The 72,089-nt window shown below is 42.3% G+C and overlaps 2 protein-coding genes and 1 long non-coding RNA gene across 3 annotated transcripts in view; all 3 read left to right on the forward strand.

Moving 5' to 3' along the window:
• LOC118009326 (glyoxalase ElbB-like) overlaps positions 1–7,624 on the forward strand; it is a 55,738-nt gene extending 48,114 nt beyond the window's left edge. Inside the window, exon 2 of the transcript XR_004678883.1 lies at positions 6,193–7,624. The gene's annotated coding sequence lies outside the window, so the exon portion shown is untranslated. The remainder of the gene's footprint in view (positions 1–6,192) is intronic.
• A 6,604-nt stretch (positions 7,625–14,228) lies between these two features.
• On the forward strand, positions 14,229–20,387 carry KCTD12 (potassium channel tetramerization domain containing 12). Its single transcript, XM_035003225.1, has one exon. The coding sequence runs from the start codon at positions 14,383–14,385 to the stop codon at positions 15,364–15,366; it is 984 nt and encodes a 327-aa protein (XP_034859116.1). The 5' UTR covers positions 14,229–14,382; the 3' UTR covers positions 15,367–20,387.
• A 28,147-nt stretch (positions 20,388–48,534) lies between these two features.
• LOC118009329 overlaps positions 48,535–72,089 on the forward strand; it is a 223,609-nt gene continuing 200,054 nt past the window's right edge. The window contains exon 1 of the long non-coding RNA XR_004678885.1: positions 48,535–49,498. This is a non-coding gene — a long non-coding RNA (uncharacterized LOC118009329). The remainder of the gene's footprint in view (positions 49,499–72,089) is intronic.

A 72,089-nucleotide genomic window follows, 5' to 3' on the forward strand; every position in this document is an offset into this window, starting at 1 on the left:
GAGAAGGCCCCACTCACGTCCCCATTTCCTTCCTTGCACCACTTGGATGCGTCCACTCCCTCCCTGGGTACATCCAACTCCGAGCCTCACCTGAGTAGCTGAAAGTAGCTGGCAGAAAAACCAAACAAACACATAAGCCTTTTGATGTTCTTGTACAGGGTGCGTGGCTATTGCCTTATCCTGCTGATAGGACAGACAGACGGTTCCCTCACTACTCCTCTGAACTGAATATCTGAAGGTTTGATCAGAACATTTAAATACCTAATACACATAGTCAGTCTTCCTGGGGTGCTCTGAGAAAACAGGCAGGATAATCATCTGGTCACTTGAAGCTGCTAGTAACTAGGGAAAAATATTCCTCTTAAATTAAAAAAAAAAAGGCTTATTTGAAACTTAGGGCATCAACTAAGTGATTATACCAATGTTTTAAACATCTTCAGTTTAAGCGGTTTGGATATGCATACGTTATTCTGTCTATGCTATTATTTTTTCTTAGAAAAATGTTTTGTAGGTAGTAGGTAGAAAGGAAACGTTAAACTGAATCCAGGTTCTTAATCAGTTGAATTCATTCATTCATTCAATCGATATTTCTTGCATGGACACTGTGAATGTGATAAACAGAGGGTTGTTTATTTATTGTAAAATTCATGTAATGTTTGCCTTCTCTGCTGAGGTTAGAAGGCTGCTTGCCTTGCACACAGCTGTATCCTCAGAACACAGCGCAGGGCCTTACACGTGGTAGAAACGCAATGCCTGGAGACCCGCTTCTTCCACTGTCCAAACAGCACGGATACTTGGGGCAGATTGGGATGGGCTGATACAACATCTAACTAGAGGGCTAGAAGAATTGGAAGGATGATGGAGATTCTATCAGGAAAAGGGATTGGATAGTCCAAATATGTATAAAATTCATGGAAGAACTCTCCCACTCTCCTTGGGATATATTAAAAACACCTGGTCCTGTGTTAAATTGGGTAGATGAAAGCTAAGCTTCCAGATTGTGATGACGTCACACATTGGGACAATTCCTGAGATAAATGAAAGCTGCTTCTTTCTATCTTTAGTATCGCTATATTTCTATGGCTGAGATATTTGCAAACAGTGATAAATGTAGAGTGATAGACCCTTTGGGGGCATGGCTTAAGCGTAAATAATCAAAGGGCTGGTGAAAGTTTAACTGCTTCAATTTTTATTTTACTTTTTAAAGATTTTATTTATTTATTTGAGAGAGAGAGAGAGGGCATGAGAAGGGGGAGGGTCAGAGGGAGAAGCAGACTCCCCACTGAGTGGGGAGCCTGATGTGGGGCTTGACCCTGGGACTCCAGGATCATGACCTGAGCCAAAGGCAGAGGCTCAACCGACTGAGCCACCCAGGGGCCCCTAACTGCTTCAATTTTTTTTTTTTTTTAAATTACCGGACTTCATTTCTTAGAGCAGTTTTAGGTTTACAGAAAAAATGGATAGAGAGTACAAAGAGTTCCCATATACTCCCCACCTCCGAGGTTTCTTCTGTGTTTTCCTTTGGTGTAGTGTATTTGTTACAATTGATGTGACAATCGATGGATACATTAGTTTATTTATTTATTTTTAAGATTTTATTTATTTGAGAGAGAGACACAGCAAGAGAGGGAACACAAGCAGAGGGAGTGGGAGAGGGCACCCCGATAGATACATTAGTTTAAACTGAAGTCCATATTTTACATTAGGATTTACTCTGCGTTGTATAATTCTATGGCTTTTGCCAAATACATAATGATTGCCTCAGTTTTTGTCCAGCATAAGGGCTCAATAATATAAGATTTTAGTAGAATGAGGGGAGCCTGGGTGGCTCAGTCGGTTAAGCAGCTGCCTTCGGCTCAGGTCATGATCCCAGGGTCCTGGGATTGAGCCCCACATCGGGCTCCTTCCTCAGCGGGGAGCCTGCTTCTCCTTCTCCCTCTGCTTGCCACTCCACTTGCTTGTGCTCTCCCTCTCTCTGTCTCTATCAAATAAATAAAATCTTAAAAAAAAAAAAAGATTTTAGTAGAATGAACAGGTGAGAAACCAATATAATTAAAATATCAATTTGTGCAATAAAATGATTTAAATTATGTGGATTGGCACCATATTATTTAATAGGTTTTTACTTCCACTGTAATGTACTTATAAAAGTAGATTTATTAGTAAATGTTCACTTGTTATACTTGTATGGTTGGATTTATTTAAGTAAATGAATAAAAATGATTATAAAACACTTTGGAAATATTTGATAATAATGAGAGTATTGCCTCACATTTAGTCAAAGATTTAACAACAAGAAGAAAATTCTGCCTTTTTTTTTTTTTTTTTCCCAATCTGGTAATCACTGGGTATGCGGACATTTAAGGCATCATTGGTCTACTGTTTGCCATGTATCCTGGCACATGGGGAATGTATAAGACATATTAGCTATTGATTATGATTGTAAGTTCTCTAAAATTAGAGGTGTTAAATCACGGTTTGATCCCTGAAAATGGGAGAGGAGATTAGAAAAAAAAAACCTGTTTACTTTTGCATAAGAAGTTGGTGAGGCAGTTCTCTGAAATGATAGAATCTTAGAAATAGAAAGGAAGGGGCGCCTGGGCGGCTCAGTTGGTTAAGCATCTGCCTTCAGCTCAGGTCACAGTCTCGGGGTCCTGGGATCGAGCCCCGCATCGGGCTCCCTGCTCGGCGGGAAGCCTGCTTCTCTCTCTCCCTCTGCCTGCCGCTCTGCCTACTTGTGCTCTCTCTCTCTCTGTGTCAAATAAATAAATCTTAAAAAAAAAAAAAAAAATAGAAAGGAAGTATATCATCTAGTGCAGCTTCTTAACTCAAATTATGAATCCCTTTTATGTCACTTGTCTTCAGTGGGCCTACAGCTTGGATCTACTGCAGGAATGGGAACACAGTTCTTGTTGAAGTGGGATTTCCCATCAATGGGTGGTTTCAGTTGTTCAAAAGGTTTTCATGAGCTAAACCCAAACTTTTCCGTTTTAACTTCTACCTGTAGAACCTAGTTTTGCTGTTTGGTGTTGGGAAGACTACCACTGCCATGCTGCCTCAAATAGTACTCCCTTCTAGGCGATTCTACTATATTCTCGGCTAAACTAAAAAAAGTCTTGCCGTTCTATTGTTTTTGGATTCCTCAAAATCTTGCTTACACTCTTTGGAATAACCTTTGCCAATGGAAATAACTTTTTCTTTCTTTATTGTTATTATTATTTGTGATAACACAACATCAGACCTACACTCTTAGCAAAATTTTGAGTACATGACATGGTATTGTTAACTATAGGCACTATACAGTACTGTAGATCTCTGAGGACTTATTCATCTTGTATAACCAAACTTTGTGCCCTTTGACTAATACCTCTCTGTTCCTCCCTACTCCCAGCCCCTAGGAACCACTATTCTGCTCCGTTTCTATGAGTTTGACTATGTAAGTGATATCATGTAGTATTTGTCCTTTTGTGTCTAGCTTATTTCACTTAGCATAATGTCCTCCAGGCTCATCCATGTCCCAATGGCATGATTTCCTTCTTTTTCTAAGGCTGAGTAATATTTCATTTCATTTCATTTTATATATATACCATTTTCTTTATCTATTCATCCATCAATGGATATTTAGATAATACAAGAAAAAATAGACAGGTGGGACTATATCAAACTAAAAAGCTTCTGCACAGAAAAGGGAACAATCAACAAAATGAAAAGGCAACCTATGGAATGGATGAAAATATTTGCAAATCATATATCCGATATGGGCTTAATATCCAAAATACATAAGAAACTTCTGTACCCTAATAGCAAGAAAACAAGTAACTCGACTAAAAAGTGCGCCAAAGAATTGAATATTTTTCCAAAGAAGACATCCAGATGGCCAATGAAAAGGTATATGAAAGGTGCTCAACATCACTAGTCATCAGGGAAATGCAAATCAAGACAAGAAAAACAACTCGATTGTGATGTCTACAGTAAGACATAAATACCGATTTTCCTATCAGTTATTGTGTTTCTCTGATTGCACGTTCAGCTTTTCTCTGGAGAATGAGGGATTTGATTTGAATAATTTCTAGAGTTCTTTCCAACTTTTAAAAGCTATTGTATTTGGTGTGTCTCTGTGTGTGTGTTACAGATATTCCATCTTATTGGCTTCTTTTTTTTTTTTTAAGATTTTATTTATTTATTTCTTATTGGTTTCTTGAACTTGCAATTGATGCAGAGTCCCAGATAATTTTTCACATGAACTTCTGCTAAGCTGCATCTTAAGCAACTGTATGATATACATTGATCCCTATTACTTTCTCTCTTGTTTCTTTTTGTTACTGAAGCCTATGTGGATGATTTTGAATGTTAATTCCGTATTTGTTGGATTAGTAAGCCCAGCAAGATATGCGTCATCTATAAATTTTGTTAACATGATTCTCACATATTCATTTAATTTGCTGATAAAAGTTGAGTAGAAAACAGCTAAAACAGAACCTTGTTTCTACTCCTTTCTCTTCAGTTTGACATTGTTCCATTCATCATCAATCTTGAATAGACCTGTGTTACCAACAATGGGCCCATGTAATTGATATTAAAATCCAGCCTCTCTCCCTAAATTGTCCAAAAAGACATTATGATTGAGCTGTCAAATATCTTGTAAAAATATAGTATACTGTGATACAGTATTACTACATTGCATGAGATTAGCAATGCAGCCCAAGAAGGAAAAGTGTTTTGTTAGAGATGACTTAGTGAAAGTGAGCTGTTATTGTTTCCAGAGGTCAGTTCTCTCTCTAAAAAGTCCATGAACAATCTATTTAATAATCCATTCTGGAATTTTTTAGAGGAGGAGGTCAAGTTTCTAGTCTTTACTTTCTGGGAACTATCTTTTCTCTCTCCTTGGAAGGCTGAACAACATTGTTTGTCTCTCATTCATGGGTAGAAAAGGTCAATCCTTCACCACTCTGTTCATATACAGCCTAGAGACTGAAGACATAGAAAGGTACACAGGTGGGTGTGAAAAGTGATTTTTGGAGGGGACTGGGCATTGTCATATTAGTTATGAAATGCTTTCTTCCCCTGTGATCTCGTTATGCCTCCTTAACAGAGTCATAAATAAATGATACATAATAGAGGAATTAATAATAAAGAATATCTTCATTAAGAAATGAGCATTTAGATACAGTGCAATGTATCCACACACATACTTCACCTGGGTTTATGGCCTGTAAATGCAGTAGAGGGTTTCCTCCTGTCCCTAAGCTACACAGCTGACGGTGAGACCACTGGGGCTCATCTCTTCACAAACAGCTTGGACTCCACAAGTCTGTCTGAAGAGCACCTGATCATAAGAACAAGTGACTAAGGGGGCTAAACTTGTAGTTGCAGATGCTCTTTCACTAACATGCCTGTAGTTTCAGTTCTTTATAGCTTATGAAGCTGTGGCTTCTTGCTGATGGACAGCCATCTTTCTTCAAAAGAAGCTCAGTTTCACGTACTATGACACTATTTGGAAGGTGTGGTGGTTCATTTTTTGTGTCAACTTGGCTAGCCTATGGTGTCCAGTTGTTTAGTCAAACACTGGTCCAGCGTTGCTGCAAAGGTGTTTTGAAGATGTGATTAACATGTACAATTATTCGGTTTTAAGTAAAGGAGATTATCTTCCATAATGTAGATGGGCCTCATCCAATCAATGGAAGGTCAAAGAACCAAACACTGAGGTTTCCCAAAGAAGAAGGAATTCCATCTCAAGGCTTGGGACTCCAGGCTGCCGGCTCTACAAAAATTTGGGGCTTACCAGCCCTCATAATCATGTGAGCTAATTCATTAAAATCAATCGTTTTCTTTATCTTTCGAATGATAGATATTTAGATATAGATACATAGATCTAGACATCCATCCTATTGGTTCTTTTCTTTTGGAGCGCGCTGACTGACACAGGAAGGTATCTTCCCTCTCTATAGTGTTCCTGTGTGACACATGAAACTCCCAACGGCCCCCCTGGTGGCCAGTCTTTCTGATATTGTGCAGATTCTCATGGGCCATTGACCTCTGGAGCTACTGTGGCTTCCAACAAGATCACTTTATAAATATTTAAAGGGATGTTGAATGCAATGTAAAGAATGCAATGTAACTTCTGTTACATTGTTGATATCTCTTCCAGTAATGTCTGCTACAATCGATGTAAAACTTCAGTTTCCTTTACAGGGTACACACGTGTTTTGCCTCTTGTGGGTCCGCCATACCATGGGCGCTGCAGGGAAACACCATAGGTGCCATTTGAATTGGTACTCTTGCTGCCCTGCCCTCTTTAGGCCTGGTTCTTCATCACTTCCGGGCTTAGGCTTCTGGGTTGGGCACAGAGAGGAAGTCACCGTCTTTGGATTTTCAGGACACCTGGAGTTTCCTTAGACTCCCTTTATGCCACCTTACCTCTGCCCACCGCTACCTAGACTCTTCCTCCCAGGTGTTGCCAGTGGCTGAACTTCTAGTTCGGAATAAAACTAAGCTATTTTATTAATTGTTCACCTGAGTTGCAAAGTCTGGGATGACAAGCCCTGAAACTGAAAGTTCCAAACTGCCTAGATTTTGACTAAATCCTTGAACCAGAGAGCAAATTTATGTTGGAAATGACTGACTTCTGGGAAGAAGAGGGAACAGCAGATGAAATGCCATTTACCTTGCCCATTTTAGACACTACTAATACTACTAGAGAGGTCAGCCAAGAGACAAAGTAATAAAACTCTCGAGGTGAGCACATTTAGCCAGGAACTGTTGGGATTATAGAAGCGGGATGGAGACAGGAACAGGAAGGTGTCAGCAGCAACTGATGTTTATGATGTGCCCATTATGTGCCAGACACTGTGAAATGCAGTGCTTTCTATCATATTTAATCTCACAAGAGTCTGGCATTTTTGCTCTATTTTAAGATAAAGAGCTGAAGTTCACAATATTTAAATAATTTTGCCCCAAATCTTACATTTTAAATAACAAAGCCAGGAGAAGCGTACAGGTTCATCCAACTCCAAAGTGTATGATTTTTCATATACTTGAGGAAAAGAAACCTATTTTCTAAACATAAATCATAATGGGCAATATCAATTTAAAGTTTTGTAGAGTTTGAGGCCATTTCCTTACTGTGAAATATCATGCATATTTCCGCAGTAACTGGAAAGCAAATTAGGGAAAGGTCCCTCCCCTCACTTAATTATATCAAACAAATGATCTTACAATTATATAAGAAGTTGCCCATTACAGTCTAGCCAGTGGCTTGGCTTCTTGTCCAAACCTCACAGTGAAAAATGCAGACTTCCTGGAACCACATATTAAAATCTCTGCGGTTGAATCAGCCCTTCTTCTTTCTGCAAAACCTAACCTCAATACTATTCAGCATATAGAGAACTCCGGGGATGAGATCCTTAAAGCCCAGTGTCAAAAGGTGAATACCTGATAATCGTCACCTTGGATTCACGCTCATGAAAACTGGTTTTGTCCTAATTTATTCTCAGACACGTGGGTCTGTCCTGCAGTGAGGTGCCTTGCTTTATAGCCTTGTAAAGAGATCGACCCCAAATTTGGCATATGTATACAGTAACGCAATGATGTTCTTGTGTAAACTGGCTCTGAAGAAAATTCCTAACAGATATGCCAAAAATGGTGAGCGATTCTGACATTTCCCAAATAAGCATATACTCTCCAAGGTGATTATTTTGAATGACAATCCTCATGTGGAGCATGAAATTGAGTAGATTTGACAGGGCTGCTGAAAAGCTGGAAGAGCACTGAATGCCGAGTCACGCACGAAGCCTCTGTCGGCATCCCTGCCTTGCATCCAGCTCCCTGAGAGGCACCGTTTGCATTCTGTTGCCGCCTGGGGGCAGTGGAAGTCATCTAACCTTTCTGAGCTTCCTTCCGCATCTGGGACACTGTTGAATGACACTTGCCGACCCGGTGGTGATAATCAGGTGAAGCTGACAATACGAAAGCCCTCAAAACAGTGGGGCACTGGAATAGAATGTGGTAACTCATTCATCGTTAACCTCCGGGTGAAGTCCCACAGTCTGAAACCAAGGCCTTCAAGTTCTTAGGAAACACCAGTGATGTAATAATTAGCCTTGGTGAGAAATCCCAGAATCACCCGTGTGTGTGAGGTCCAGTTACTTCTGTGCTCAGCTTGATATGTAAAGCCACCAGTAGAATCCATTTGTTCAATTCCACAAGGCCCAGAAGACCAGCGGATATTGCTTGCTTTGGAATGTGGGAGCCTGGATCTCAGCACTTTTCACCAACTCACTTTATCCTTGTCTAGAGTAATGAGATCAGAGTAAACATACTAAGGAGTTGGTACTTTGCAAACCTTTATGGTATTTTAGAAGGCCAGGAATGAAATCTTATTTATCATGTGTAGGACTGGGTTGGGCGAAGAGTAGGACAATAGTGGGTCTATTCTGTCTGTGGGCTCAAATATGTCCTTGGAGATGCCTCCTGGAGGCAAGACTATGCTATCCATAGAAGGCAGAAGTGAGAGCCAAGGACTTCACTCTTTCCTAATCCTAGTTCTTTCACAGCAGCTATTTTGAGTTTTCGGTCACCAGTCGAGGAGCTCACAAGTACAGGGACACTAGAGCACCATTTCTGCCCATGGCAGGGATAAACAGCTGCATTATGTTGGTCAAGTTAGCTAACCTCTCTTTGCCTTGGGTACCTCATCAGTAAAGTGGGGAAAATAATAGAACCGATTTCCTTCATATATGTAAAGCTTTTGTAGAAGTGAGAAGCTAGAAAAGACAGCATTTAAAAGCATCAATTCTGGGGCGCCTGGGTGGCTCAGTTGGTTAAGCATGTGCCTTCGGCTCAGGTCATGATCCTGGAGTCCCGGAATCGAGTCCTGCTTTGGGGCTCCCTGCTCAGTGGGGCGTCTGCTTCTCCCTCTGACCCTCCCCCTCTCATGCTCTCTCTCTCATTTTCTCTCTCTCAAATGGATAAATAAAATCTTAAAAAAAAAAAAAAGCATCAATTCTGAAGATAGATTGCCTCGGTTCAAATCCCAGCTCCACCACTCATTTGCTCATATGATTTTTTTTTTTTTAAAGATTTTTATTTATTTATTTATTTGAGAGAGCGAGAAACAGCATGAGAGGGGAGAGGGTCAGAGGGAGAAGCAGGCTCCCCGCTGAGCCGGGAGCCCGATGTGGGACTTGATCCCAGGACTCCGGGACCATGACCTGAGCCGAAGGCAGTCGCTTAACCAATTGAGCCACCCAGGCGCCCGCTCATATGATCTTCTAAAAATTGTGTAGTTATAGTACTAGCCTCATAGATGAAATGTGCTAATGCATAGATGGATCTAACAGGGTCAGCACATAGTGAGTGCTATACGGAGCCTGCTGTTATATCAATTATTACTTGTTTCTGGGAAAAGTCTCAGACACTGTTTATAAGGATATGGAAATTAAAAATTAAAAAATTTCCAACATTATTAATTTTTTTTCCTGTGTTTGGTTCTATTAACTATAAAAGTCACATCATAGTGATGTTGGGATTTCCTTCATTTTCTAGGCCATGTCCTAGACTTTGGCCATGTCCCTCATTTAACATTTTCTCTCTCTTTTTAAGGATTAGATATTGGCGTATATTTTACTGGATCTTTATTAAGACTCTTTTATTCCCTGCTTTACTTCAAGTTCAGCATCCAATTCTTTTCTTTTTCTGAAAAACAACAAGTCAATGAATTTTAAAGGCTGTGTACAGAAGGGATTCACACACATTGGGAGGATGATAAATGAACGAAACATTTGTTTGGGGTAATTTCTGATTCTGTCTCTTCTCCCCTTTCCTCAGAGCATTCATTTCAGTGTTTTTGCCATTCATTTACTCCGTCAGTATTTATTGTGAAGGCTTGTCAGGCACTCTGACAGGCGGTGGAAAATCGGGGTTCTGACATTTGAATGGGGGTGTTTTACAGCTTACTGATCGTTTATGTTAAATTCATTCAGTCCTCCGAGGTGCTCACTTCATTTCACCCAGCTCTTCCTCCCCTTTTAACTTTATATTTCTCATAACCATCCTCATTTCTTTGCTCAAATCTTTAGTGTGCAGAATATTTGCCAAGTGCATGGGGGGCGCAGTGGGGTGGGAAGTTGACTGGAAGAGAAGGTGGTGGGTGGGGAGATACAAATCAGATGAGAATGTAGGTCAGAGATGTTTCCCATACCTTAACACTTCAGGACAAAAGGACAAAGCACTGTCTCTTATTTAGGAAAGTCCAAAGAGTCACTTGCAAAGGAACAATGACCATCCATCTACCCGTCACCAGAAACTGGATTGAGATTAGACACAGAGCTGGCGATTTCCCAACCCCTCCCTTACCTTAAGTATATTTAACATATGCAAGCCAGAGTTATGGTCCTCCCTTCGCTTATAAACACGCAGGCCCTTAAGTCCCAGCACTAAAGTTCCCCAATTACACTTCCTCTTGAATTTCACAATACTAACCAACAGACAAGAAATAGAACATACCAAATTGGCCAGAAAAGTATTTCTCCAGTCTCAGATCACCTGTGTCATTCATTATTATGCCCCTCATGCACAACCTAGACTTCTATAAAGAAATACCAATGGCTTCCTGCAGTAGGACTAGCTTGTGGTGGATGAACGGGTTATGTCAGCTGGCAGAGACTGAAGGTAGTATGCTGCTGGTGTGCAGGCATGCAGTATCTCTCACATTTGAGCTTATACTGATCTCTTCAAGGGTACTTTGAAGATTCACAAGATACAAGCAGATGATAACCACAGATAAACTTATACTGTGAAATGTACCAAGCTCATTCCTTACTTAGATGCCTTTAACTTGCTTTGCCCTCTGCCTGGAATGCTCTTCCTCCAGGACTTCCCATGGTTCTCTCTTTCTTGTCATTCAGCTCAAATGTCACTTCATGGAGAGGTCCTCCCGGCCAGTCTATACAAAGTAGTATCTCCACTCTCAGTCCCTCTATCTCATTTCACAATTCTATTTACTTCATGGCATTTATCTCTCCCTAAAGTGGACTTACCTATCTCTATACTTATTATCTCTCTTCCTTACAACACTGTAAGCTCCAAGAAGGCAGAGATTATTTTTTAACACACTGCCTGGAACACAGTAGAAGGCACTTAATGTATATTGGTCAAATGAGCAAGTGAGCAACAGATACTTATTGAATATGCCTATTATATGCCACTCCTATTCTAGGCACTGGGTATGTGCTAATGAATCAAGCAAACTCCCTGAACTCTTGGGAGTTTGCATTCTAATGCAGGGAAACAAAAAACAGAAGGGGAAGCTGCTTGGGTGGGGCTGTGCTATATTAAATAAAGTGATCAAGGGCTTGCTGCAGAGTTTTGAAGAAGGTGAGGAAGATAAGGTGGGGGAGGGTAAGCCTTTTAGCAAAGGGGACAGGAAGTGCAAAGGTCCTGAGCAAACAGTGGGGAGCCTAAAGTGGCTAAAGCCAGCAAAGTGCTGGGTGAGTGGCAGCAGAAGGGTGGAGAGGTGCTAGGGGGGCAGCTCCAATCCTGTAGAGTCTTGTAGGCCAATGAAAGGAGTTTGTTTTTCATTCTTTTGTGAAGTGGGAAGCCACTGGGAGGCTTTGAGCACAGAGACATGATCTGATTTAGGTTATAATAGGATTCCTCCTTTTGTTCTGGTGATAAAATATTGTAGGGGACAAAGGGGGATGCAGTTAGCGGACAGTAATGCAATAATCCAGGTAAGAGATGATGGGTGGCTTGGTCCCGGGTGGTGGGCGAGGGATGGGAAGAACTTGTTAATAGTCTGGAAGTATTTTAAAGGCAGAACTGAAAGGATCTGCTGGTACAATGAACAAAGTAATGATATAAAAATATGTACAGGGTGCCTGGGTGGCTCAGTCGGTTAAGCGACTGCCTTCGGCTCAGGTCATGATCCTGGAGTCCTGGGATTGAGTCCCACATTGGGCTCCCTGCTCAGCGGGGAGTCTGCTTCTCCCTCTGACCCTCCCCACTCTCATGCTCTCTCTATCTCATTCTCTCTCTCAAATAAATAAATAAAATCTTAAAAAAAAAAAAGATTTTGAAAAAAAAATATGTACAGAAAGAAGGCTTTTCTGGGGTTTATAGAAAAGAGACTGGTTTTGTCAGTCTCGTGACACTGATATGCCAAATAGTAGCAAAACCATCTAGAAATTCAACATTGGAACTTGGAACTTTGTGTGTCACCTATTATTTATCCCAAAGAACAACCAAAACAAGCGCGGTCAAATATATTCAGTATCAAAGTCTGTACTTGCAATTAAGTGAGCTGGTTTGGGGCTTGATCATATTTCAGCACTCTGACATGAATGAGATAATTGTTTCAGCAGACATAAACATTTCAAAGTAAAAATGACACCCATGGGAAGACTGTAAAGCTCACTGGGTAGTTACAACAAGGGTAAACATTACCGAGAACAAAGATCTTCCCTGATTTATCCTGACTGATGGTCTGTACTTCAAACTGATCTGACAACCGCTCAGACTTCTGACCCTTTGCCTACTGGGCTACACGGAAAGCGCTCTGGATCCGATTCAACCTTGCATTCTTCACGATCTGGCGCTGGCAAATAGAGGTGCACAACACGTAGTCATTGACGCGGTGATTTCTTTTTTTTTTTTAAGATTTTATTTATTTATTTGAGACAGAGAGAATGAGATAGAGAGAGCATGAGAGGGAGGAGGGTCAGAGGGAGAAGCAGACTCCCCGCCGAGCAGGGAGCCCGATGCGGGACTCGATCCCGGGACTCCAGGATCATGACCTGAGCCGAAGGCAGTCGCTTAACCGACTGAGCCACCCAGGCGCCCCGACGCGGTGATTTCTTAACATCCTTCACCGCCCTCTCTTCTGTCCTCGTTCTGTAGTGCTCAGTAGCGCTATATTTTACTTTCCGAAGTCAGGGTCAGATAATCACCACAAATACGAAATTTCAGAATGTGTTGGGCCTGGTTAGGCTGGCACGTGGAGGGAGCAATCCAGAGGGCTCCTGGGCCTGGGAAGCCAGGGAAGGCTTGGGGCGGTGCGGGAGAAGGAGTGCTCCGGGCTGCCGCGTGCCCCGCGAATGCAAATGTGGACGGAGGAGTTACAACACAGGTGGGATCTAGAGAGGGCCTTCCCAAGTACAAAGGCCCTGAGACAGAGGACGGCCTGGAAGGACCGCGGTGCACGCACGAGAGAGCAGGCGCACCAGGACCTTTGGGAGGAGAAACACGCAGGGGCTGAAAGGTGGTTTTTCCAAATTACGTTAGATCCGCAAAACCTCCTTGTTTTGCGGCGAGATTCAGCGGAGGCTGAAAGGGCCCGGGAGGCGGAGCGGTTACTTCGGCCTCCCTGCTCGCCCGGCAGGCTGGCCTCCACCCTCAGGGGAACGCGCCACCGAGGCACTGCTTGAGCGCACCCAAGTTCTCCCGTGGCCACTGCAGCTCATTTCCTCCTACCTTGAGGTCTCTCAACCAGTGAGTTTGCCTCTTCACCCAGAAAAGCAACTATCGGTGACAGTTGTATGGCTGAAGAGTGAGGTGAGTTTTTTGTTTCTCGGGCTTTTTCGAGGCTCGTCGTTAACGTCAACAGTATCTGGTCGCCTCCGGACTGGGGCGGCCCCTTCCTCCCTCCAGATTGTTGGCGGCTCTTGAGGACTTTCAGCAACACCACAACCGACCAGGGCAGCGCCACAACCCCAGGGTTTAAAGCGGCCAGTTCCGGAGGCGACCGGGCCGAGGCGGCCGCGCACTTCGCTGCTGCCCGGGCAGGGGGAACCGAAAAGTTTACGTCCTCCTTCCAGGCGGGGTTAGGAGGGGAGAGGGCGCCGTGACAGCCCCTCCGAAGGAAGCTCGTCTTCCGAAGCGGCCCGTCCCAGGCTCTGTCCATCGTGGAGGGGAAGAAAGTTGGGCGGGAGCGGGAAGGGTTCGAGCGCGGGCCCGGCGAGGTGGAGGTGGGGCGACTGGGGAGTCGGGTCGCCCCCGACGCGCGCGAGCCGGGGTGGAGCCAGCAGCCGGGCGCGGCGTCAGCGTTTAGGATGCAAATCGATTCCCCGCTCCGCCGTCCCCCCCTCCCCCGCCCGCCCGCCCGGGGGAGCAGGGCTCCGCCGCTCCGCAGCCGCCCCCGCCTCCAGCGCGCCGCGGCGCCGGAGCGGGCGGCTCTACTTAAGCCGCGCGCGGGCCGAGACCCGGCACTCGCCTGGAGCGCGCGGGTGAGGCGGGCCGAGCGCACCGGGGTTCTCGGGGACTCTGCGCGGCTCGCGGCGGCGGCGGCGGCCGGAGCGCAGGGCTGAGCCAGCGTCCGGGAAAGGCGGCGGCGGCTTCGGCGCGCGGCCCCGCTCCCTGCCACCACCCCAGACCGGCCACCTCTTTGCCATGGCTCTGGCGGACAGCACACGTGGATTACCCAACGGGGGCGGCGGCGGGGGTGGCAGCGGCTCGTCGTCCTCCTCGGCGGAGCCGCCGCTCTTCCCCGATATCGTGGAGCTGAACGTGGGGGGGCAGGTGTATGTGACCCGGCGCTGCACGGTGGTGTCGGTGCCCGACTCGCTGCTCTGGCGCATGTTCACGCAGCAGCAGCCGCAGGAGCTGGCCCGGGACAGCAAAGGCCGCTTCTTTCTGGACCGAGACGGCTTCCTCTTCCGCTACATCCTGGATTACCTGCGGGACTTGCAGCTCGTGCTGCCCGACTATTTCCCCGAGCGCAGCCGGCTGCAGCGCGAGGCCGAGTACTTCGAGCTGCCCGAGCTCGTGCGCCGCCTCGGGGCGCCCCAGCAGCCCGGCCCCGGGCCGCCGCCGCCGCACTCGCGGCGCGGGGTGCAGAAGGAGGGCTCGCTGGGCGACGAGCTGCTGCCGCTCGGCTACGCGGAGCCCGAGCAGCAAGAGGGCTCGTCGGCCGGGGCGCCGTCGCCCACGCTGGAGCTGGCTAGCCGCAGCCCGTCCGGGGGTGCGGCGGGCCCGCTGCTCACGCCGTCCCAGTCGTTGGACGGCAGCCGGCGCTCGGGCTACATCACCATCGGCTACCGCGGCTCCTACACTATCGGGCGGGACGCGCAGGCGGACGCCAAGTTCCGGCGAGTGGCACGCATCACCGTGTGCGGCAAGACGTCGCTGGCCAAGGAGGTGTTCGGCGACACCCTGAACGAGAGCCGGGACCCGGACCGGCCTCCCGAGCGCTACACTTCGCGCTATTACCTCAAGTTCAACTTCCTGGAGCAGGCCTTCGACAAGCTGTCCGAGTCGGGCTTCCACATGGTGGCGTGCAGTTCCACCGGCACCTGCGCCTTCGCCAGCAGCACCGACCAGAGCGAGGACAAGATCTGGACCAGCTACACGGAGTACGTCTTCTGCAGGGAGTGAGCTCCCCAGACCCCCTCGCGGCTCCAGCTCTCCCATCCCCGCTCCTTCCTGCCGAGGAGAGGATTGTAGATCTCCCCTCCTATCCCACGCCTTTCCATTCCCCCGTCTCCCACCTTTAGTAGCTGGGCCAGGCCCACTCACCGCCCCCCCCCGCCCCCACTTGAGAACCTGCAGCCGCAAATCCTCTCGGCTTCTTCGTCTTCTTTGGACCCCGCTAACCGAGAGAGCCCCCTCCAGTGCTTCCTCTGCCCCCTGACTCAAACCACCCCACCCCTGGATTGTCCTTCAGTCTGGATCTAATGGGGGCAGTGTGGCCACAAAGTCACCAAGTACCTGGGGATGGCAGAATTGTTCAGAACCTGATTGGACCCTGTCCAGTGTGTAGAAGATTGAAATCCCAAGCCCTTTTGACTCATTCGCGGCTTAAGAGATCAGAATTGAGAACACTGGGAATAGTTAGTGTTTCAAAAGGTCATTACGTAACCTTTTGGCCCTCTTTAAAGGTAGAGTTTTAGAGGGCTGGATGGAAGACTCTGGACCTGGAATTAGGATCCCGTGTAGGCAGGTCAGTGACTACAAAATGAATAAAGTTTTGACAAGTTATAGGTAGAAGTAGGAAAAGAATCTAGTGCTGGCACAATGAAGGATCGTATCTCTTCCGTGCACAATGAAAGGTCTTCGCCTGTGGCTTAAACTTGTAGAAAGTCACTCTTCTGCGTTAGGAGGCATCCTTTCTCCTTGGCTACAGCGCGCGATGCGCTTAGCTCGACTGGTCGACATGGCCGCCCTTCCTGGCGGGAGGGAGCAAGAGTGCTAACGCCGGCAAGGGCCAGACAGCCCAGGTCACCAAGCACTGCGGGAAGTCACCCGGCCGTGACTGTAAACGGAGCTGGGTAGTAGTAATGCACGCCGTGGGTATTAAGAAAGCCCGTATTCTTGCAGTGAATGGCAGTAGGACTTTAGCTTGTAAGACTTGTGGGGGGTGGGATGGGGAGGGAGGAAGGAGGGTGAAGGGGTGGGAAGGGAGGAGCAGACACATTCATTTATTATTTGAAAGGTGGAAGTTTGTGCCATCCGTTCGAGTACACGCACATTTAAAAAATAGTGCACACAAACGTGCAAAGCATTTTATAAACATTAATAACAGATCCACTCTTATCTGGCAGTTTAATGAACTGTTTTGAGTCCTAAACTTAGAAGTTGCTGATACTTACATAACCTAACCAAAGAGTTACCCAGTAGTTTTTGAACTTTAGTTTCGTTTTTTTTTAAACTTTATTTTCTTGTTGATTATAAATCCTGATTTTAAGATCTATTAACGAGCAAAATCGTCTGATTTTGGTTAAATTTAAGATCTCTTCTTCTTAAAAATCCGTATTTTCTTCAAACCCAGCCAATGTTGACTTCTGGGCAAACCCCGAAATCCTGAAAATGCCATTTCTTTCCTGCAGATGGTTTGAAATGAAGGTGGAATCTTTTTGGGTGACAGCTGCAGAGCCATAGAAGCACCAGGGGCTGCCCATCTGTAGGTAGCTGTACAATGACATGTTTTTAAACGAAGGCGAAAAAGTACTTACAAGTGGGCTGGGCAATAAAATAGTGTTTTAGGTAAATGCAAGAGAAACAGAAGGAGACCTGGTTGCCTTATACCTTTACTCTAACACGGAATTAATTCCCACTGCATATCCTGTCTACCCCTTAGGTGAAGGGAAGTCAATCCTTGTCTTTCATGCTGTGTGGCTCCTTTGGATATTCTGTGATGACGGAGAAGCCTTTCCTTTTTCATTAGTTTCAGCAGTTTCTCTGAAGTATGTTTTTAAAGATTTTGTAAGAGTCGTTTTCAGTGTTCAAATTAGTGCTATTTTTTCTTCTTTTTAAAAATGAATCTTGTACTGTACCTTACTATGTCCATAACAGATACTAAGAATTGGAACAGTTTTATTCTTAGACTCATGTGATCCAATCTGTATATACCATATATAAACATTTTACATGAATCATTTAGTTTTTTAATTCATTTACTAATGCTAAAAGATTTCCTGTATTTACCCCCAGTAACGTGCATCAGGTGGTGTATATACTAAAGCAACATGTTTTCATGAGTTTCTTAGATCTTTGTCTCTGGGGACACCGGGTTAGGAAAAAATACATAATTTTAAAACTGAGTTTGCTCTATACTTTTTTCCTGGCTGTTAGTTATGTACTAATAATGTGTCCATTAACTGTCCACTTAGGATCGAGGTACCTGTATTTTTAACCCACTAATTCTTTTTTTTTTTTTCAATTGGTAAACAAAGATTTGAAGTCTTTTCATTGGAGTTAAATTTTTAGAAAGGTAAAGTTAGCTTTATGTATGAAGACTGTAATTGTAAGGGAAATGGAAGCAGAAATCCAGGAAGTTGGGTTTGCTTATATGTTGGGTGTGTTCTCAGAGTAGGTGATGCAACAGAGCTTATCTCTGTTCCAAGCCTGAAATAATTTAGCAAAGTCGCTTTCTGGACAGAAGAGTGCCACAGAGATTTCTCCACACTGTATGGTGTTCTGTTAGATTGTGCGACAGAAAGCACATACTTGAGAACATTTTAGGACAGATCAAATCCACTGACAGATGGCAAGACTCTGGGATTCTGATTTTCCCTGTTCAACCTGCACAACTCCGGGAGTCATGGGAAACTGCTGAAGTTTTGTTTGTGCCACTCAAGTCTTAATGAATTTTATCTCGTAAAGCTTTGAGTTGAGCTATTCCACTTCTTTGGCCTTATGGATCTTACTTCCCCACACACCCTGGCTGCCCTGCAGTGCTCCCCTACCCCTTTCATTATGTCAAAGACTGGGAATTTAAATGGTTAGGGACCGTTAACTGACTTCTTTTCCTAGGGATGACTGTCCCCTCTTAAGGTCGGCTGTCGAAAAATGAAAATATTCTACTTCCAGCCCAAAGTAAAGGCTGGGTAGGAAACTCATTCTACGCTGGGTGGATCCTCTGTGAGGTGACTTAGCGTGGGCACTTTGGGGTTCCCTCTCTTCCATGTGCCATGGGCCACAGAAGGACCCTTGGTAATCTGCAAAGTGGGCTGGAGTGTCGGTGGTCACCTCTGAGCTTGGATGGGATATCGAGGGTCCATGCAAGTAAGCCCTCCAAAGATACCATTTAAATAACCTGGGAGAATGTTAATAAATGATTCAGATAATTATGACTGCAGGAAGCTGACCCAGTGTAGCGTGCATTTACCATGGCTTTAATGCCTATTTGGTTCATGAGTACAAGGGAGTGACGTGAGATTTAACAAATTTCATTAAAAAAAAAAAAGAATTGTTGACAGTGGTGGTTAAAAACACATGCACCACGTTAATGCTTTTGCACCAGGTATTGGATAAGTCGCCTGTTTTTTAATACATGTAGACCATGAACCATAGTCTAATTTTTCAAATTGTACGTTGTGGAAAATACCCCTTGGAGGTGTGAGACTTAGAAATTTTTTTTCCCTTTCAGTACTGTTTTTATTCTTGTGTTTTTTTTTTTTGTGGTGGTGGTTTTTTGTTTTTTGTTTTTTTTTTTGGCATTGAGAGCAAAGTGAAAATTTGTAAGACTAGCCAAAATTGTCTTCTCTTTCAAACCAGATCCATATATGGGGCCTATTGCTTCTCTGAGGAAATGCATAATCTGAATTCTGGCAATGCTCATAACATATTCCAATTTTTATTGGAATTTTCCATGGAGTGTTATTACATTGAAGCCATGTAAGGTGAAGCTTTGGTAATTTTTTACTTTTTAAATTATGTAAATTCTAATCTAATATTCAAAACATTTTGTACTCCACATGAAAAATGCTAAATTGTGGTGCAAGATTTTAGAAAAGTATTGACTGGAGGGGTTGAATTCTGTAAGAATTTCTTTTATAGTCTCAATTGTAAGTACTTTACTCAACTGACTTAAATTTCTAAAATAGTAAAGGAATATTTTTTATTGTAAACTTAGCAGAGTAAATCCTTTGGAATTTCTTTTGTTTTTTCCTTATGATAACTCATTTAAAAACTGAATTAGTTTTCTTAGATGACATAAGTCTGTCTTTTGAGAATAAATAAAATACTCGTGGGTTTTCAGTGGCTATAGTACCTGATGCAAGGTTTCCTAGAGCCCGAAACAAGTTATGTTGAAGTTAACTTTTCTTTGTCACAATTTTGGACAATAAAAATCTTAAAGATCTTTGAATTTGAAGATTTAGATTCTCTACTGGGGACCTTGAAACTGAGATGGGAGAAATCCAAGCAGACTCTTTAGAGTTTAATCTTGTGTGGTAGGATGATGAATAGGTGATCAAGAATCCTTGTCACCTTATACATTTTGTGTTTTTTTTCCCCACAGGCCAAGTTTTTTTTGTATTTTAAATGTATTTTGAGGTATGTGAACATTCATTGTAATGTAAACTATTATACAACTGTCTTTGTGACTTTATAGGCAAGTGAATTTTGCCATTATTATTGAATACAAATGATGATAATTCCTTTGTGACCACTCACCCATCATTAGTGACATTTAATGACAAAAGTTTAAGACGTCCGTTGTGATGTTAATTATATGTTATTTAAATTTTTCCCTACATCTGAAAAACTTGTATCTGCCAAACAATCTAAGATTTCCACAGAGCTCTCTGGGATTATGCAATTGTTAAAAACGTTATATGCTAAGTGATACGTATCACTGAGCCATTTTCTCAAAATAGAAGGGCAAGGAAAAAAAATCATAACGATTATCAGACTTTTCTAATGAAACAGAAAGCCAAGAAAAAAAATCCCTCTATATTTTAAAAAAGACAATTCAGACGAACCCAAACTTTAAGTGAGAATTTCTTCAACCATCTAAATGCTCTAGAGATTTTCGTTCTCCCTGTTCACAACCAGTTGTATAATAGACCTACTGGATACTGTTTTCCTCCCTGTGTGTGAAGTAATGAATCATTGATTATGTGACTTGTTATGTATTCTATTAAACACTAGAGAATAAAACATTCACTCCTTTACTTATTCCTTTTGGCTCCTGGGTATGGATTGGCTTGAACACTGGTCTGATTTCATTTAAGGGGTTAAGGACTGGGAATGAATGCTTCCCAGGTTGTTGTGGGGCTGATGATGAGCATTATGTCATCAGAAGGACTCCTCCCTGTGTAATTGGACCGCTTGGCTAGGAGTGAACAGGCTTTTCCCCTAGAGTTTCTTGCCAAGAATGCGTATTGTCAAGGTGGATTGGTACTCAATGTGGAGGAAGAGTCCTTCACATTTTCTTTGACCTCAGTCTTAGCAGCGTATGCAAATTGTTTTGAACATGGGGAATGAAGGTAGAGATGCCTTTTAAAGTTTGTGGAGGGGCGGGGCGCCTGGGTGGCTAGTTGGGTAAGCGTCTGATTCCTGATTTCAGCTCAGGTCATGATCTCTGGGTCCTGAGATGGAGCCCTGTGTCGGGCTCTGTGCTAGGCATGGAGCCTGCTTAAGATTCTCTCCCTCTCTCTCTCCCGCTGCTCTTTCCTGGCTCACACTTGCTCTCTCTCTGTCTCTCTCAAAAAAAAAGTTCATAGGGAAAAAGAAACTTTCAGACATGCCTTAATTAAAAGTATAATTCATGAAGATAAATATCCAAAGAATGTTGGGAGAAGATCTGCATTTTTATGTTAGGGTCTCTTTCCTGCATCCCCTCCATCATTGGTGACGCTCTTCCTGAAAGAGCACAATGCCTTCCGGACTGAGAAACCAGCCAAGGCAATGGCAGTGGTACCGGAAGCCAGGAGTGCGCTTGCAGAGTGAGCCAGGCTTCGCCCTTCCTCTTTGCTTTTGCCTGTACTTCCTCTAGATAGCTTTTGTTTTGAAAGTGTGGGTGTTCATGTACAAATACACATATAAACAATTTGGTTTTTTGAAAAGTTTATGTGAAAAATTTAAGCAATATAATTTTTGTGTATAATAACAAGTCAATCTCCCTCCTCCAGTAACCCCTGGAGGGGTTTTTTTACCCCCTAGGGGAACCATTAGTATATTTTTACAGAGTCATCCTATATATAATAAATATATATATTCCTCCCTTTTTTCGATTCAGTAGGAATTACACCTGTCCTGTGCCCTGCTTTCTTCTTTGAACCACACATTCTGAAGCTCTTGCAGTGCATGGGTGAACGTGTAGCAAGGATCGACCTCATTCTACTTGATAGCTATGGGATACTGTGCGTGATGGGTCATTGTCTGGCTGTGGTGTCATTTATTTCACTAGTCCTTTCTTGATGGGCATTTAAGTTTTCAGTTTTTTTGTTTCTACTCCAAAGAGTGCTGTATTGAATATCTTTTCACATATGTGCAAATATATGACTTTTTTGTTTTTTTTTTAAGGATTTTATTTTATTTATTTGACAGAAAGAGAGAGAGCGAGAGAGGGAAGACAAGTAAGGGGAGAGGGAGAGGGAGAGGAAGAAGCAGGCTTCCCACCGAACAGGGAGCCCAATGCTGGGCTCAATCCCAGGAACCTGGGATCATGACCCAAGCTGAAGGCAGACACTTAACGACTGAGCCACCCAGGCCCCCCTTTATGACTCTTTTTTGTATGAAGTGATGCCAAGAGAGAAATCACCTGTAGTCACTGTTTTCTTCTGTAATGGCTACGGAAATGCTAGGATTCACTGGGAGCTCTCAAGGGAATGGGGATGGTGGTAGATGGAGTAACTCTAGAATCATTGGATCTATAAGTATGAAGTTTTATGTGGCCTTCATACTGAGGACAAGTCCTCCCTCCCAGGCCCCCCATTTTTCTATTTCTGAAGGTTATCTTTATTCCATTTTTAGTCTAGGGTTTTTTTTCCTCCCCCATGAATTATGGCTGACACTTGGTTTTTAGGGATATAATATAGAAAGAGGAGCCATAATGTCATAATGTTTTCTCTGGGGGGGAGTTGGAAAAGGATGGGAAGCTATAGAATAGATATGGGGCCCTTTCTGGAATATCAGTTGGACTAACAGATGTGTATATTTGAGTTGGGAAATTAAGTCATTTAATTGGCAGGTAATTTACAAAAAATCTGTTTTATTTTATGGAAAAAATGATAAATTTACAAGAACTTCAAAGAGAGAACCCAAAACATTAAAGATAGTCTGAACTTAAAAAAAAAAGATATTTTGAACTTGTAAAATCTTAGGGACAGTTCACCCTCCTTTGTCATTAACAACTTGGTGGTGGGGTTGAGAATTTCTGCAGGTATATGCTGGGCTTATTTCTTGATGAATAGTTGAGAGAAAATGTTAATCTCTTTTTTTTTTTAAGATTTTATTTATTCATTTGAGAGAGAGAGACCGAGGGAGAGGGAGGGAGAGAGAGAGAGAGAGAGAACAAACAGGGGAGGAGCAGAGGGAGAAGCTGGCTCCCCGCTGAGCTCAATCCCAGGACCTGGAGATTCCACCTGAGAGGAAGGCAGATGCTTAACCATCTGAGCCACCCAGGCGCCCCAAATGTTAACCTCTTAAATTCTCAGCTCTATTCTGTTCACGTAAGTTTCAAGGTCAATGTCCCTTTGGGGCCAGAATGCACCTCTCTTCCGATCACAGCCCCCTTAAGAGTGGCCTGTGGGGCGAGGTAGAAAGGAGGCACTCGGGCCACTTTAGGCCATTAATTCTTAACTTGGCTGCTGCAACTTTTTCTCATGCACAGTCATCCAGCATTCATTCATTTATTCAAAGTCTCTTGAGCACCCACTATGTGCCAGACTGTGCCAATCTGTGAGTAATGGGCCAGAATGAGTGAGCACTGAGCATTAGAAGGGAGCCAAATAATAACAAAATAACTTGGAGGTGCAGGGCTAGGATAGTCTGAGTAATTGCTGGGGAAAGAAAGGGGGATACCTGACTCAGCCTTAGGCTTCCTGGAGGAGGAGGTGCCAGCACGGAGGCTTAAAGGTAAAGGAGAGAAGGGGGGTTGCTTCTAAGACCTGAACACAGCGAAAACCAGAACCTCATGGGGGAAAAAAAAGCCCTCCGCCCCTCCAAAAAAACCAACCAGCCAGGGCGCCTGGGTGGCTCAGTTGGTTAAGCGACTGCCTTCGGCTCAGGTCATGATCCTGGAGTCCCTGGATCGAGTCTGCTTCTCCCTCTCCTACTCCCCCTGCTTGTGTTCCCTCTCTCGCTGTGTCTTTCTCTGTCAAATAAATAAATAAAATCTTTAAAAAAAAAAAAAAAAAACAACCAGCCAGCCAACAAAAAAGCTGGAGTGGTAGTAAGAGCCAGATCAGGGTGATCCTCATAGACCGTTAAAAGATAGAGATGTTAGTGTTTACTGAAGAATTTTAAGAATTTTAAGCAAGGTGTGAAATAATAAAAAATAATGCCACTTTTTCAAAGACCACTGGGAGCTCTGTGGGGGATGGTTTGATGGGCCTAGGGAGTTGGAAGCCAGTTAGGCAGCTGTGTATGGGGTCAAGTTTATGTACATTAAGCCACATGGCAGAGCACCCAGCTGCGAGGGTGGGTAGGGTTTTGTTCACCTTTCTTCTCTCTTTGAACCTCGCGAGGGTGGGTAGGGTTTTGTTCACCTTTCTCCTCTCTTTGAACCTCTCAGGCCGCACAGTTTTCTATGAGATTTGCTTGCAATGTATTGGGAGCACCATGTTTGAATGAGGAATTCTTCTGTTAATCCCTAGATCTGAGAATTAAGAGACATTTTATGGAGTTTTTGAGATACCTAATTATGTAGTAGGCACTTCATTGAGCACCTGTTATAGTACATCAAGCACTCTGAAACACCAACTCATCCTTTCAGCTTCAATAGTCATTCACGGAGTCCCTAATATATTTGAGACACAACAATCTCCTTTCAGGTGTGTTTTCTTTACCTTCAACAGTGGAGAGCAAAACGGTAGACTGGCCAGGTAAAGGGCCTTTACTTTGACACTACCAGAAATCATGGAAAGCTTAGCACCATTGGGCCTTATACACTTTGCATGTCTAGAGTTTTGTGAACACTACCTTTCCCCCACAATTCTTTTAAATACCCTTGATAGCTACTAAGAATGATCTCCCCCCCTGTTTTTCAAAGGGAAAAAGATGAAGCACAGGATTGCGGAGCTGGAGGTGGTGTGGGAGGTGGGGTGGGGAGAGGACCCAAAGGGATTTGGGGTAAGGGGCTTCCTGGATCAAGTGGGGGTCCCATTCCCCTGGACTTGCCTTGACATGGGTGGAGGAGGAGAGGACTAAAGAGAAAAGGACTGTTGCTCTTGGTCGTAATGGAGAAACGATGACCATTCCAACCTGACTGAGGACATGTTGTCTTTTTATTCATTGACGTGCAAAACTGTAGTCCAAGCAAAATTAGAGCATAAGAACAAGAAAAAAAAAAAGATGAAGCACAGTAATGACGGATTCTAAAATTAGTTATTTGGACTTCCCCTTTGTTTTATAACAGTCAACATTTCCCAAGTGATTTACAAATTGTTCCTCATTAATTCATTCCCTCTCTCCATTCTACTACTTTCCAAGTGGGTGAGGGAGAGAATCTAAGGTTAGAACAAGCCCTCATTTCTGTATATAGAAGGAAAAGGGCAGTAGAAGTATCTTCTTGTTTGGGCTTTATCTGTCTTCGAAAAGCACTGAATGAAGCCACACAGTTTCGAGCGAGAGGAATGTGAAGGACATTGACCGGGAGTTAAGGCTCCCTGGTGACTTGGGCTGCTTGCTTCTACTTTATGCTGTAGTTTTAATCTTCACTTAGCCTTGACATTAATTTACCCATTTATGGGGGATGGGGGGAACATTTATTTCTTTATATTTGCTTCAGGGCTCAACACAGTACCTAGCCCATAATAGGTCGTCCATAAAAGTTTGTTGAATAAATGAATGAATGCTCATGTTCATTCATCCTTTTTTAGGTATTAGGGAGAAAAAGAATGAACTTAAAATTTGCTCTTTACTCTTTTTTGGTAACACTACTAAGAATCAATAATCCCTAAAAAAAAAAGAATCAATAATCCCTCTTTATACATACGTATTTTTTGAAAATTATAACTGTAGTTTCATAAATAAATCAATAGAAATGACTGCCCTTCTATATGATTTGAAAGTCACAAAGGTTACAAAAAGACCTAAACTAATGTGCGTATTTTCTCTGAATAGTTATTAGGTGGCAGGTACTCCAAAACCCCACACCTTGACAATGTTTCCATTTTATGATGTAAGTCAAGTTCACTGAGAACCATGCTATAGGCTTTCATCCAGGGCTATTATTTATTACAAAGTTTTGAAAATCTTAACTGGAAAGTTTCAAGAGGTGTCCCTTAAGAGTTGTAGGAAAGAAATTTGACCTCCCTGGAACACTGGAGTATACGGTTCCAAATGTTCCGCTGGTAAGGGTTGTGGGTTTTTAAAATGACAGTTGCGAGAGCTTAAAAATAATAAATGATCTGTGCCATGATGCTCTGACCTTACAGTTCCGCTCAGAACCACGTGTGTTCCAAGTGTTAAGTACTTTCCATGAGCTGATGTCAGAGCTACTGCTATTAGGTCAAAGTGTTGCCTGCTCCATCTGGGAGGGTTACTTTTAAGATATAAGTAAGAAACAACTACAGTGCTATGGACTGGATGTTTGCGTCCCCCCAAAATTCGCATGTTGAAATCCTGATCCCTGATGTGATGGTGTTCGGAGGTGGGGCCTCTGGGAGGTGAATAGTTCGTGAGGGTGGAACCCTCAAGAATGGCATTGGTGCCCTTAGACAAGAGACTCCAGAGAGCAGCCTTGTCTTTTCCACCATATGAGGACACAACTGGAAGCTGGCTGTCTAAACCAGAAAGTAGCCTCTCTTCAGACACGAAATCTGCCAGCGCCTTGATCTTGGACTTCCCCGCCTCCAGAAGTGAGAAGTAAATGTTTGTTCTTAAGTTCCCCCAGTCTATGGTATTTTTGTTACAGCAGCCCGAACTATGACAAATAACAGTGAAACTTTATCGTTCGTATTTCTCCTCTGGAATGTAGAGGTTCCTTCTCCCGGTATCTTAGAAGAATTCTCGAAACAAGTTTCATGTGATTATCATCATACAGTTTAATTCTAGGTTGATAATTCTAGGTTTGAGTCAGTTTGGGGATAAGTAAGAAAAGCAATGCTTTGTTTTAGTTTCTGGATCTAACAGATGAAGAGAGTCTTTGGGGCTTGAATCCTTTGACATTTGTCTTTGATCCACTCTATGACATAAGTGATAAATCTGCCATTGACTTCTGGATAAGAGCACGGTATTAACTCTCACTTAGTTACAGCAAATTAAACAAAAATGATCATTAACTAAGAAAGAGCAGAGAGAAGGAAGTCATTTCTTTAAAAATGTTGAAGTTAAAATTGCCACCTGCTGTAGTGAGAAACTATGGGAAACTTACCTTTTTAATTGTGATACACACTTTCCTTATGGAGTTTTAAAATGAGGGCTAGAGTGCCATGAGGATCATTGTTAGTGGTTCTGTGAAAGACAGGGATCTTGGAGACATGCTTAGTGATTATCAGTGCCATCCACTTCAGTCTTTGTCTCTCAAAAAATGAGAGTCTGCAGTTCTAGTATAAAAATCAATGTAGAAATGTTTTCCTCAATCCAAAGTTTAGAGTTTTGCGATAGTTGGGTAGTATGTTATGTTCCAAAGAAGTTGCCATAGCCTTTATAAGAGATGTATAGCTAAAATAAACTTTATTAATAAAGCTAGGGCTGTGGGAAGCTAAAATAAACTTTATTAATAAAGCTTTATGGAACTTCTGTCTTCCCATAGTAATTAACACTTTGCGCCTGTTAAACCAAAAATGGTTTAGTCTAAAAGCCAAAGGCTTAAAACACACACACACACACACACACCCTAAAAAGAAAAACAAACAAAAAACCCCAAATGAGCATGCTTTTGTTTTGGTATCCTATAAGCAATGTCCATAATATTTTTTAAGCAAAATGAAGTATATTTGTTAAAAATAACTTTCTAATTTTGCAGATACAAAACCATAGTTGTCTAGTCAACCACCCTGTACTCTATGTACTGTTGGAAGCAGCCAGAAGCTCTTGCACATATTAATTTCCCCTGGAGGGGAAATGGTGAGAGGACAGGGTTAGTCAGGAATTGGGTAGCAGGAATGTGTGAAGCATAACTATGAAAAGACAAGAATTCTCTTTTGATATAGGAACGTCAAATTAATAAACCCATATAAATCCTGTAGGTAGACTTATCTTTACTAATAAGAGCTACCGGAAATTAACTTGAAATGATATTTAGCAGATTATTAGTAGACAGAAGGGAGGGGCTATCTGTTAAAAAAATTTGTGGTGTTGGAGAAGATAAAAAAGTTCCAGAGACGGGTGGTGGTGATGGCTGCACATCAATGTGAATGCAGTTAATGCCACAGAACTGGATATTTAGAAATGGTGAAATGGGGGAGGGGTGTGCGCCTGGTGGCTGGGTTGTTTGAGCCTTCGACTCTTGGTTTCTGCTCAGGTCATGATCTCATGGGTTGTGGGGTTGGGCTCCTGGGGCCCTGCACTCAGTGGGGAGTCAGCTTGGGGATTCTTTCCCTCTGCCCCTCCCTCCATTGCACCTGTGCACCCCCCCAAATAAATGAATAAATCTTTAAAAAATATGGCTAAATGGTACATTTTCTGTATGCATATTTTATCACAATAAGAATAATATGTGTTTAAGGAAGATAACATAAAAAATAGAAAATTATGAAGAGAATAAAAATTCTTATGTAAAGCTACCAAAGCAACATTGACATTGACATCACCTCTAATTACAGTGAAGAACCGTGGAAAGTTGCTCTTCTGGTTGTCTTATGCCAGTAACATAATGCTCATACATATTTGCAGTTCTTCAGTTGGAAGAGTTCTGAATCATGCAATAAAATCAGCCTAATAACTTTGGGTAACCTTTTAATTTCTGAAAATTTGAGAATACGTGTTTGTGTCAGTATGAGCTTAAATTTGTATTATACGAATATTCTATTTTTGGTGCTTTGTCCCTCTCCATTAGCTCAAATAATTAAGAGTTGGTACTCGAATTGAAATGAAATTCCACCCCATTTGGAATTTCAAAGGGCTTTGCAAGAACATTACAATTCCCATTCCACAAGTCAGAGGCAGGAATAAATAATTGTTCAGGATGGTAAGGGTGTTTAGAGTCAGGAATCAGCTTAGCATTTCTAATGTTAAGAAAGGTCCTGGTCTGGGATGCCTGGCTGGCTCAGTAGGTAGAGCGTGCAGCTCTTGATCTCAGGGTTGTAAGTTTGACCCCCATGTTGGATGTAGAGATTACTTCAAAATAAGATCTAAAAAAAAAAAGAAAAAAAAGAAAGGTCCTGGTCTATATCCTGTTAACATTCTCATTGTTACATAAATTCATTTAGTGTTTGCAGGGCTTATAAACGTAAGGCCAATCTTTTTTTTTTTAATAGATTATTTATTTATTTATTTGAGAGAGAGAGAAAGAGAACGAGCAGGAGGAGGGGCAGAGAGACAAGCAGACTCCCCGCTGAGCTGGGGACTCCGACGCAGATGGACCCCAGGACCCTGAGATCATGACCTGAGCTGAAGTCAGATGTTTAACCTACTGAGCCACCCAGGTGCCTCCCATAAGGCCAGTCTTTATGCAACAAAGCTATGTAATGGAAAATCACAATAGTGGTTTTAAGGAGATATCAGAATAACTGCGTGGATTGGAACTCTATACTGGGATATGTTCCACAGAATTTTCCCAATGGTCATCTGCAACAGGAGGGTGAAGGATGACCAGAGGATGTGAGAATCTGTCTTAATGCTTTGGGGTTGGTATCATTTGGGAAATGAATCAGAGCTGAAGGTTGTCAACTCAGGAGGAAGACTATGCTTCAGAATAATGGATTATAAACTTGGGTGAAAAATTAATACTGGGAAGAATATATATACCAGAGGGCAGAGGAAACAACTTGATTGAAGTAGTTTGGGAGATGAGATGTACAGATCAAGCAGTGGTTCTCAGTGGGGTGGGGATGGGGTAATTCTTCATCCTTCCCAGGATCATTGGGCCGTGTCTTGAGACATTTTTGGTTGTCACAAGTTGGGGGAAGGGTGCTCCTGGCATCTGGTGAGCAGAGACCAGGGACACTATTAAACATCTTATTAACATACAGGATAGGCTGATAATTCTGAATGCATAGGTAGGCAAGGGTATAGCGATGGTAAGGCATTTGGTTCAAATGTGGACCAAGGCATTGAATGTTACAGAGTTCCAAGAGGAAAGGGTTATGTGACTTGTTAGATTTGGGATGGGCTAAAGTGAAGAAGTGATCTCGGTGGGTGCCCCATTGAAGCAAGCCGGGAGAAGCCAGGATCTGGAAAAGAATTGAACAGGAAATCTTGCCAGGCAATGTATCAAGTCTGGAGGAGGGCAAGACAGTACCACAGCTTCAGGCAGCAAAATGAAGTTTTAAATGGCCCTAGAAAAAGAAGTGGATAAATACGGTGGGCCTGGGTAGGTGAATGTGGAAGAGAGTCTGGGAAGACAGGACTGGTCAAAAGTAATGGAAGCCAGCAAGTAGAACAAGGGTTCTCAAACTTGCTTGCTCCATTAGAGTCACGCAGGGAATTAAAAAAATACTGACGCCGGGGCCCCACCTCAGACCAATTCAATCCGTGTTTGGGGGAAGGTTTGAGACTTTAATTATGTTTATAGACATTTCCGGAATGTGTCTCACGTGCAGCTAGGGTTAAGAACTGCTGTCCCCATAGGTCAATGAAGTCAAGGAGGAATAAACAGGGTGATTAGAACAAGGCTGAAATAAACTGCCGTGTGAGATTGGGGGCTGCCTGTCCTCTGCCCTGGAGTTTTGCTACCTGTCCTTTGCAGGAACGTGTACGGGTTGCTGCTGGCCTCGAGCCTGGGTTTCGCTTGCAATTTGCTGGTAGGAGGTTGAGCCAGGCAGGCAGGGGCTCCAGTGACTGAGCTTTGCATTTAAACTTCCAGAAAGACCTCAAATTGCCTTCTGATAAAAAGGAATCACTTAGGAGTAAAAAGAATCTTAAGTTTTATGGGCAATTAACAATTAGTTCATATTATATGTATATAAGACAGAGAGGTATGACATGATAACAGAAGAAATGAAAAGCCATCAAACTGTGGATATCTTGGGGAAAGTGCACAGTTTTCTCTACAGGTAGCTGACCAAAGCAGCCTGTTAATCTCACCTCGGTGCCCAAGGCAGGTTGATGAACTGGCCAGAAGGACGCCTCCTTTTCAGAGGGGCATCCCCTATCTGCCCTTTCCAGTGTGGAAACATTCCTGAGAAAACATGCTTTCTAGCAGAAAGGGAATATGGGTGAAAGCATTCTTTGCAGATTCCTGGGACATTTTCAAAGGGATTGAGTAAGTGGTGGTTAGAATCTGCTCTGTTTTCATTTGTCTCTGGCAGGGCCTGGTGGCAATTTAATATTCTTTATTATTATTTTACATGCAACTTCCTTCCTAGCTTATGATTCCTGTCAGGACTGTGTATTATTACCCGTTAGTCATTTTTCTTGGGTTGGTCTATAATGCTTCAAAAGAGGGCTGGGGTGTTTCAGTAATTTTGCCTACAATTTGATTTGCATTCTCTAGAATCCCAATTTAGTTTCATCAGCACATTTCCACATCCAACAGCTGGGCCCTGGATGGGATCATTTACATACATTAGCAGCTGAAAGGTAAGCACCAGCGACCAAAGCTGGCCTGACATTTTCCCAGCACCTCACCTGACATTTTTGGAAGTAAACTCTGCCTCCCTATTTGTAACTGTGTCAGTGACAATATTCTGTGGACAAAAAACTGTTGGTCTCCAGGCAACTTTTAAACTAAAATGCTTTGTTGGAAGGCATTGAAGGGTAATCAGAGAACATGTTCTGTCCTACTTCAAGGTCAGGTAAGAATATCGCTCCCTCCCATTACACGTATCTTTATTATTCGATAAATGGCAGAGAAATCGGCTTCTCAATTGGTTGATGATTGCCTGACGGCAGATAATCTATTAATTCATAAACATCATTGTGACTGAGACTCCTGAACGATTCTCCAAAGGGCTGACATTACCCGGTCAGGACTTGGGAAAGACGTCATGTGAGGCTTGGAAAGCTCACGGTCTTTTTTCCCATCATTTTCTTTTTAAATTATTTTTATTAACATATAATGTATTATTTGTTTCGGGGTCCATCATTTTCTTTACTCACAATTAAATTCTTGAACTGTGGTCTTGGTCTGTACGGTAAACTGAAATTGCCTCCCCACCTTCCCTCAGAGATATCTCCATCCTAATTTCTGGAACCAGTACTTGTGAAAAAGATGTCTTTGCAGATGTTGATTGAGTTAAGCATTTTGAGATGACATTATCTTGGATTATGCCAGAGGTCCCCCTAAATGCCATTACGAATGTCCCTATAAGAGAGAGGTAGAGGGAGATTTGAATACAGACCGAAGAGGAGTAAACCAAGCAACCAGTGAGGCTGAAGTTGGAGGGATGTGGCCACAAGTCAAGGGATGGTGCAGACACTGGAAGCTGGAAGAGGCAAGGACAGGATTTTCTCCTAGAGCTTCTGGAAGGAATGTGGTCCTGCCAACACCTTAATTTCAGCCCAGTGAAATTAATTTTGGACATTTGGCTGTTGGACTATGAGAGAATAAATTGCTGTTGTTTTAAGCCACCACATATGCGGTAATTTGTTACAGCAGTTTTAGGAAACTAATATGGTCTGTAAGAGTCTATCCCATGGATCTTGGACAGGTTGCTTATTTATTCTAGTATATCGACTATTCTCAGACTTCACCTTTGCTTCCTCTGCTGTTATTTGACTATGATTCACTGGGCTGGCTCAGGAGTTATGGGACGCTGTCGTATGGGTGTCACGGAGGATAATGTGGGCCCTTGGGGGACCTATTTCTGTATAAGTTGTGATGCCCAGTGAAATGTTTCAAGAAAAGGTAATGGATTTTTGGTTTTAGCTAAAGGTCCTAGAAATGGATAAAACAAACTGCTACAGATTTTAAAAATGCTCTTCCTAAAAGCTCTTCATGAATTTTTCTATTAAAAACCAGAGAAACATAGTTCTTTCTATAATCATTGACCCTCTCATATGAGAATAACTGCTTCTTAAAGGGGATAGGACATAATCAAGTTGGAAAACTGAATGGTTTCTTTTTGCAGAGAATTTCAATACATGCTGTATGTGTTTGTGTTTGTGAAAATGTATCAATAAGCAAGGATTTTTTAGAAACCTTATAATTTTATAGCAAAATTATGAAGTAAATTTTCAGTTAAATGTAAATGATTCTATTTTCCCAAGTACCTTCCCTATGGAAATGGGAGAACTCTTCAAAATATATTTGAGTCATTTGTACAGGAAATCTATTTTTAAAGCTTAATTTTGTTTGTGGGTGTAAAGGAGCAAATTTTGCCACCCCAAGATATGCCTCTTTGGCATATTGACTGTTTTGAGCTGGTTATTTTTAAGAAACTGCAGAGGCAAGAGAAACTCTGAAAACTGAGTAGAAGTTAGCTGGTAGTAAGAGACATTTACATGTGTAAGAGAAATCTCCATTTGTAAGTTCCTTCCTTAGTATCAGGAAGAAGGGGACACTCTTAAGTCATTAGAAATTTGTCAACAGAGAAGACAGGGGCTTAAATCTGCACCTCAACCTTACTGTTCTTTACTGTGCTTTTCCTGGTAAGCTTCCGTAACTCACTCCCCAACTCCAATACCTCCTTTTGCCTTTAGCTGGAGGTGATATTTAAGATGATGGCTTCAGCCATTTCAGTGAGTTACTCAGTTTTCCATGGTCTCTCTCATGTGTACAGGAGGTATACATTATTATTAGACTTTGTTTGATTTTTTTCCTGTTTTTCTGTCTCCTGTCAATTTGATTCTTTAGACCAGCTAGGAGAATGTTGAAGGGCAGAGTTAAATTCCTTTCTCCCCTACGTGGGCAAGTACCTACTTGTTTACAGTTTTCATATGCTCTCTCTGTTCCTTGCACAATTCATTCCAAGGAACTGTGGTAGATACTGACTGCGGTAAATAAGACACTGTCTTTACTACTAAATGTTTTTTTAGAGCCTTTATGAATTTTCGGAGATACAAAGCAATTGTGAAGAAGGTGGGCCTGAGATCAGTTTGAATGGGGAGAAGCTGTTCACTTCAGAATGAATCCCTAAAATCTCAAACAAAGCCCAAGAATAAGTTAAATTTCACAATGTTTGGAGATGAGTTATACATGTATAATTTTTATTTGTAAAATAAACCTTTGATAATGAAAATGCTGAAGAACAATTATAGGCTTTGCTCTGAAGGGTCGGTCAGAATTAACCAGAGAGATGGCATATGAATTATGGATTTTCTTTTCTAGTGAAATGTCTTTTATCACAATTTCCAATATTTATATTGTGCATATTGAAGAGAATGAGAACTAATTTAATTTAATTTAATTATCCACTCTGTTGTTTATTTATTTTCTGTCTAAAAGAAAACATCCCGTTTTCTTGTACGATGAATTCAGTACAATTACCATATGACCAGTCAAAAATTGTGTCAGAATACCATGCTACAGATATGTACTTTATATGATCAGTATTTCTAAACAGGTGTAAATACGATTCTGTTTCACGGACACTAGATTAAAGCAGAAGGAATTTTTTGTTACTCAGAATGTTCTAATCTATATAGAGAGTGTGTTCTCTTTACCCTAGGCAATACATACTGACTTACCTATCTTAATATACTAAAAATATAAGGTGGATAGTGAAATAATTTCATGTAAAGTTGAAGTTTGCTAAGCTAAAGTAATTAAATAGTTGATTGGGTTGTGGAAGGAGACTTTAAAAAGGGAAATAGAAAAGTAGTTTCTTTGAATTTGAGGTAAAATGGCTTTTATGTTCAGAGAAGTAATGTGGGTGCGAGGTCTGTGTGTGGAGGAGAGGAAAAGGGGATTTGGTTATGGGGAAGGTGAGAAATCACAGGGTTTTAAAAATCAGACTTAAGTGTTTCCTTGCAACTGTCCAGCAGCCCTGCCTTAGCTACATGCTGAGTCCTGCTGTTCATTTCTGATTTCACCCAGTTTTGAATTCTTGACATTGGCACCTCCCAGCTCACACATTTGTCAGAAGTCAAGGCTAAGAACCAGGCTGCTGGAGCTGAGATTCTCATCTGACTGTCAGCCAGAGAAGGTGTGATAGAGTGAAAAACCCAGGACTTCCATACAAGAAACCTCGTTTTCAATCCTGGCGACTAACACTTATTAAATCTGTGACCTTCATTAAGTCATTTATCTTCTTTGTGCTTCAGTTTTCTCACTATAAAATGGAAGTACCTCACAGTTTTGTTTTGAAACTACATAACATAGTGCACGTAAAAACAGCTAAAAGTGATTTGTAAGTAGTAGGGGCTCAATCTTGTTCTCCTCCTTCTTCTTTTTGGTAAAGAACACCCTGTTTGTCCAGTTATCAGAACACCTCCTCATGGTGGCAGGATAGATTCTAAAGGTTCTCTGGAGATACTTCACTAATATTTTATTATTTGGGAATAATAACAAATGAGCAGAAGTATAAGGATTTTGTATGTATACATGCCTGCATATATATATATATCTTTTTTGGGGAGTACATCTTAACTTTTCCTTCCCTCTTTTTTCCATATTTTTTCTCAGACTGGACTAACCTGGGCTGAGGTTAGTGAGATTAGTTCAAATTTGGCATAGGGCTGCCAACATGGGCCCCAGAAGTTTCAAATTTTGTTTTGGTAGCAACTTTTTGGTACATCTTCATGCATGAGCCCCACTCTTGCTTCTTACCATCTCCCATTTGTATCTCTAGGGATGACCAGCATATCATGCTGCTTGTGGTAGCTGACCAGGCCAAAAATCTCAAAATCCATTTGTCAAGAGCTAGGACATGAATTAGGTTTACATTCCTTAAGAGGAAGTTCTCTTCATAAAGAGGAGTGGCTAGCCCAATTAGGAGGATAAGCAGGGATGGGAAAAAGTCTTCTCCAGTTGTTCTCTTCCTCCTAAGTGCAGTCTCTTCCAGGATTTGCAGGTGGAGCCAAGGATTTGCAAATGTAAGTAACAGATGTGATTTATTTGACTGGCGTAGAATTCCCGTGCTCTGAAAATAATCTGGCAACATTCCAACAGAGTAAGGATTGACAGACGATAAAGAGCTGCCTTTAGAGGCGCAAGTGATCCCCAGTCTGGACAGTTCCCTCCTGCCTTGTGTAATTGCCTAAATTGGCTGTTTGGCCCTTGTAGGCATTTGGATTTGCCACATCTACCCTACACTTAGCATTGCACACCCACTACCACCTCTCCTGGCCACATCATCCCTCTTCCTGCCCTGGCATCCACCCACACATATGTTTTTCCAGCAGAGCCCATGAGCTCAGTAAAAACAAGAACTGGTCTTCAGAGAAAGACCAGGGTTTATCATGGCAAACCAATGATATTCAAAACCACAAACCATAATTCCAGAAATACCAGTTCTGTTTCTTGTTTCTTTTGGGAAGTGAATAATCTTATTTTGGAAGCCAAAACTATAATTAGAACACTACAGTGATAGTAGTTTTATGGAATCATTTAAAAGGCAATGGATATGATAAAGAAAGATTGGATTAAAGGATTGAAAAAGATAAATCAGGCAAATTCTCACCAAAAGAAAGCTTATGCACTTATATTCATTTATTAAAAAAATAGGCTTTAAGGCCAAAAAGCATTACTAGAGATAAAGGTAACATGTCTAATTCCCTTGAATGTTGTGACAAATTTGGATGCTCCAAATAACACAGTTTCAAAATATATAAAGCAAAATCTACAGAACTATGAAGGGAGATAAACAATTCTATAATCACAGTGGGAGATTTTAACACATTTTTCTCCGTAAGTAATGGAATTAGTTAACAACAAAATCAACAAAGTAGGGCACCTGGCTGGCTGAGTTGGTTGAGCATGTGACTCATGATCTTGGGGTCCTGAGTTTAAGCCCCACATCGGGTGTAGAGCTTACTTAAAAAAAAAAAACCCAAAAAAACCCCCAAAAACATCAATAAGGAGAGAGAAAATTTTGAGCAATATATTAACAGATTTGATCTAATGGTCACACATAGGACATTTAAGAACTAAAAAATGCATTTCTTTTTAAGAACAGATGGGTTGTTTATAAAAATTGATATATCCCATATCATAATGGAAGTCTAAACAAATTTAAGATCGTAAAATCATACAGAGCATGTCTTCTAACCACAAATGCAATTCAGTTAGAAATCACTAACAAAAAGATGTCTAGAAAAAAAAATCAGTGTCCGTGAAAACTAAAAAAGTTCTAAGTAACCCATGGGCCAAAGAAGAAATTGTAATATAAATTAGAAGGCAATTAGAATCACCCCTAAATAAAGATACTGTATGTAAAAACTTATTGGGAGCAGCCAAAGCTGAAAACAGGGCAATTTTTAGTTTATATTTTAGAGAATTTAAGCTAATGCATTTGAAGATATAGATGAATTCCTAGAAAAATATAACTCCCCAAAACTGACTCAAGAAGAAATAAAAAGCCCTTTTACAGAGAACATTTCAGGTCCAGATAAATTTACCACAAGTTTTACAAAATCTTTAAGAAACAACTATCCATACTGTGCAGACTTAGAGAAGAGAAAGAGTAGTATCTAGAATAAAACACTTCTTAGAAGACATATGAAAAAGATAATCCCATAGAAAAAGAGGCAAAAAGACTTGAATATTTTCATAAAAGAGAACTTTCTTTTGTATTTTTATGTTTTAAAAAATAGCTTTGTTGAGGTATAGTTGATGTATCAAAACAAAAAAACCAAATCCCTGAACATATTTAATGTATACAATTTGGTGAATTTGGAGATATGCAGAAGCCTGTGAAACCATCACCATAGTCAAAGTAATAAAATATCTACTACCTCCAAAAGTTTCTTTCTTCTGCTCAGCCCTCCCTTCATTTGTGTGTGTGTGTCTCTGTGTGTGTGTGTGTGTGTGTGTGTAAGAACACTTAGCATGAGACCTATCCTTTTCACAAATTTTTAAATGTACAATACTGATTTGTTAACTATAGACACCATGTTGTACCATAAATCTCATAAAAAGACTCATAAAAAGATCCTCAATCCTCCCTCCCCCCCTGTCTTCCCCCCTTCTCCTGTCCCTCAGTGGTCTTATTCATCAGCATATTCCCAGAGCATTAGAAAACTGAACAGGATCTTGCTCCTAGAAGACTTTCAGTAAATATTTATGTGACCTATAAATAAATATGCACAGTTGAAATCATCCAAGTGGAAGAGAGAAAGCACAAAGAGAAAGTGAATGGAATAATGAGGAGGCCAAAGGTGAAACTCTCCAGAACACTGTCATGCAAGTTGCAGTAGAGTTCAGGACAGGGCCTGAAGAGTAGATGGGATAGAGAAGTGGGGCCAGAAAGGAGAGTATATCAGCATTGACTAGGATATCTTTGGCTGCAAAAAACTGAACACCTAACTAAGAGTGGCTTAAATAATAGGCTTTTATAATCTCACATAATAGTCCGGGGGTGGGTAGTTCCAGGGTGAATTAGTACAGTATTTCTTCCATGTCCAAGCTCTATATTAGCTTCTGCTAATTCTCCTGGCTTTCCTCTTATGATCACAAAAAGGCTGTCACAGTATCAAATATTAAAAACTGCATTCAAAGACACGAATTGTGCATAGTAGGAGCTTATCCTCAGGTCTCTTTGGCCAGTACTGACTCCTAAACCAATTACAGCAAAGGAGAGTGAGATTTCCTTGATTGGTTTAGGCCAACACAGTTCATCTCCTGGGGCTGAGGGAGAGGCCTACTCCCCTTGAGCATCCTGCTGTTCTATACCTGATCATAGCTGGCATTGTGTAGACAGAAAGTAGGTGTGTGGGCACCTGGGCATAGGAGGATGACGGCTGGGGAGCCAAGCAACAGTGGATCTGCTATGGGACTCAAAGAAAGATGCTCCAGGAAGGAGTCAGTTGGCTCAATGGCAGCTGAGGTCATTCACGAAAGACAAGGATGGAATGTGACTGTTGGATTTGACAATAAAGAGAATGTTGATGGCAGTGGTAACAGCAATTTCTGTGGGGCAGGGGAAGAAGTTGGGGGGCAGACCAGGTTATAGTGAGTTAAAGAGTAAATGGGGATGAGGGAGTGGAGGTAGGGAGGGAAGGCAACTCGTTCAAGGGTCTTGGCCGTCAGGGAGATGAGAGATCTTGGGGCTGGCCTGGGCCTCTGTCCTGTTCTGACTACAGATTCTATCCATTATGTCCCCCAGCCAGGACTGAATCAGCTGGGACATTACCTGCCTGTGTATTTCAGAACTTTTTGAATAATTCCTAGAGCTGATAATATTAGTTTATTGCCCATTCCTCTGACCCTTCTAGTTACTTTTCTTTGACCCTTTTCCTTCCAACATTTCCTTCATGAGATGTGGGAATGAGCACTCTAAATAGACTTTTGTTGAATTTAAAAATGACTTTTTTCTCATTATAAAAATATTTTTCATCACAAAAAACACACAAAAATAGAAAGATCCAGAAGGAAAGTAAAAAAAAAATATATAATCCTAGTCCAAGAGATAATTAGAGATATTACTATGTTTTTCTTTTAGCTGTTCCCCATGCAAATATATATACACTTAAGATTTATTTATTTATTTATTTGAGAGAGAGAGTGCGAGCAGGAGGAGGGCCAAAGGGAGAGGAGAGAGAGAATCTCAAGCAGACTCCCCACGGAGCACAGAGCCAGTTGCGGGGCTCCATCTCATGAGATTATGATCCCAGCCAAAATCAAGAGTCAGCCGTCCAACCGACTGAGCCACCCTGGAGCCCCCATCCACATATATATTTATTTTACACAGTGAAATACTGTATTTTTGGTTTTACAGTCTGCTTTTTTTTGGATGTTATATGGTGAGTTTCTCATCTCATTAAATGTCTTTGATGAATACAAATTTTTGACTGAAAAATATTGTATGAATAGATCATTTAACATTGCTGAACATCTACATCATTTCCAATTCTTTTGCTATATTTGTGTCTGCCTGTGACATAGTATTTTGGGATAAGTTTGTAGCAGTGATGAGTGGTCAGAGAGTATAAACTGATTTTAAGGTTTTTGGCAAGGCAGCTTTTGGTTAAATTTAGGTGCTCTGGGTCATGGTCTGAGTTTCAACTCAGATCCTGCCATTTTCTAGCTGTGTAACTTTGGGTAAGTCACTGATCCAAGTTTCAAGTTTCCTAATGTGTAAAATGTAGATCATACTGTTTATCTCTTAGGGTTCTTAATCGGTTAAATAAAATAATTTGCGCAGAGATTTTATCGCAGTGTCTAACAACAAATATGAGCTATTTCTAGAAATGATGCATCAATTTATGACTATAAGTAGGGTCTATTTTATTTTTAATCTATTATCTATGAAGTTTGGCATATGGGTTTTAAAAAAATGTACAGTAATATCTATGGCTGATGTGTTCAAAGACATGTATCTTAATAAATTTGGGGCCAGTAGATCTTAAGCCTTTAGTTTTTTTCCGCTCAGGCCAAACATTTCAGGTGCAGAGGTAATGTTGTGTTGACCACAGAATGTTTTCTAGAAAATATTCATTTTGCCCTTCACTGGGTGTCTCTGGTTAGTGCATTCTGTTAGAATCTCTTATGTTTGATTAAATCATTAGAATGGATGTGAGTGGTTCTTAAACTATTTATTTCTCAAAGGGCTCCCCCCACCTCTAAGCTACTTTAGTTTCTATTATGTATTAAGCCATAGGACTAAACAAAGCTATAAATTGGCTTTAAATAAAAATAATGCTTAGATCTGTGAAAAACCACTGATCCCAAATGTAACCTTTAGGTGTTCTGGAATCTCTCAGAACATAAAGAAGGCAGTCTTTTAAATTTGCTGAATACCAAAGGATTTTTTGATAGCTAGTAAAGTGATCTGTAGCTCTGATAGTATCTGAGTTTTTCACTTTCTGCCTGAGGCTCAGATCCAGAGCTTGGAAGTTTCCTGGCCCATGGATTTGTTTTACTGTGACAGTCATGGAGCCTGGAGTCCTAACCTTGCATAATAATGTTCTCAGGATTTGAGAATAATCTTTGGGGGAATAGAGCCAGTTAGTACCGGAAATAGCCTCTACTGAAATATCTAGTTACCAGATAGAATCTTTGATGTTATTTTTTTCATACAGAAGCTTATTTTCAACATCTGCTTATTTTATTATTTAATAAGCTTCACATATAATTTTATTTTCCATATATTTTTTACAATATAAGCTTATTTTCCTTTTATGATAAAATATAAAATTTAAATAATTAGAATAATTATTAGGTGATTTGTTTTTCAGAACTTTTATTTCTGTATCTCGGCAAAGGGTTTTGGTGCTCTGCTGAAGCTAGCTCATATTGGCTCATCAGGGCTAATTGTTAAATTTTCACAGATCGGTTGGGGTCATGTTGGTAGGTTGAAATCATCCATGGTGGGAGTATTACACCACAGAAATAAGCAAACACTACAAATCAGGGTTCCCCGTCCCCAAAGCCAGTTAGTAAATATTTCCCAGCGGCCTGAAGCTTTTCAGATATTTTTAAAGGAACTAAAAATTTTAACCTATCAGACTAAGTTCAATATAATATATTTGAGGTGGAATAAAAAGGTTAGTTATCAGGTAGTGCACATTCTACCAGTGGTTGTTTGTGAAATGCTATCATTCACTCAAAGCCAGTCATTTAGAACATGACAGACAAATTGAATGTGGGAAGAAAGGGAACCATAAATAGGAGACACATATTACAGTAATTGTAGAAAAATAGACAACAGAGCTAAGAAAATAGAAAGCCAAAGGGAAAAAATCTTGAAGAGTGAAGGACAGGAAGAAGACTGTGCTAAGCAAAATTGACACTAAAATTGAATTTGAAAAGTACAGAGAGGTTAAAAAAAGGCATCAGAATGAAATAGTTTTGAAAATGGTCAACAATGCCAACTTGGTGAAGTAATATCTTCCATCCAAGGTGACATTTGCTGAGATGGAAAGTAGCCCCCAAACCACCAGACTTTGAAAACAACATATTTGCCCTTGGCATTTTGGAACACATTTAGAGAATAGCATTATGGGTACGTAGCCATATATTTATTGTCCAAATTAAGACTTCTGTGAGTGAAAGGGGGCTCCATTAATAATTACACCTGAATAGCAACATAAACCAGAGCCGTTGAGGCAAACTGGGTTATGTGTACACAGGAATTCGAGGCTACGCTCTGGCCACCCGCTTTCCAATCCAACAGGTTAAAAGAACTTGACGGATAAATTTTATGATGAAAAAGATTAAAATACATATTTCTAGAGGCTATAATTATATGTAAGTAGGTGTTTGCCCATTATGAGAAGGTTCAAAGAGTAAAGGGAGGTGATTCATCACACTGTTGAATAAACAAGAAATACGTGAGGACCGTGTCATCACAGAGCAGTCCTCTTGGCTTGCTTCACCTTGGTGGGATCCTACGTTAGCTGCCCTTTAACTATCAACGCTGAGAATTGTAGGCTCAGAAGCCGTCCAGCTTCTGGTTAATTACCAAGTCCTTTACTTTATACTGTTTCCTGTATTATTTCTGGCCTTTTTTCTTTATTCTGCTTAAGCAGTTAAATTTCTCACCGCTCCCAACACCTGGGTAGAAATCCTTAGTACCTGGTGAGAACATAGTTGCCTTCAAGAGAAGGGCTTGTAAGCTCTCTGCTGAATTTTCCAGGGTTTTCCTCCCTCAGACTTGCCATTCCTCTTCTTCGCTGTATGTTTTAGCCAGCTTTCAGAAGTCTTTCTCAAAGACTCATGCAGGATTTCTCTGGAGAAACACTGATTTTCCGATTTTCATTGCTGCTATAAGGGTCTTGCTGAATTAGGCACCTCCCTTGTACCCCAATATCTGGGCATACGTTTCTTACGATATCATGGGGCTTGGGAACGCAAGGGTGGTTTCGTGCTCTGGTGTTTGGCCACATTTTACAGTGTATTCACTTTACTTTCTAGGAAATGGGTCACCTTCTTCAAAAATTCAAGTATCTAAGGCAAGGTACCAACAATTCTTTTTCCTGGAACTCTTGTCAGAAGCGCCTTCCTAGAAATTTTAAGATCATCCTTCTGTAAGGAAAGGTCTAGTGGACTGTGTTCCCGTTCCTTTCACTTTGAATATCACAGCAAGCGTGCCATTCAGGCGCTGTTGAATAGGCCTTTCTGTGATGACAGAGATGTCCTATTTCTGTGCTGTCCACTATCATAGCTGTTTGCCATATGTGTCTACTGAGCACTTGAAACTTTGCTACTATGACTGAGAAGTACATTGTGAATTTAATTCAACTTAAATTTATTTAAATGTGTGCGGCCGTGTGTAATCAGAGGCCACCGGGCTGGACGGTACAGCTGCCTACCCACCTGGTGCTCTTCAGGGATGCCCTTGCCGCAGTTCAGCAATGTTTCCCAAGCTAGGAGTGATCTGTAAGGGCCCACAGTAATCCCACTGAGGTCACTTAAAAGTCTCGCTGCAATTCTCTGCAACATCATGAAGCTGAATTCAAGGGGCGCCTGGGTGGCCCAGTCTGTGAGCGTCTGACTCTTGGTTTCGGCTCAGGTCATGATCTCGGGGTCGTGGGATTGAGCCCCGCATTGGAGCTGCAGTCAGCTGGGAATCTGCTTGAGATTCTCTCTCTCCCTCTCTCTGTGTCCCTCCTGCCGCTTGTGCTCGTTCTCTCTCTAAAATAAATAACTAAATCTGAAAAAAAAAAAAAAAGCTGAATTCAAGAGGGGGCAGCTAGTCTATGGTGCAGGTAAACGTTATGCCAGAATTTGGACTGCTCCTGGTCAAACTCCTTCTCCCCCAAAGATAATAAGAATTTCTGAAGGTTCTCCAATCTTTTTTTTTTTTTTTTAAGATTTTATTTATTTATTTGACAGAGAGAGACATAGCCAGAGAGGGAACACAAGCAGGGGGAGGGGGAGGGGGAGAAGCAGGCTTCCCGCGGAGCAGGGAGCCCGACGCAGGGCTCGATCCCAGGACCCTGGGATCATGACCTGAGCCGAAGGCAGACGCTTAACGACTGAGCCACCCAGGCACCCTAAATTTCCCCTTTATTTATTTATTTGACAGAGAGAGACACAGCGAGAGAGGGAACACAAGCAGGGGGAGTGGGGGAGGGAGAAGCAGGTTTCCCACGGAGCAGGGAGCCCGATGCGGGGCTCGATCCCAGGACCCTGGGATCATGACCCGAGCCGAAGGTAGACGCTTAACGACTGAGCCACCCAGGTGTCCCTGAAGGCTCTCCAGTCTAATGTCAGAATAAAAGCATAGAGCTCGTGACAGGGCTGTGAACACTGCAAATACTATGTTTATATTATTCGTAACAACACTGAATACCGTCATTATCTGACAGTCGCCCCATTATTACAACCAGTGGAACTAGCAAGGCTTCTCTGTCCCTGATAGTGACAGAGCACAGGTCAGAAGTTGATGGTGCCGGTTGCCCCCTCCACGAGGCTGGGAGAGAGACCCTGCTCTCATCGGCCTGTGGCTGCCCCTTCTCTGCCAGTGCCTTGTCCCCTTTTGTAGACGTGTCATCGTATACTCACAGCTCCTTCCAAGGGAAACTTTGTCATAGTTCTCCATGAAGAGATGGTCTCAGATGGCCATGCATGGTGTCACGTGACTCGTCCCCAGTTGTAGTTCGTTGTTCTAAAACCAGCCAATTCAGAGGCTGTCCAGAGGCCTATACTCTGATCTGGCCCCAAATGATGAGTTGTGCCAACTCAAGCCTGCCTGTCAGGAATGGGATCTGTGAACCGTGATGATAGGGAAGAGGCCAGCTGTGGGAGCTGAAACACAGGTTGCTTAGGAGAAAACCAGGGAGTCATACTGGTGCTATGAGGTCACGACAGATCAAGGTCAGGAGGAGGCAGAAATGACGAGGGAGATGGAAAGCCAGAAACTGTGAGTCAGCAGAAGATACGAGCCAGGGAAGAGATCAGCATATGAGGAGTCCATCTCCAGCTATTGGAGAACGGCAGAGACAAGGGGGTGGTAGCAGAGCCACACTGATGGCAAAGTCCTAGGATGAGAAGTACCAGTGCCTGCTGCTGAGGCCCTTGGTAACTGGGCATCTGAATGGTCCTGGTCTCCATGAGTCTGATCCTATCTTTTCTTTTCCATGTGAAGAAGGACTGTTGGCTTCTCCTGGGTTCCCTAGTATGAATCCGTATTAGGAAGGGTTTTCCAGAGAAACAGAACCAATATTACACACACACATCTGTATATATATATATATACATATATAAATATGTTGTAGAGAGAGGTATGTAGCTATATCATGGGGGAGATATTGATAGATTTTTTAGGAACTGGTTCACATGATTGTGGGGACTGGAAAATCTGAAATTTGTAGGGCTTGAAATTCAGGTAAGAGTTGAGGTTGCTGTCTTGAGTCTGAATTCCATATATGGCAGCAGGTTGGAAACTTGGGCATGGTTTTTATGTTGCAGTTTTGAGGAGAATTTCTTCCTCTTTTGGAAACCTCAGGTTTTTTCTCGTAGAGCCTTCAACTGATTAGATGAGGCCCACCCACATTATGGAGGGTAATCAGCTTTACTCAGCGTCTACTGATTTAAATGTTAGTCCCATCTTAAAAAGACCTTTACAGCAACATCTTGATTGGTGTTTGACCTACTAATTGTGTGCCATAGCTTAGCAAGGCTGCTGCGTAAAATTACCCATCACAGAATCCTTACTAAAAATCTCCTCTTGCTTGAGACAACTTTAATCCCTGTACTTTCCTCAAGTTTCTTTCAGCTCGTAAATGTTGAAGAAGGATCTGAGCCCAGCAATCTGACTCAAAACTTGTATTTTTAACCAAGAGCTTACACCATTTTGTCTTACATCTATCATTTACTAATTCATTTCTTTATTCAGGAACATTAGTTGGGGACCTCCTAAATGGTTGGCATGGTATTAGGTTCTGGAGAGACAGAGAGTAAATAATTAAAATATGTAATACTATATATTAAATAAAATAATTAAATATGATAAAAACAATTTCTTACATAACACAATACATTAAATATATTTTAAATATAATTAAAATAAAATATTTTATTATTTATTTATTTATCTTTTAAAGATTTTATTTATTCATTAGAGAGAGCATGAGCAGGGGAAGGAGGAGAGGGAAAGGAAGAAGCAGACTCCCCACCCAGCAGGAAGTCCGATGTGGGCCTCTGTCTCGGACTTTGGGATCATGACCTGAGCTGAAGGCAGATGCTTAACCGACTGAGCCACCCAGGCACCCCAAAATAAGATATTTTAAATGTAAAGTTAGAGCTAATGTGATGGTAGATGAGAGTGGAAGGCACAATGAGGAGGGACAGGTACTGTGGTTGGGAGGTGGGTTTAGGGAAGGTTCCCACTGGGTGACACTGGATGTCAGATGTGAAGGATGGATCGGCATTAACTAGTTTGGAGGAGAGAGTGAAGAGTGCTATAAGGAAGGATATGGGGTGGAGGGCTACTGGAGGCTAGGGACCAGCAGGTACAGAAGCACCTGGCCCGGAGAAAACAGAGTGCATCACGGAAATGGTAGCTGGAAATCTTGATTTCAGTTCCTTGGAATAGTGACTTGCATTTCTTTCTTTCTCCCTCCATTCTATTTAGCCCCCAGCTACTTAACTGAGGTCTTAATATCCTACAGTCTTTATTAAAATTATTGAATAAATGAACAAATAGCTAGTAAAGAATACACTTTATCTTGATAACCCAATTCCTCCATAAGCCTCTTTGCTGCCTTCAGAGACCAGAAAACTGAGATCAACAGGTCTCACCTAGTATAATACTTCTTGTCCTTTCAAATAACCTTTTGACGATGATATTTAAATTTTTGCATAGATAACCCCCTTTCTGCATAGAGGATCGAGGACTGGTTATGGCCATGAAGTAGGTAGGCAGAGGAAGCGCCTGCAGACTCTACTGAGACTAGGCCAAGCAGTGCGCTGCCGCCGTTGACCACGGGGCACAGCTGCTGCACGCAGCTCCCTCTGGCACCAGCAATTAGGAAAGAGGAATCTTGGGGTTCAGTTTGAATAGAGCCAGTAGGCCATCTGGAGGGCCAAAGGGCAGGGTGGTGGATGGTGATGAAAATTGCAAGAAACAGTGTGTATGCACCACACATGTGTAAACATACGTGTAATGTGTGAGGAATGTTTCAGGTCATGGATGTTTTTTATTTAAAGGAGTGTTAATACAGAACAGTGGTATAGGGACTGCTATCACGGCTTAAATAATATTAGAAAGCTTTGATCTTCTAATTATGTGTTTTAAAATTTAAAAGGAACTGATTAATTGGGCTTAATTCAATGCACTGCCTAGAGGCAATCGGCTAGTAAAAATATATAAGATTTTTTCCCCTCATATCCCAAAAGCCTTGCCCTGGTACATACACAGATACATATACGGTATTAGGACTATGCAGAAGGATGAAAATAATTAGCCATAACTCATTTCACCTAACTGCAGCCTTACAGTAAAGAATAGCCCACAGGTGCATATGGGATTCCAAATTCTTCTCAAGTTGGTATTTTTTAGGCTCTAAGCTTGGAACTGCTATTGACTATTATTTCTGAATAAATTCTTCAGTTTTTCTGAGCCACAATTTCTTTCTTTTTTGAAAGATTTTATTTATTTATTTGACAGCGAGAGTTACAGCGAGAGAGGGAACACAAGCAGGGGGAGTGGGAGAGGGAGAAGCAGGCTTCCTGCGGAGCAGGGAGCCCGATGCGGGGCTCGATCCCAGGACCCTGGGATCATGACCTGAGCCAAAGGCAGATGCCCAACGACTGAGCCACCCAGGCACCCCTGAACCACAATTTCTTCATCAGTAGAGTTAGGGGCCAAAGTTGATCTTTCCAATTCATAAAATGTGTTCATCAGGGAGTTCATATTTTAAAAAGTACTTTGAAAAGTCTATGATCTCATACATGTATAAGAAGTAGAGCTAGCTTTCACTCATTTATTTACTCAATATATTGAGCATATTACAGGGGTGGCTGGGTGCCTCAGTCGGTTAAGCGTCTGCCTTCAACTCAGGACATGATCTCGGGGTCCTGGGATCCAGCCCCTCTTCAGGCTTCCTGCTCAGCTGGGAGTCTCCTCCCTCTGTCCCTAGCCCCCTCCTACCCCCGCTCCTATTCTCTCTCGCCCACTCTCTTTCTCTCTCAAATAAATAAATAAATAAAATCTTATATTGAGCATATTACAATGATTGTTTGTGTATAATTATGTATGTGTAACATGCTGTGCTAATTGCTGAGGTCACACTGATGAAAAAGAGAGATGTTCCTGCTTGCGTGGTCTCCTTGGAGGGGGTGAAGACAATCAGGAGATTCTAGCGAGTGTCTGTGTTTCTACTTATTAGGTGTGTGATTTCAGGTAGGTGTAGAATGAAAGGTAATGGTGCCTTTTAGGACTATATAATAGGATGCTTATGAGAATCAAATGTGCTAACTGTTGAAAAATATGTAAAGTGATATACAAAAGTGGTTCTACTATGAAATATCAAGTGGAGAGAGAAAAGAAATTGAAAGAAGTTTGAACCGTGGAAAATTCCCCAAACAAAGGATAGGGATAAAGGGGGAAAAAAGGAGAAAAGACAAAGAGGAGGGTGGAAAAATGAGAGGAAGTAATACCTGGGAAGTATAAACTAGTTGTATTAAAAATACTTTTCAGGGGCACTTGGGTGGCTGAGTTGGTTAAACGACCCACTCTTGATTTCAGCTCAGGTCATGATCTTGGGTTCATGGGATCAAGCCCTCAACCCCCCCAACCTCCCGTTGAGGCCCCCTGTTGAGCTCCACTCTCAGTAGGAAGTCTGCTTGAGATTCTCTCTCTCTCTCTCCCTCTGCCCCCCAATAAATAAACAAATATTAAAAAAATATGTTTTTCAGATTTTATCTTGTTAAATATATTAAGTTCAGAGGTCTTATTCCAGCACTATTTCCTTCAAAATTTGGGTAAAAAGTATATTTAAAAAAAAAAACCTCTCTAATTTTTGTATTCAAATTCTAAGTTTATTTCTAATTTAAAGAAAGAAGAGTCAGTTCTACAAAAACAGTCTGCATTTGCACTTTATCCTGAGCCTGTATTTTGGTAACTTGGCTCACAGAGATCTTTTTGCTCGGAACTTGGGAAAAGGGCAAGCGATGCTGCAATAGAATGATTCTACCCTATTGACCATAGATTTGCAGCCGGGCCCGGGAGCACACATTCTGGCTAAGATTTGACACCAAAACTTCACATTTAGAAAGAAAAAGTCTTGCTGTTTGAGATAATGGTTTCACTGGTGTTGTTGAAGGAAGTTAGTCAAGATTAAAGGCTAGGAATCTGGCAAATGTCGAACAGCATATTTTCAAAGTGAGTATGATACCTTGCTTGTCAAATTTTATGACTCTGCTAGTCACATTTTGGTTGAAAATCTAATCTTGTTCCGAGGCTAAAAGGATAAATTGATACCCTCTCGGCAACACGGAAAATGTGTAAAGGCAAAACTATTTGATTATTTCTACTCTGACATGTAGAGAAACTGTCATTTTAATCAATAAAATTAATTAGTATGACATAGTATTCAAAGCTTTCCTACAAGTAAAGAACGTGTTTGTGAACAGTTTTGCCGACATTTTTCTAGTCCTCTCTCTTCCTCAGCCGTCAGCATTTTGTTTAAGGCTTTATAGTCCTCTTGATTTAAACTCTAATCATTATCCACTTTGATCCAGTCATGAATCTCAAAATATGTTGCTGAAAGAAAACCTTTGATATTTAGGGCAGTTTTTAATGGTTTGTCTTCCTCTGGAATGACCGATTTTAAAGGAAAAAATGCTGACTCATATTCACACTTTGCATGCATACGTTATTTTATGACACATTTTCTCTGAGCATGAAGAATTTCTTCTTAGAGCCCAAACTTGCAGGAACACAGGTGCCAAGACCGAAGCATCTACAAGTGGATTGTCTACAAGGGAGCAGGTTATCTTGAATTTATGCTGCAATCAAGAATAAAGGTAGATAAACCCTTTTTATATTGTCACCACAGGGAGGAAAAGGACAAATGAATACTTATGGCTTTGTATCTTTTCTTACATATCTCACCAGAAGAAGATTTTCTTGGTCATAGCATCTTTGCTAAATTAATCTCCAGAGGGACACTGCTGTTCAATTGAATCTTTGCGAGACTTTACCCTGGTGTTCTAAAAAGAAAAATGAATCAGTGTGATACGTTTTATTATTATTTTTGAATAATATGAGGAATAGTTCATAAAATATTTTGGTCAGCAAGTGTTCCGGAGCCAGTCTTAGAGATTAAGTTGTCAAATTAAGACAGAGAGGTTATAGAATACTTGTCTGAGATGGTTTCACTGTTCTTGTGTCAAGCTGAAAAGTGGCTTTATGTTAATGTATTTATTTCAGAGAATGAAACATGGGATAACTACAGTTTTGCTTATGCTCGGCTTTCTCATTTTAAAGTGAGAGGATAATCTTTTATGGAAAAATTTAAAAATATTGAATTAATCTCTGAAATACGAAGTAAAGAGGTACGATTTTTTTTCCCTATAGCACACACATGTTAACTTTCTCTTTAGTGTATTTTGTTCTGTGAAAAAGATATATTTTCACTTAATCTTTTTTTTCTCCAGTTTTGAAGCTAACAGAAAAGATACCCATTCTCCACCCACCCCCAAATTTCAGTGTGAGAAAAGTATTGGGATACTTTTATGCTACCCAGAAATAAATTGATTGCTTGCATCTGAGTCACTTTGGGATTTAGAAGAATGAAACAAAAAGTTTTGTGTGTGTATGTGTGTGTTTTCTTTCTTTTTTCTCATTATTCTGCATAATTTTTGCTTATAATTTTAAAACTGAAACTCATTTCAAACATCAATATCAAAAGTTGACTTACTTGTTAAGGTGTATGAGCCCTCAACAATTACATTATTTTTATTTTTTTTAAGAGATTTTTGTAGTTTCAATTAAAGCTCTCAATTCCTATGTGCAAGGATGATTAAAAATTGATTATCAAAAGAGTGATAAACCCAGCCACAAGTTTAAAAGAGGAACCTGCATAGGAAGGCAAATATTAAAAAATGGTTTAGTTAAAAATTAACCTCCTGCCAAGAATCCTGGTTCTCGCCAGATTGTTGATGAAGATTCGTGCTCTCCGTGGTAAATTAGTGGATGGTGACACTGATATTCGTGGTGGTAAATTAGTGGATGCAGACACGGACTCCTCTGCCTTAGCAGAGGAGGTGGATTACCAGTTACTCTTCTGTGTTCTCAGTTGGATGTTATATATGGTACAGAACTTTAGGATACTACAAAGTTTGACATATGAATGAGCAAGACGAGTAGAATTTTACTTTGTGGAAGAAATTAAATGCCAACAAGTCAAGCATAGTTTGCTCAATCTCTTTTCCCCCAACCCAAGAGTCCATCTCTGGGTTTTATAAACTTAGTGTATGAATACTAATCAGAAAAATGCTTGTGGGCTATTTGTAGAGAAACTTTTACTTTAACCCAAACTGTGAAGGGTCATTCTTTGTTTCTGTTTTTGTTTTTAAAGATTTTATTTATTTATTTGACAGAGAGGGAGAGAGATAGCAAGGGCAGGAACACAAGCAGGGGGAGTGGGAGAGGGAGAAGCAGGCTTCCTGTGGAGCAGGGAGCCCGATGCGGGGCTCGATCCCAGGACCCCAGGATCATGACCTGAGCCAAAGGCAGATGCTTAAGGACTGAGCCACCAGGCGCCCCAAGGGTCATTCTTTGGATGAATGTGATGGGGCCTCAAAGCAATGCCATTTAGTTTGTCATTTTTAGGTAATGGACTTTCATGGGAGCAAGTTGGAACTTTTAAAATGAAATTGGCTTTCCAGTATCACTATTATTTATTTATTATTATTTATTTATCAAAGGAAGTGGGAGCAACAGAACTTTACCTTTTGTTTTTACATGCGTGAGTTTTTATTTTCGGTTTGATACTAGAACTTCCATGCTAAGTACAACTTCTTTGAAATAATATATGGAAATGGGATGCTGTTCCAAGGAAATCAGTGGGTGGTACTGGGGAGGCTACAGTAACTGGCATTTTTCTATGGCATGAACTTAATATTTTATAATTTTGCTGTAGTACCTAGCTACTATCCCAGCTTAGAACCAGTTTCATTTTTTTCTTCTGCCAATCTTTTTTATTAGAGGTGTCACGGCTTTTAATTATTTGTAAATAACGTTCTAAACTAATGAAATAAATATGTGTCAAGTGTATTTTTTTTTCTATTTTAAGTTTTAATAGTTATCCCCTGAGTTCATTTTCTTGCCATGCTTAAATGTAACTTTAGGATGGGTTCTATTTCGTTGATGTTGAAATAGAGACCTCTGGAAACTCATGCTGTGCTACCGTATCACTTGAGCTGCGCTGTTCCTACTAGGGAACATGCTTCATAACTTTTCTTGGTGAAGTGAAATTTGTATTTGTAGAATTAACCAGAACATGTAAACTGAGAATTCCTTTTATCTCCCCATACTCAATCTTAGACATGGAATGATTAAAGACAATTCAGGTTTCTTTTTCCTGTTCTGTATCTAAGTGATTGTCCTTTTTTTTTTTTTTTAAAGATTTTATTTATTTGAGAGAGAGAGAGAGAGCAAGCAGAGGGAGAGGGAGAAGCAGACTCCCCGCTGAGCAGGGAGCCCCATGCGGGCTCAATCCTGATCCCAGGACCCTGAGATGAGGACCTGAGCTGAAGGCAGATGCTTAACCGACTGAGCCACCCAGGTGCCCCTCTAAGTGATTGTCCTAAATGAGCTAATCCCCCACCCATTCTAAAATAGGTTCTACTTTGCCCTGTGACTTTGGTCCTTCTGTGGACCCTTGTGCCACATCCTGGGTGACTCCAGATTGACTTAATGACAACAGCTTCTCAGAGGTTTGACTTACTTATCTCTGACAGCTTCCCCCATCTCTCTCTTCATCAAATCCTTCAAAAGCCATAATTTGCACTGTCATCCTCCATACATCATCACTGAAATCTCATATCCAGATGTCCTCTTTCTGGACATAGCCTCCAACAAAGAGCTTTGGGCTCTTTGTTTCATTAGGCTTTCCAGACTCTTGATTCCTCTACATCTTCTTTCTCCATCACCTATATTCTATAGTTAATTCATTCCCCAGCCCATTTAGATGTTCTGTTCCATCACTTTAGACTCTCTTTTGACATGATCAACTCTTTTGTCCCCATGTCCTTCTCTCATGTCTGCTTGGCAAAATATCAAGCCTGGATGAATCCAACCATCAGTCTTCTACACCTGAGTAGTCTTCTGATTGGAAAATCTCCCCATGAGCAGATTGGTTCAGCTGAAGGTTGAATGGGTTCAACTGGGTTCTCAGTACTTTTTGGCCTTGACTCTTTGTTACCCCCAAGAACATGGCCTGAATCTTCATTTATATGAGACTCCTTTTATGCCTTGAAAAAGAAATTGAGGCTTTCTTTATCCATGAGTTTGCCTATTTCTTCTTCAAGCTTCCCTTTAGCATTGGCAGCCCTAATGGTGATGTAGAAAGACCCATGGTAAATTTGGGCCAATTTTCCAATGTGGTGGGAGGTCCTTGGGCAGGAACTGATACTGAAAGTCTAGTGGGAGGTGGCATGATGGTGCTTGGAGGTCTTTCTGGTTTATGACAGGATCTCAGGTGATAACTCGTCTAGAAGTGGGCTGGGAAAGTTGTGAGGCCTCAGTTAAGTGGGCTCAGGCAAGAGTTTCAGCCTTAGTAGTGGGATAGGAAGGCCCAGTCAGAAACTGAGTTAGAAAGCCATGCATAGTGTGCTCTGTGGTGGGGGAGAGTAAGTATCAGAGAAGGGCACATCCCAGCTGTGGTTCCCAGATTATACCATATTATGTTATTACAGCAGGTCTGCCCTCCTGTACTTTGATTAGGCTAATACTCAAATCAGTTTCTTTTCCCTGAATATACTGAAACCGGAAGATTAGTGTGCAGAAGACAGAGCCAGGAAGCTACCCAGGCACACCAGAAACTGGTTGTCTTACTACGGGATTGATTTGAGATCTTACTGCCTCCTTTGTCAAGAGTGGTTTGGAGAAATGGGTTGAGCTGAGTGTACAGGTGGGTGGGGCTGGTGAAACTCTGGGGGTGACAGATGGAGTGTCATTAGACATGAAGCAAAAGAGCTAAATTAGGGCCAGCCTGCAGAAGGTTTTGCCTAAGGACAAAGAATCGAATGAGATGGAAACTGAACAAATAGGAAAGAGTCAACTATGATGTTTCTTTATTCATAATATTATTTTATTCATATAAAAGGGATGGGAGGAGACTTTTAAGCCAAACAATCAACTCTTGGTTTGCCATGTGAGGGTAGTATAACTTATACTTTATTTATTTATTTATAATGATTTTTTTCACCTTATGGACATTTTTGACCTGGACATAGCTTTCTGGTCTGTGGCTTCCTGACTCTGTCTTCTGCACGCTAATCTTCCAGTTTCAGTATATTCAGGGAAAATAAACTGATTTGAGTATTAGCTTAATCAAAGTAGAGGAGGGCAGATCTGCTGTAATAACATAATATGGTATTATCCAAAGCTTAATATATTTGTATCCTGCTTTAGGCAACTATAATATGTTAGTAGCTATTTGCATAAAAAATCAGAGGATAGTTATCTGCTTTACAAAATTTTCATTATAAAATTTCTGTAAAAAAACCCCCTAATTTCCTCTAGGCATTTAAAATCTGATTTGGTGTACTAAGATTCCATTTGCACACCCATTCATCCTGATTAATAATAAAGTAGGAGTTATTAATAAGGATAAATAGGCATTTTTGAATTTAGGCTTAAAAATGTTAATGTAAGGGGGCGCTGGGTGGCTCAGTCGTTGAGCATTTGCTTTTGGCTCAGGTCGTGATCCCAGGACCCTGGGATCGAGCCCCACATCGAGCTCCCTGCTCTGCGGGGAAGCCTGCTTCTCCCTCTCCTACTCCCCCTGCTTGCGTTCCCTCTCTCGCTATGTCTCTCTGTCAAATAAATAAATAAAATCTTAAAAAAAATGTTAATGTAAGGATAGAACTCAGTGCTCTGGCTTTTCAGCAGATCAAGAGGCTAGTTTTCTTATCGCTCAGCATCAGGAAAATCCAAATCAAAACCTCAGTGAGATACCACCTCACACCAGTCGGAATGGCTAAAATTAACAAGTCAGGAAACGACAGATGTTGGCGGGGATGTGGAGAAAGGGGAACCCTCCTACACTGTTGGTGGTAATGCAAGCTGGTGCAACCACTCCAGAAAACAGTATGGAGGTGCCTCAAAAAGTTGAAAATAGAGCTACCATACGATCCAGCAATTGCACTACTGGGTATTTACCCCAAAGATACAAAAGTAGGGATCCAAAGGGGTATGTGCACCCCGATGTTTATAGCAGCAATGTCCACAATAGCCAAACTGTGGAAAGAGCCAAGATGTCCATTGACAGATGAATGGATAAAGAAATGTGGTGTGTATATATACAATGGAATATTATGCAGCCATCAAAAGGAATGAGATCTTGCCATTTGCAACGACGTGGATGGAACTGGAGGGTGTTATGCTGAGCAAAATAAGTCAATCAGAGAAAGACATGTATCATATGACCTCACTGATATGAGGAATTCTTAATCTCAGGAAACAAACTGAGGGTTGCTGGAGTGGGGGGGTGGGGTGGGAGGGATGGGGTGGCTGGGTGATAGACATTGGGGAGGGTATGTGCTATGGTGAGCGCTGTGAATTGTGCAAGACTGTTGAATCTCAGATCTGTACCTCTGAAACAAATAATGCAATATATGTTAAGAAAAAAGAAAAAAAAAGAAGATAGCAGGAGGGGAAGAATGAAGGGGGGAAATTGGAGGGGGAGACGAACCATGAGAGACGATGGACTCTGAAAAACAAACTGAGGGTTCTAGAGGGGAAGGGGTGGGAGGATGGGTTAGCCTGGTGATGGTTATTAAAGAGGGCACGTTCTGCATGGAGCACTGGGTGTTACGCACAAACAATGAATCATGGAACACCACATCAAAAACTAATGATGTAATGTATGGTGATTAACATAACAATAAAAATTTTTTTTAAAAGAGGCTAGTTTTCTTAACTGGAAGCTAGGTATAGAGCCATGGGGTGACATGGATGTCAAAAACTGTTCATGCAATCTGAGCCTCAGTTTACTAGAAATCAAGATCCAGAAGAGAGTGTCAAAGATACCACACAGACCACAGCTGGGGACCTCCTGCCCCATTTTTCTGAGGGACCTGACAGGCTCAGTGCCTGTAAAGGCAGGTCTTGGGGACAGTGGAAAACTGGAGCTGCATTCAAGTCATAAAGGATGAAGACATAAAGGATACTCAGCTTGAAGAAAAGAAGGAGGGAAGGGTGGTGACGGCTCCTTTAAGATTTGTGATGTGTTGCCATATGGAAGGCAGCTTGGTTTTATCTGCTGTTGTAGATTTAGAATTCCAGGTGGGCATTACAGAGAGGCAGTCTTCTCTTCCTCGCAGTGTGTCAAAGCTTGGTTGGTGTGTTTTAGGCAATTTTGGTAATGAGATAAGAGGTTGGTCTGGAGGCTTCCATGGCTCCTTTCAGTGACTGCTTAGTTTAAATTTATCCCATCAGGTAAGCTACTCAGTTGTTCTTATTTGTTATTTATACTTACATATCACTTATGATGCATCTGGAACTGTTCTAAACACTGTACAAATATCAACCATTTCACTTATTTTAACATCCCTACAATTTAGTTATTACCCACACTTTATAGATCTGGATACTGAGGCCCAGAGATGTTAAGTTACTTGCATAGAGTAACACAGCAAGAGCCAGATCCCCATACAGGCTGTCTGCCTCTTTATTTTAGGAATATGTGTCTTGAGGATTATATTATACTTGAATTATATATGTGGTGGCTCTATTCTTGGCATAATATTGAGCTATTGCCTGAAAGTGACTTTTAGCTTTATTATTTTGATGATTTAAAGGTTTTCTTATCTGGGAAGAGTTTCTGATTCACCTCGATTCACATATGCATGTTTTGCTAGAAAACAAATATATTGTTTTGTGTCCCTTGTGGCCTAAATAATTTTCAAATAGTAGTTTGGATAATTCGAATACTTCATCAGCTCAGTGCCTCCCCCGCCATTTGTAAGTTCTAGTGAATTTTAAAGAAAATTGACATTTCTTCTAATTGCTCCTTTCACAATCCATGTAATTTCTTTACAATCACAGGATCTTATGTTATACCTCCAGGACTTAGAAGAACTAGTTATTTCCAAGTTTTAACTCCCTGTCAGGGGTAATCTCAGTACTGGAGGGTATATAGCTTATTAAACACAAAATGGTGTTTTCTCTTCCTTGGGCTCACAACCTCAAAAGCCTCATCTGTTGGCAGACAGCTGTAACACACCCATAACAGCCTTCCCAGTGTTTATGTTTAGTTCATGAAGCAGAAAATATGACAGGTTCTGTATCTTTCAAAGCATTTCCCTCCAAACGCTAGTTAATCTCCTGGCTTTCAAAGGCCGACAAAATTTATCTTTCTGCTGGCAGCAAGAATATAGTCTCTTTTTTCCCCCAGTCTTATCTAGATGCTATTTACTGACACTGTTGTTTAGCCAAGATGACTATAATTTTTCATATGATATTAAACAGACAAACCTTTGTTTCCAGAATATGAACTAATTTTATGAAGAATAATTTATCAATTACTTAGTCTGGGTTCCAGTTTTTTCATTCTTTTTTTTTTTTTTTATTGAACTGGTGGAATAATTTTAGAGCTGAAGTACCATCTTAAACAAATCCACAGACAATTTAAAACTAGTTTAGTAATGTATTAATTTCAGTGAGCAATTTGATTGTCTAAATAACAATAACACAAATGATGATTGGAAACATTCCTCCACAACACTGTTCACAAGCTGCATAGCTTTTACCAATTTGATTGTGTCTACAACTGTGACAGACTGCCGCAGAGAGCAGGAAGGGGCCGAGGATTGACTGGGCAGGAGTGCCTTTTTGAAAACCACCAGGGCCTGGAAAAACCGGCCACCAGAATAAAACTGATAGGGCGGAGAGAGACAAGTGATGGGGAGAGGTGTGCTCCCTCCTGGGTAACACTGAAGAGAAACCTTGTGATGCTTGGGTCAAGGGTAATGAGTGCACCAGTAACAGGTGCACTGGTTATCCAGAATGTGGCTTCCTGGGAGGCAGGAGGTGGACAGCCTACAGTGGGAGCAGCCGGAAGTGGGACCCTTACTCAAGAGCCAGAGGATGGAATGGAGGAGACCTGGAAGGAAGGGCTTCCTGGGCATTCCCAGGATTCGGCATATGCTGGCTAAGGTGGAAGGCTGAACATGTGGGAGCACCAGCGCCAAGGACCTAGGTTTACTCTAGGAAAAGAATTTGCCACCATCCATGGCAATGGCTGAATCTGACTGGGGCAGATTGGTACCTCTCCGTTAGTTTCCAGAGCAATGCAAGGTTTGTACAGGTATCCGTCAGGGATACTTTTGGCAGCGTGTATTGGAAAACCTGAATACGATGTCTCACTTGTGAAGGAGTTTGTTCTTCATGCCCTGGAGAAAAATCTGTAGGGGGGGGTTTTGCTGGCTCTGGTTCCAGGGCTCAGCAATGTTAGTCCTGACGTCTGTGATTCTTTTGGGATTTCCTTCACTGGCCAAGGAAGCTTCCTGTAGCCCAGCCATCGTTTCAGTAGGAAGAAGGGAGAAGGCTTTTCCTGCTGAACTGTGTCATGTGGACATTCCAAGCTGGGAGAGGACCCAGGGAAGAGGGTGGAAGAAGTGAGGTTGATCGTTTAACCAACAATGTCTGCTTCATCAGATTTTCCTGCTAACTAAACTTTATAATATAATCTCTTGAGATCAGTTTTTTTTTCCCCCCTGGAAAAGAAGAGGGTGTGTGAATATAAAATATAAAATATCCTGTGATATTCCATGGCACTATTTTCTGAGAATTAGCGAGATTAATAGATTATGGTGCCTTATAATGATGATGATGATGGTGATGGTACTAATAATAGCTAATGCATACAGCTTCCTATGTGCTAAGCTCTGATTTAAATGCTGTATGTAAATAAGCTTTTTAAAAAATTTGCCTACAACACTATGAGATGGAAACTAGTAGTATTGTTTCCATTTTACACATTGGGTAACTGGGGCCTTTGAGTGACTTAAGGGCCTGTTCACAGTCACTTGGCTGGCAAGTGGGGAAGCCAACAGTCACACCCTGCAGTCTGGCCCCAGGGCTCATGCTCTTTACCATGTGCTTTTTAAATTTTTAGGTTTTTAATTAAAATATTGTATTTATTTATTTGAGCAAGAGACAGAGAGAGCATGATGAGCAGGGCGTGGGACAGAGGGAGAAGCAGGCTCCCCGCCAAGTGGGGATCCCAATGCAGGGCTCGATCCCAGGACCCTGGGGTCACGACCCGAGCCAAAGGCAGCCACTTAACTGACTAAGCCACCCACGTGCCCCTAAATTTTTATGTTTTTAAGGATCATACCTACCTCTTTAATATTATTCTAAGTTTTATCATCATTTTTCCTAAAGATTACTTAGTTCTATGGTCCTGGAAAAATTAAAAACAATGTAAATATGCACCCATCTCCAAAAAGTAGAATCACTGCCAGAAGAACAAAACCTGCACAGGTGAGATGGAAGGATGGGCTGTTGCATCCAGATACAGTGAGGTTGGCAGGAGAAAGCTGTGTTAATCCAGTTTCACGCAATTTGAAAAGTCTGGACCAGATTAGGAGCCATTAGGGAGATCAGAATGTAAGTTTCAGGTTGGAGACATGACATATTTTAAAGACAGGCAGTTGAATGATTCCAGCTTATGTGTAACTTTGGGTATAATTCATTTTGTTACCTGCCTGAGCCAAACAGAATTACTTCCTGCTGGTGTTTTTCTTCTGTGTTAATGGTTTTGAACATCTAGACTAAACAATTTACCTTTTATACAGAGGCAAAATTTCACAAAATGCCAACATTCAAATTAACCAACTTCTCACCTATCAAAATTGGATAAAAATCTGAGTGTGTGAGTGTGAGTGTATATATGTGTGTGTAAGTATAAAGCAAATAACTGAACTGGTTGGTTGCAAATGGAAAAAAACCCTACTAATTTTAATTTTCAATTAAAACACTAGAGGTAAAGAAATACGAAACATACACCATATGCCTGACATGATGAGCTGTAATTGGAGAAAAAGTGTGGATTGCTGAAGAGAGCCGTTAGCTAGGGGTGAGAAGAAACAGGCTCTTGTCATCAGTTGTCCTTTAATTCTATGGCTCTTTTTATTTTATTACCACACCTTGGTAACACTGTGGTATGCTTCATTGCCTTCCGGAGAGCAGGCCTACATCATGGGTTCATAGTTTTGTGGGCCACTGGGAATCAGAAAGTAGAACCTGGGCTAGAAGGGATTTATCTGAGATTGTTTTCCCCAATACCCACCTGTAGAGATGATCCAAGAAATTTTTGAATCAGTGTCTCAGTAGCCATGTTGACAAGGACTCTATGGCAGTAGAGTAATGTAGGCGGTTCATGTAGAATCTAAGCTGTTCTTAGTTGTCATATTAGCTCTTGGAAGCTGCAGGGAGTCTCCATTTGCCTCAAAAACAAAGTTGAAGGTCTTCTGAACCCGAGCTTATCGGCTAGCAAGTTGTCACTGCCTCTGTGAAGGGAACTTCCTCACTTCCTTCCTCTTATCATGCAGAACAATCTGAGCTCCTTCCACACACAATGGTATCAGTTACCTCTTCCCTCTCCTTGTGTGCTTTCCCTAACTGGAATATCCATCTTATTCTTTCATTTGATTAATGTCTTTTCCAACTCTGAGGCTCAACTCAGGCATCACCACCTTCAAAGAACCATCCTTGATTCTCCTTGATTGCTTCAGGTTGAGTTAGGCAACCCCTCCCTGTGTTCCAGCAATACCCTCTGTATGTATACTCTGGTACTGTATGCTCCACATTGTGTTGAAATGATCTGTCAATGTCTGCTCCCACTAAGACTGTGACCAACTTGAATGGAAGGACATGTCTTAGTCATCTTTGTGTTTCTGTGGCAGGATACATTGTTAATTCTCGATAATACTTATGGACTTTATGAAAAAATAGAAAGAAGCCCACCCCTGAATTTTCCTGCTGCCAAGTATGGGGTCATTCTATGGAGGAGTGGAATGAAATGAGTTTCGGAACTATCTGAACCCTGATAGAAATCCTATATGCAGGAGCCTGATATGCTTTTATTTTCACATCATGGGGCTGGGTGTATTTTGGTCAATGGTTGTTGGTAGCTAAGGGATTTTATTTGATTAGATGTCCTTAACAGCAATGATATGAAATATTTCTACTTGCATTGTTAGCGGATACCTGATCTTCCATTGTCTTGCTTTCATCTTTGATATTTATTTTCTCTAGTTATTTGAAATAGTCCAGTGTCTATTTATACACCATGTTATTCTGCAACTCCTATGTTGAGCATATTGGAAGTTTTAATGCCGGCAAAGCTTAGATGTTGTAAATTTTTTACTAGTTTCTAGACTCAGATAGGTTTTATGTATCATATAGTTTGCCATCAGAGATCTAAGTCAAAGCCAAACACCAAATATTTGTTGAATCTGTTAGTGCAAAGCTCCACGGCAGGTGCAAAGGCAAATAAGTGATGGACTAGTGGGGCAGACAAGGCAGAAGTACTTGGAAAGTTAAGGGCAAAATAAAGCTTGAATAGTAAAGCAAGAACAGCCATGATGCTGGATGAATGTGTAGCTAGACAAATGCTATAAAATTAGAGGCAGGCAAGACGGCTAGGGCTGGGGAGATCTGCGAACACTTTGGAGAGGAGAGGCTCAATGAGGACTTAGAGAAATGGGAATGCTGCTTATTTAGGCAGAAAGGAGAGAAGAGGGCTTAGCAGATGGTGGAGAAGGGGGTTGGGAGAGCAAAGTTCTGGAAGCTGGAGGTGTTCCAGTGTTGGGGGGAACAGAGGATTTATGGAGCGCTAAGGCCACAAAGGGAGGGTCTTGAAAGAAGTATTCTAACACCAAGACTGATAATAGCAGTTTACTGTGTAGTGCTTCTCACACTTGAACGTGACTGCATGTTCTCCCAGGGCTCGGGTTAAAATGCGGATTCTGATTCAGTTGGTCTGGGCTGGGGCCATGGAATCTGCTTTGCTCCATGTTGCTAATCTGTGGACCTCATGGGGAATAGCAAGGGATTGGAGGATGAGGTGAAACTGCAAAGATTTCATTGGGAAAATGGTTTTAATGACATTCTTATTATGTAACCGACTGTTTCAGAAGGACTTATAGTTTCCAAAGATGCATGATAGTCTGCCGGGGAGTCACATGACAGAGTCTACAGTCAGTAGGTAGTGAGGCAGTTCCACCAAGGCTAAAAAATTGGGTTGGTCTTTATAAAATATCATTATAAAATATGTATTTTACTGAATGTTAGGCATATTAAAATATCTGGAGGAATTGCTTGTTTAATTTAAACTGTGATAACTTCTTTAGTATTTGTCCGATCATTTGTTTTTTATTTTTATTTAATTAATTAATTTATTTTTTTACAGATCTTATTTATTTATTTGAGAGAGAGAGCAAGTGAGAGAGAGAGCATGAGCAGTGGGAGGAGCAGAGGGAGAGGGAGAAGCAGACTCCCTGCTGAACAGAGAGCCCGATGCGGGGCTCGATCTTGGGACCCTTAGATCATGACCTGAGCTGAAGGCAGATGCTCAACCGACTGAGCCACCCAGGCGCCCCCAGTCTTTTTTTTTTTTAAAGATTTTATTTATGTATTTATTTGAGAGAGCAGGGGAAAGAGAGCAGGGGGAGTAGCAGGGAGAGAGGGAGAGAGAGAATCTCAAGCAGACTTCCTGCTGAGCGCGGAGCACAACATGGGGCTTGATTTCAGGACCCTGAGATCATGACCTGAGCTGAAATCAAGAGTTCGACGCTTAACTGACTGAGCCACCTGGCGCCCCAAATAGTCATTATTAATCAGTTATTCTTTGCATGTGAAAGGGAGCTTGCATTGTAAATTTCTTGGGTTAGATCATAACCGTGGCTCCCCTTTGAACTATTGCAGAGCTTAAAAAAACACAGCTTTACCCCAGACCAGTGAACTCAGAATCTCTGGGGCTGTGTATTAACCCTGGGCCTTAGTAAATTTTAACGGGTTTCCGAGGGGGATTCAAATGAGCTTCAGGATTGAGATCCACTGGGATAATTGATCAGACTATCTAACGCTGAATTAAAACGCTGGAACTGGGGGTTTTGACTAACAGACTGTGGGCTTGGCAGGCTGAAAACTAGAGTTGGTTCTGAGAGTCAGTCTGGGCTCAGGAGGCAGAATCTCTGGGATCCACCTCCAGGGGGGTTCACCAGGGAAGCTGTAAACGGAGGTGGGTGGTGTCAGGGTATGCAGGAGATAGGGAGCACTGGTAACTAGGGAAGCAGGCAAGGTAACCAAAGACATGGATGTGGGAGTGGGAGCAGTTGCTAGGGAGAGGCAAAAGCATCCTGCCAGATGGTGCCTGACATCTCCATGAAACTGTTTTTTAGCAGGCCGAACTTGCTCTTGCAATAGTCTTACAACTGCCATCCCGGGGAGGTACTTTTTTTTTTTTAATGAGAGGGAGAGAGAGAACATGAGCAGGGGGCGGGGTGGGGGGTGAGTAGAGGAGGGGGGAGAGAATCTTAAGCAGTCTGCACACTCAGTGCGGAGCTGATGGAGGGCTCGATCTCACGACTCTGAGACCATGACCTGAGCTGAAATCAAGAGTCAGATGCTTAACCGACTGAGCCACCCAGCTGTTCCCCCTGCCCCCGCCCGCCATGTTGGTACTTTAAAGCCTAGAGCCCTTTGACACGGAGAAGCAGCATGAAGATGAAGTCTGAGGACAGAGAACAAAGAGAAGTTTCCAGGGGGTTCTACGAAGTGTAAGAGGGTGCTAAAACAGAGAGGAGGAGAACCCAATACAAACTTCTTATACTTTCTGATTCTCCTTGGTGGCACTGAGGTGAAATCCACACTCGATGCCCCAGGCCATGCCTGTACGTGGTCATTCATAAAAACACAGATCCTACTGCCCAGATTCTTGCCATATGAGCTGATGGTGTTAGGCCTTGGCTCACGATTATTTCTCAGGTTTTAATGAGCTTCCTGTTGGAAGACATCAAGGCTTTCACGATGCTAGATGCATCAGTGAAATTTGCTTTTTAAACGTAAACATCTTATTTCATATAAGAATACATTGTTCTTATTTTTCAAGGATTTATGGCGGCAAACACTGAAAAATATTCACGTTTACTGGCACCAATACCCCTGAAGTGAGGTCGAGGACCCGGCCCCAGTCTCAGACTGCATCTGCAGTGAGGACCAGGGCCCGGTTGAAATGAGAAGGACAGTACTGCTAGGGAGTGGATTGACATGGTGCTTCCCCTCAAGTATCACACACAGGCAGAACGATAAAGAAAAGCACTTTCTGGGCTGTGGAGGAGTGCGGCAAACATAAATTATTATCTGTTCTCTGTTTGGGACTGAAATAAGCACAGGGGAGACCATTCTTATTCTTGGCAAAAGGCTCCTGCTCCTAAAATGTGTTTTTCACAGAGAGTTATCTGAGCCCTCCTGACGTGGGACCCTTGACCTGACATCTTGTAGGGCAGGAGAAAAACATCAGAGACTTTGGTTTGGTGGAAGGGTCGTGGCCAGGAGCAGAGCTACGGCCGTTCACCTGCCTTGGCTGCCTTCTGCATGGGCTTGCTCGGGGCGGGGTGGGAGGCTGGGAGTGGACCGGTTAGGCTGCAGTGAGGGGGCCACTTCTGATCAAAAATTTAAGGATGGGAAGAAAAATGGGGGAGGATTTGTCACACCATCAGCTTCTGACTTTACTACTAAATGTCAGGCCGACTATAAACTTGGTAGTTCCTTGCTTATGAGGCCTTGCCTTTTTTTTTTTTTAAAGAAAACCTCCCACAATTGGGAAGAACATAGCCATTTAACACAATTATTTAGCGAAACGTTCCGAAGGTTGGGATCAGTTGCTGTTTAAGAGAGCAGTGCTTCTGCCAAGCGGGTGCAGGCAAAGGCAGACTGCCGAAGACACCCATTGTCAGAACTCTCCCCTCTACGTTCTCCTTATGGAATGTACCGTTCTCCTTATGGAAATATGTTATGGGCATGAGGTATGAATGACTGATAGGGGTTTTAAGGGTCCTCTCTCCAGAAATCCCTTTTCACAGGAGTCCAACCTTGACCTCAGGTCAATTCCGAATCCGACTCTGGGGGCTCTCGCCCTGGTGGCTCCCCTTTGCTACAAGATGGAAACTCCTCAAAGGGCAGGGGGGAGGCTGTGGGACCAATTCATGCTGTTTGTCCCTATGCCAGAGTCTTTGCTGATTATTGGATTATCTCGGCACTCTCCTTTCCCTTCTTGTGTCCTCGGAGAGCTCCCTTTTTACTTCCTTCCCAGCCCTAGTCCTTTGAGAGGCTGCCATTTTTCACGTAACAAGTTCAGCAATTTCTCCATACCAAAAGTTGAGACCCTTGAGGAAGGGAGACTCTTCGGGGTTTCAGGGAGTGTATAAACCCCTGCAATTGCAGGCAAATATTTTTGCATATTTTTTAAAGAAGAGGATTGATTAAATTCATTAGATTCTCAAAAGTCTCTGTGACATCCTTCACACCTCTCCCTACCCACCGCCCACCCCCAACATCACAGATGCTCCATGATGGCATTGCAGGAAGCAGGTAGCAGGGGGGAGGAATTATTTGAGGTCTCTGGGGTCGTCTTGTACACAGCTCCCATGGGACACAGGACCAACCAATGCACAGTCATCCATTACTGTCCTTCCACAGTTGTTCTCTGCTGAGTGTGGACTCAGCAGTAACACTGTGAGCTTCTTAATTGAGCCTCACAGCAGTCCTGGGACTCCCAGGACTGATGTCTGAATTATTCAGCACTCTTTCAGTTGCAAGTTAGTTTAAACAGAAGAAATATTTATTGACTCACATAAATGGGATATTTTGGGGGGGATGAAGTGGATTTCAGAGATGATTCAGCTAATATAATCAGGAATGGCTTTCCCTCTCAAAGATAAAGATGGTTACCAAGACTGCAGGCTTTCATTCTGCTCATTTAGTACCCATAGTGTGGACACTTTCCTCCCTCCCTCCCTTCCTTATCTGATAGCTACAGCTTGTGTCCTCAAGAACTCTCTCAACATTGCGCCATCCATGTGGTTCTTTGTGGCCATGGGAACGAGGTATGCTGACTGGTCAGCGGGCTTGGGTGACATACCAGCTTCTGGAGTTGGAGGGGGGGAGTTGGTCCACTTTTGTTGAAATATATGGATGGAGAATGGGAAAGAGTGGTTTCACAAGGGGAGACTCCTGCTGTTCCCAAAGTGAAAGGGAAGGGATGCAGGGCAAAAGCAATGGATATCTATCATGATATCCTTTTTTTTTTTTTTTTAAGATTTTATTTATTTATTTGAGAGAGAGTGAGTGAGAGAGAGCACAAGCTGGTGGGGGGGTGGTGAGGCAGAGGGAGAAGCAGACTCCCCACTGAGCAGGGAGACTGATGCGGGGCTTGATCCCAGCACCCCGGGATCACGACCTGAGCCGAAGACAAACGCTTAACCGACTGAGCCACCCGGGCGTCCCTATCATGATATCCTTCTAATTCAAGTATGTTCACCATTTTAGAGATGGAAGGGGTCTTAGAACATCAGAGAGATGAGAGACTTATGATTCCCTGAAACTGATGGGAAGAAGTCTGACGCGTGTATAATATGCATCTAGTCACAGGGAGGAAATGCACAGCTTTTACCAGCTGCTCAGCCAAGAACTGCCGATTGAGGCCCTTCATTTCTCAGATGAGGAAACAGAGGGCTCAGAAACCCTAGGTGACCTGCCCTCCGAGACACTTTGTCCAGCATTTATCGACCGCCCCAGGGTTTTCTGGCCGGACCCCGGTCTCCAGATACTGTTAAGAACAGGCTTCTCTTCTCCAGCATATGAGGGTAACACTGTGCAAAGGATCTACCTCTGGAGGTTCACAATGCATTTAGGCCTGTCAGAAGCTCTGAAAACCTTACTCTGAAGAAATACGTTAAACTCTGTTTAACCCAGAAACCTATTTGAATACTTTTTCTTTTCCTGAGCCACCTGGAATACACTTTGGGAAACTGTTGGGGCACTTTGCCTTCCCTTTAGGCTCTGTGGGATCCCGTGGGTGCTGGCTGGGTATCGAGGACACCTCATTTCCAGTGCCCCAGGCTCCCTATTTCTCTGGTTCGGTGTCAGAGATTCCGGGACACAGTCCCTTTCGGATTTATGGACGCATCTCCCCCCTGCACTCGGCTGCGTTTTATCACACCTCCTTGGCTACGGCAAAGCAGTTAGACAAATGCTTCTGGCTCAGTGCAGGAGGGAAGAGATGGTCACAGTTCAGCGCCAGGCTCTCAGAGGGCCTCGGTGAGTGCCATGTGCCCGGGACATAGGCAGTGTCCACAGGGCTGTTGTCCCCATGCTTGTGGGGTGGAAGCAGCTGGTTCTGCCCTCCGTCCCTTCTGGCCCCCCACCCACTTCCTCTCAGACCCCTCCCTCCCGCATCACCTCAAGGGGGCCTTCCGGTGTCTGTTCTCTAGACCTTTCTCCTTTACTTGTGTGTTTTCTCAGTCATTTACGATGATGATGATGATGATGAAGATGATAGTCAATATTTACCGGGATCTCTCTCTATGCCAGGAATTGTTCTCAGCATTTTAGCTGTATTAATCATTAACTCTTCACAGCAGCGTGATGTGCTAGGTGGTATTTGGTCCCACTTTATAGAGGCAGATTTACATTACATTTTACACCCAGGGATTTGTACAGCTCTGAGGATATGGCAGGGAACAAAACCAACGCATGCCCATAGTTGGATTTATTCCCCCGGGGACAGCTGACTGAGGTGCCCACCAGGGAATACAGTTTCCTGGTGTCCGTGAAATATTCATGGGCACTAAGGACGGTGTGTTCCTCCCCAGAGATGTTCTGCTTCTATCAAATGTCGTGGGAGGATAGGATGTCTTTAACTTAAGAGTGATCCTAATGATGAGAGTTTTAGACCCTGGTTGGGGGGGAGTTGGGGAGGTGACCTTAGACTAGGGAATTTTCCTCTCCCCTTAAAGCAGACTATGCACGGGACTGCCTCTTAGGAGCCATCTCTCTCTTCTTCTTTTCTATTTGGGATTTCTGAGTGGGAGATACAAGCGTGCTTACCGTGGGGACGTAGAGGGAGTCAGTGCTTAGGAATCCGTTGTTGCTGACACTTTGGGGCTGTAACAAAGCTGAGGAACTCCTCTCAGTTCCCTGGGTTTTCTTAGCGTGGGTCGGTTCGAATGTACCTCGATGTGCCTCCACTCACACGTGCCCACTGTCTGTGCTCCCGGCCTTCTGGTCTTCTTGTTCCACAGAGGAGCCCGGTGCCTTAGTAGGACCCCTCCCCCTGCAGCTCAGATGGAAGAGTTAGTAGCAATATGTGTACCCTTCCTACAAGTTCTTAGTTTCAAATTAGGACTTGGGTTTCAACATAGGCATGTGAAGGGTTTTCCTTCAGATCAACTAAAATGTCCTTCTTACCATCTCTGCTGTTTCTTATAGATTGTGTCTGTTTGGTGGAGTATAGAGATTTGAATGCAACTGAGGTATGGTTATGGGTCTTTGAGATAAGGAGTCAGATTAAGAGGGAGGGAAAGGGGACAGTGTCTGGTGAGTGCAGGGCTGGCAAAGTGAGGCAGGGGACTGGAGGCCAGAGGGGGTAGAGCCCAGGGGAGGCTGGAGGGAGCCATCATGGCCACTTCCCAGAACAGGGGAGGCAGAGAAGGGTAGGAGGTTTCTAAGTAATGAACTTACCCATGCTTTACCTTTCTGGGTGTCTTATAGACAGCCCATGGTCAGGAAACTGTGATAAAGCAGAATTTGTGTTCTAAACAGCTAATAGTTCATTATGGAGGAAGGGTACTAGGCTGTCACCTCTAGGCAGAAAACTAAGGAGGGGTGAATTGTGTCTCCCCTCCAAAAAAGACATGTTAAAGCCCTAACCCCCAGTACCTCTGAATGTGACCTTATTTAGAAATAGAGTCTTCAGGGACTTAATCAGGTTAAAATGAGGTCTAATGACCCTCACCTAAGGGTGGGCCCTAATCCAGCATGACGGGAAATTTGGCCACAGAGACAGACACACACAGAGAAGACTAGATGGACAGACACAGGGAGAAGGCATGTGAGGATGGAGACAGAGGTCACAATTGCGTTGCCACAGGCCAGGGAATGTCTGGGGTTACGGGAGGCTGGAAGAGGCAAGGAAGAATCCTTCCCCTCTAGATTTCAGAGGAAGCAGGATCAAGCTGCCACCTTAATTTTGGGCCTCCCTGCCTACAGAACTGGGAGACAATACATTTCTGTTGCACTAAGTCACCCAGTTTGTGGTTCTTTGCTACAGTAGCCCTAGGAAACTGATTAATAGAAGGGGAGCAGGCAATCACATTTGCTAAGACTTGGGATGCGCCAGGCACCGTGATGAGGGTGTTCATAATTAGTGCTTCTTTTTATCCTCCTGGCACCCCTGGGAGGTAGGCACTGTTACTCTAGAGGTTAAGGAATTGCTCGAGGTCATATAATGAGTACTCATCAGAGCCTGGGGTTTCACAGAAGCCAGCTCTCCCACAGCCCTCGGTCCCTGGGGCAGTGGTGAGGGAATTGATGGTTAACCTGGGAGGTTTGCAGTTTGGGGCTACCCTGGGAATTTGGTCTGAGACTTTACTCCTTAGCCATCACAGTGCTCACTGGTCTCTCTTACGTTCATGTGAAATTGCTGTCCTCTGCTCTGTCACGCTAGTTTGAAAATCTCTGTTCTATCTCATACAGTTTTCCACATCCATCTCCATCCATCTCTCTGTGTTTAGGATCTCTTGAATCAGCTGCTAGCCTGGGGCAGGTCACATGAATTTCAGGAACCGTGTAGGAAAAGAAAATTTTGATTTGAGAAGCACAATGATGAACTATTATTATCGTGGGTCGACTAGTTTGTTATTTCTGGTGCGAACTTCTAAACTTCTAGGGGTTCTATTTCAGCTGTTAGGAAAGTCTATCGTGGGGTGAAAGTACCTAGGATCATTAGTCTCATTATCTTCGTCAAAAATAATTGGTTTACCGCATGGAGATTGGTTCTTTTCTGGAAAGGTGCACAGCAAGTTAAATAGGCATGACCCTCATTTGCATAGACATTTCAATTAATTATTGGCCTTGACATTCCACAGACAGTTTTAGAGTAAAGAAAGTATATACACAATTAGATAGTGAACTCTGAATTTTAAAAATAATAGAACCAAGGGGCAAAATATGTTTGAGTAGATGTCAGGATGGGAAGAAAATATAAAATGCACATATGCTAAGTATATCAGTCTGGGTCTGATAGGAAGAGAAAAACCACAGTCATCTGAACACGGAAAGTTTAATATAAAGAATTACTCACTAACAGGGAAGGGGAGCAATAAGGGGCTGCCTGGGAAGAAGTAAAGAGAACTCTATAGAATATCAGAACTTTGGAGATGGGCCAGCCATTGGCCCTAGGGCTGAGCTCGGGTCAGGGGAGAGCACCCCCAGGGCCCAGAGGCCCACACCTTGGAGAGGGTGCAGCTGTGGCTGACAATAGCAGAGAAGTCAGTGTGATGCTGTGCTGTTGGAATTATCTAGAAAGTTGCCCTTAGGAATTTGCCGGAAACCTGCCTTCTTCGGTGCTGGACGAAGCTGCTCACAGGGAGGTGTCTCAGGACTTCAGCTACAGATCTGCCCAAAGGGGTGTTGGGAGCGCTGGGGGCTGCTCTGGGATGCAGACCACTGTGCCCTGCAGGAGCCCAGCAAGGGAGAAGCTGCTTCTGCTGCAGGTGCTGGGCCTTGGGGAAGCCACGTGTGCTGGGAGAGGACCCTCAAGACATTGGGAACCCGGCAGGAGCCTGGAGATTAAACACCAGAACCAGGAAACAAAAACCTTTTCCTCCTGCAATGTCTCTCCAAAGGTTAACATAGCGCCAGCTGGCAGAGTAAAAACGTTTAAAGGGACCATATCCATTCTTCCAGAGCAGACAAAAAGAACGACTTGGGAGCTGAGAGGCAATAAGTGGGTAAGTGTCCTACTGAGCAGTAAAATTCTAAATAGCTTCAATTCCAGTTGCAGCTAATGGATCCAAACATAATTGGCCTGCGAATGGGCACCGAGTTTCCTGGTGACCAAAGTAAGATGAGCAACAAGACTAGTTTTCATTTTTGGTAAGACAAATAATTTCTGCGCTTCAGGAGAGGCCAAACATTTTCTAGAACATAAATTTAGAAGCAATTTCTCATGTGATACCCGCTTCTGGAAAGGCACTGGAAGATGGAGGGCACAAAATGCCCAAAGGAACATCCATCCAAGATGAATTTCCTATAGTTTTATAGTTTCCTCAGTGAGAGCTGAAAACATCACATATATACTGAAATATGACTATTTATCAGACACCAATATTTAGAAACTTACCATATTAAGGAAATGTTGAGGTAGATAAAAATAAAGTCAATTATATTTCTGATGAGAGAGGAAAGTTGAGCACCTAGCAATAGAGTACTAAAAATCCCTCCCCTGCGTTGAACACAGCATAATAACATGAAAGCAAAAGAGCTTTTTGACAGGAGCCACTGGAAAATTTTAACCCTGCCATATAACTTCTTGTCATAAATATTCAAATAAGAGAATTTGATTTCTAAGATGTAGATACCCATCTATATTATGACTCTTGGTATCTTCTTGAGAACTGCGGCTTTCAGAGTTTATTCTCAGACATGCCTCAGATAGTATGATTAGCATACCGTTAAATTGAAGAGGCGAGGGAAAGTTTGGTTTCTTCACAGAAGCTTTTGCATTTATGAGATGTTTCTGTGTGTATTTCTGTCCCACAAACAGGTAGATGTTTCTCTAACCTGCCTTATCTGACTTGACTTGGGAGGCAAGAGAAGGTACAATGTGTGTGATCTGAAATCCCCTCAAATAAAGTTAGGGACAGAGAAATATTGGTAAGCTTTCTTCTGTTAAGCCATTCTTCATGTTAAAATGAAATGGTTTCTGAAAATTTAAAGTTCTTAGAATATGCTCTTTTTGTCAAGACCATGATTAAGTTTGCCATATACACAGAGCATCTCCATCACTAGCTGGTCAGAAGAGCACTGTCTCTGGAGCCAGCTTGCCTGGGGTCAGTCCTGGGCTGGTGCTCATGATCGGAGACTCCCCCAACTGAGACACCTACCAGTTCCCCAGATTCTTACCCAGTAGCTACTCAGGGAAAGAGTAGCTTTTGGAGTATTTTGCCATTACTGTGAGGGAATAGCCCTACTTTTTGCATCCTTTATTTAAGCATCCTATGCCCTCTTGGTCCCCCTTCCCCTGACCTTCTGAACAGTGTATAGATCTAAGGCCTAAGGTGGCTTGGGTCAGCTGTGTTGGTCACCTTTATAAGC

Source organism: Mirounga leonina, unplaced genomic scaffold (genome assembly GCF_011800145.1).
Source record: "Mirounga leonina isolate KUSES-001 unplaced genomic scaffold, KU_Mleo_1.0 Mir_127, whole genome shotgun sequence".
Lineage (NCBI taxonomy): Eukaryota > Metazoa > Chordata > Mammalia > Carnivora > Phocidae > Mirounga > Mirounga leonina.

Coding starts and splice junctions, on each gene's coding strand:
- KCTD12 (XM_035003225.1), top strand. CDS start 14,383: ATGGCTCTGGCGGACAGCACACGTGGATTACCCAACGGGGGCGGCGGC.